Here is a 70,202-nt window from a genome sequence, read left to right on the forward strand (position 1 = left end):
GTGAATCTGTCCAAGGGTATCATTAAATCCAGGTTCCAGTGTAGCTGTCAGCATACCCACTCATGTTCCAGGGCCAAGTCGGTGTGAGACAGACCTCAGACCTCATGGCTGCAGGCTTCAGCAACCCAACTACTGGGGAAAGACATACATTTTGGTTCAATTACTTCCTTCATCTAATGAGTTTTGAAGCAGCCTGCCGTATTCAGTTAGACATGCGGTCCTTGCTCTTCTGGAATTTGAAAACTATTTTGGTCTAATGAAGACGCCTTCCTCATGAGTTGGCTAACAGTCCCAGTGTCTTAGGCAAACTAAAGAGTGAACATATATCAAACTCTGTAGTTTCATGACATGTTTACATTGCCAAAACCACAGCTGGGCGCTTTGTGCTATATGACACTCTTCTCTTGCTTTGGATGGTTTCTGATTCTTTGGGCTATGTGTTGTGATGTCAGAATATAATAAACACATATTTTAGTCTCTGCGATCAGTTCCTAAGCACCTGAAACACTGAACAATTCCTAAAGGCTAAGAGTTTAAGTGTCTTTTATCCATAATATGCTCACTTATGAGTTTATGTTAATGAGGAGAGTTTTGGAAAGTCCCCAAGGGTGGATGTGTGGTTGCCAGGGGAATCAAGAATGTAGTTGGAAGCTTGGGACTTCTAGGATGAGGCAGGAGAGTGAGCTAATCACCAGCAAGGTGATGATTGAATCACACAGACCTACATCAGGAGGCCTCCACAGACACTGAATGAGACCGGAGTGCAGAGCTTCTGCATCCCAACACAGGCTGTATTTACTGAGTGGTGTTCCCAGAGAGCTCAGACACCTCTGCCACTCTCCATGGCTTACCATATATGTCTGGTCATCTGGCCATTCAACTGTATCCTCTAATACAGCTTGAGGTAATCCAGTATCTAGTGAGTCAACTTGGCTTCTCTGAGCTTCTCCCATAAGGATTCAACCCAAGAAGTGGGTAAAAAGACCTCTGTCTGTTGTCAAGAGAAACAGAAGCTGGGTAACTCGGGGACCTTGCTCTGTGCGTGGCACTGGAAGTGGAAGGAGGACTTGAAGGATGGCAGCCTTATCTGAAGGGCATGTACCAGCTCTGACTGGTGACAGAATGGCAGTGATAGGTTAGCCTGTGAATAGTCACAGAGAACCAGAGAATCTCTGTACACACACATGCACGCGCACACACATGCACAGGCACACACACTCACACACACATGCGTACACACATATGTACACATACACACATACATACACATACATATGTACACATGCATAATATGCACATATACACACATATAGACAAAATACACAAATATACCCACATCTATACACATATATACATACACACATACAGATAATATACAAATATATGTGCATACACATTTATACACATAATATAGACATATACATGCATGCACACATGTATACACACATATACACATGTACACATGCACACATACACATACATATATACACACATACATACACACACACACATATACAAAAATAAGCATCCATGTACACACACACATACACACACTTATTCGTTCTGATGACCAGGAATAAAGCATTTGGTGTGATGAGTCAGAACACAACGGGTAATAGTTTGTTTTCCAGATCAGATAACAAGTAGAAACAAGTCCTCAGAGGCAGCTCTGGCTCTTTCTCCAGGCCTAAGTGACAACACATAATTAAGAATGATGGCCTTTGCAACGTGCTCCACACAGACCCATGTACCTCCTGTGACATGTTGCTTCATTTAATTTCACAACCTTCATGAGCAGGCAGCACAAGATTAACAGAACAGAGAAGTGTCTCTGTGGGGACAGGACACCCTCCCCATATCGCAGTGCTAGGGAGACGTAGATCAGATTCTCTCCATTGGCCTGGAATTTTAATTTTTAAAATTAAAAAATTAAAGCTGCACCCAAACAATTTAAGATATTAAATGGTAATCATCCTTAGGTTCACCTAGCCTGAAGGATCTGCCACCCCTCCTGTGACATCGGAATGCGTAATCCCCTCCTTTTTTTTAAGGCCCTGAAAAGCCTAACAGAAAGCTTTAGCTTGTGGAACATAACTTGTTAATACTAACAGAAGGTTGCAATTCTCATCTTCATCGCTGCCCCTCCCACCCAGCCCTATTGAAGCCATTTCACAAACCTCCAGGATGGAATTGAGGGTGCCGTACTCTTTGTTTGGCCATGGCAGGCCCTTGAACAAACCCAGTCTCTCTCCTACTGACTCATCATAGGTGGATGGCTTTTGAGTGGTTAGCAGACAACCTTGTGGCTAGGAGAGCCAACTCACGCTTAAAGGATGCACCAGGACCTTGGGAGTCTACCACCCTGCTGAAGGTTATCCTATCACTGTACTTTTATAAAAGGAAATTCTATAGAAATTCTTTGTCATCATGGTAGAAGAAAAGGCAAGTAACTATGTTCTTGCTCAGTTATCAGTACAGAAGAGGTATTAATTGAGTTATATATGCCTACGCTTGACAGACACAGAAAAAGTACATATATGTACAACTACTAGTGTAGGGCAGTCGCTGCCTTCCTGATTACGTCTCCACCCAAATTCCTTGATTCCCACAAAGGGCCTCCTATCTGATTTGTCGGAGACTAGTGGTTTGATGAAGGATTATTCTGATTCATTGATTTAATCATACAAACCTTTGCAAACAGAAGGAAGTAAAATTTAGATTTCCTAAGAACAGCATCTTGACTCAAGAGAATTAATCTCACCTGGCTTACTCCTTGCTTAACCTGGTCCAGACACATCCTGCAAACCGGTTAGGAATACATATGTGGACGACTTGGTATTTACATCCACATGACCTCCTGAAAAACAAAAGCCCTTTCCTAGACCAAAGAAAGAGACTGGAGTGATGGGCTGAGCCACGGTGTGGATAAAGTTCTAGATGATGGCCCCATTTTCAGAAATGTTCATTTCACAACTTCTCTCTCCTCAAAACTCCAATACTTCTTTGTTCCTCCCTTAACATCTTACCTTTGTCACTATTTCACTGAGAAAATAGAAGCAGCAGGAGGAGACCTTCCACAAATGACCACATCTCCCACAGGAATGGGCTCCGGCCCCTCCTTCCATCCTCCCCCTCCTCCCCCTTCTTCCCCCTCTGCTCAGGATGGATGTCTCTGCTTCTCCGTGAAGCCAAGCCCCTGTTTTATGACCGTGTGTCTTCCATCAGCCCGTGTTCTCTCCTGCTCCCATTTCAATATATGCTTTTTTGTCTTTTCTACTTGACCAATTTTACCTGCTTAGAAATGTGCTTTGGTTTCACTTATCTACAAAACAAACTTTCTCAACCCTGCATTTTCTTCTGGATTCAGTCATATTTTTTTATATGGAAAATATCTTGAGCCAGATATTATGGCTCCTATCTATAATCCTAGTATTGAAAAGGCTGAGGCAACAGGATCGTCAAGAGTTCAAGGCCACATTTGCAGAATGAGATAGTGTCTCAAAAAGAAGAAGAAGAAGAAGAAGAAGAAGAAGAAGAAGAAGAAGAAGAGGAGGAGGAGGAGGAGGAAGAGGAGGAAGAGGTGAAGGGGAGGAGGGGGAGGGGAGGAGGGGGAGGGGGAGGAGGGAGGAGACGGAGGATGGGGGAAAGAGAGGAAGGACCTCGAGAGAATTTCATTTATTTACTGTTTTTATTGTTTCCTGATCTCTTTCTCTGGGTCCCCCATTACACTCAAACCTTCACTTCTCTTTTAACAAAATGGACTTTTTCAAGGCAGCCAGTAGGCTTTCCGATCACTCTTACTTAATCCATCTATAGCATCTCGTGCCTGCACAGATTTCCTTCTTCAAGCCCTTTCTCAGCTTGACCGCTCAGATGCCAAGCCCTGTAGCATCCCTGTGCCCTCTCGGAGCATTTGTCCTTTCTATTCAAATATTGCAAGGTTGGTTTTGATTGCTTTCTCTTTTGTAGCCATACTCCCTTAAAGATCTTGTCCGATTTCGTGGTGTTTGGTCCCACCCTGATACTGTAAAATGGCTGAGCACACATCTCCATCTCAGGACATGCTCGCTCCTCACTGCAGGCTTCTAGCACCACGTGCAGCCAGCTTGATGTCTCCGGGAAGCCGTTTCAACCACCTCAACCATAACATCAACCTTAATGTACCACTCCAAACCTCCTCTTCAACGTCTCCTCTCTCTGAGTAAATGTCAGCTCCACCTTCCTCACCTTTCAGAGCCAACACGCCAGAGGAGCAAATTGAGGACAAAAATAGAATCTATCTCACGAGGCCATTGCCAAGACAAGATGATCAGAGATTGCCATGAACTTGGAACAGTGCCCAGCGTAGAATTACTACACTCGCTCTTGCTAAATGATTAAAGTAATCATCTTTGGCTCTTCCAAGTCTCATGTCTCTCCCTTCTCTGTGTCTAACCATCGGCAGTCCTGCTGGCACTCTCTTAGAAACACATGCAGAGCATGGCGCCCTCTCATCTCTATCTGTTACACCTTGAGTCAAGCCACCATCACCTCTTGCCTGGATTGCGGCAGAGTGTCTTAGCTGGACTCCTTCCCTCAGCCTCTGCCCTACTACAGTCAATACCGGTTTGGCATCTGGAGTGGTCCCTTCTAAACAGAAGTCAGATCATGTCATGTGCCACTCAGAACTCTTTAACAGCTCCCATTTCCCTCTTGGTGTCACGTTCTCCTCCCTGTGCCCCTCTGCCTGGTCCTGGACATCATGAACCACCTACACCCTCTGCCATAGCCATACTCTACCTTCCTCTGTCTTGCCAAAAAGTACTAAGTGTGCTCCTGCCTCCAGTCTCCTGTGTTTTCTGTTCTTTCTGGCTCATTTCCTTCAGACGCACTCTAATTTCGTCTTGTTAGAGAAGTCATGACTGCTGGCCTCCCATTCCATACTCTCCTTTCTTGCTTTTCAGGGAATCCCAAAATCCATGTGGATGAAATATCAGCGCTTCCTTGTCTATGAACTATTTCTCCCCGGCTGTGAAGTAGAGGGCTTGTTGTGTGTGTCACGGTACCTGCAAAGCCTTGACCAGTCTTGGCACACAGAGAAGATGCTGGATAAAATACTGATTGACGAATTCATGAGTATAACCTCGTTACTTGTGCAGGCCCCATTTCCTCCCCAATAAGGTTGGCACTTAAGTGTACACCCATGGAACTCCTATTTAAGAAAAGTTCTGAGTCACAAGGTCCTTTATAGTTAACCTTTGAAGAAGAGGGCAGAGAAGAAGACAGATTCTCTAAGTGTAAGTAAAAACTGTCCTTGTCCAACAAAAGCCCCCTCAGCTTCTCAAGCCCTAGCTTCCAAAGGCCTGTTAGTTAGATGTGTCTGCTCTTCCAACTACCCTTGAAGTCATTCTGAACAGCAACCAAGCCACACATGCCAAAAACCCTACCTCTAACTGGAGGGTTGAGCATGAGCAAAGGCCGCTTTAGGGAAAGTGGAAACTAAAGTGATTTAGTCACGGTGCCACACAAGTCAGGCGCCAGGCTGTAGGTTGTACCATGGAAGGGATATTATTCTTCTTTGTTTTTAAATCAATGGAGTAATTCATTCACATTAGATTGAGCAAACCTAATGAGCAGCCATCTGAAGAACATAACACACCGCTTTCATCGCTTTCACCCCCAGCACTGTTCTGATAAGGCTTTGGCCTCTTAGCCACTCTTCCTTTTTATGAAGGCCACACCAAGGTGAGTCCTATATCTACCAGATCAATAGCAGTACACTAAATCATTGTTGAAAACTTAGAGACATGTGTGATCAGCACAAATTGACAGAAAGTTCTTTTCTATTCACCTGGGGAAAAAATTGTTGTCTGTGCAGATGACTGTAGTTCGTGTGTAGATGGATACAGGTGCATAAATACAGGAAGTGTCAGCCAGAGGCCAACTCCAGGTCCCACCTTTCATACCTCAATCCTAACTCTAGCCCTCGTGTGTTTGTTTTTGTTGCTGTCTCATTTTTTAAAAACACAAGGTCTCACTATGTAGCCCTGGATAGCTTGGAACTCACAATGTAGACCAGGCTGGTCTCAAATTCATGGAGATCCACCTGCCTCTGCCTCTCCAGTCCTAGGACTCAAGACATGTATCACCACCACTGTGAGTCACCATCCTCTGCACCTGTGCTGTTATGCCCGCTCCCCCGTTGCTATGCATTTCCCCAAGAAGACTGCTCAAGGAGAAATCGAAGTTTGGGTGGTAGGCTGCCGAGTGTGTCTCCTTGTTCCTGTTTTTATTCCTGACCCTGTTTTGTTCCTGTTTTGTGGGGAGTATAAAAGGGAGCTATGCAGTTGAAAATATAGCATTTGGTTTTTACCAGATGACTCCTTGTTTTCTTTCTCTCGCCCCCAGCCCTCCACCGATCCAAGGAACTGAGTCAGCTATGCTGGCGTAGCTGACAAGTGGAGGTTCCACCGAGATTTGAACTTGGATGGCTGGATTCAGAGTCCAGAGTGCTAACCATTACACCCTACACCAGCATAGCTGACTCACCACTAACCACATTGTTTTTTATTTGTTTGCTTTTCATTAATTAATTAATTAATTAATTTTACATCAGCTTCCCTTCCCTTCTCCTCCTTGTCCCACCCACTCACCGTCCCTCCATCTCCCACTCCCTTTCTCTTCAGAGAAGGGGAGCTTCCTATGGACATCAACCAGTCATAACATATCAAGTTATGGTAGGATTAAGTGCATCTTTTCCTATTGAGACTAGACAAGTCTAGCCCAGTTAGAACAAAGGGATTCAAAGGCAGGCAGCAGAGTCAGAGACAGCCTTGTTCCTGCTGTTAGGGGTCCCACATGAAGACCAAGCTGCACCGCTGTTTTATAGGTCCAGATGGATTTAGCACAGAACTGTAACAGACTTTCAAAGAAGAACAAATACAATACTCCTCAAACTATTCCACAAAACAGAAACAGAAGGAACACTGCCAACCTTATTCTGTGAGGCCACCATCACTCTGGATACCTAAACCATACAAAGACTCAACAAGGAAAGAAAATCTCAGACCAATTTCCCTTGTGAACACTGAAGCAAGAATATTCAATAAAATACTTGAAAACTGAATCAAAGAACACATCAACAATATCATCTACCATGATCAAGTAGGCTTCATCCCAAGGATGCAGGAATGGTTCAATATATGAAAATCCATCAACGTAAGCCACCCTATCAACAAACTGAAAGAAAAAAAATCACATGATCATCTCACTAGATGTTGAAAAAGCCTTTAACAAAATCCAACACCCCTTCATGTTAAAAGAGATTAGGGATACAAGGCACATACCTAAACACAATAAAGGTAATACACAGCAAACGAATAGCCAACATCAAATTACATGGAGAGAAACTTGAAGCCATTCCAGTAAAATTAGGGACAAGACAAGGCTGTCCACTCTCTTCATATCTATTCAGTATAGACTTGAAGTTTTAGCCAGAACATTTAGACAACTAAAGGAGATCAAGTCGATACAAATTGGGAAAAAAGTCAAATTATCTTTATTTACAGATGATATAGTATACATAAGTGACCCCAAAATTTCTACTAGATAATTCCTACAACTGATAAAAACTTGCAGCAAAGAAGAAGCTGGATACAAAATTAACTGAAAAAAATGTCAGTAGCCCTCCTTGATATAATTAATACACAGGTTGAGAAAGAATTTAGAGTGACAACACCCTTCACAATAGTCAAAAATAATATATCTTGCTGTAACTCTAACCAAGCAAATGAGAGGCCTGTATGACAAGAACTTCAAGTCTTTGAAGAAAGAAACTGAAGAAGATATCAGGAGATGGACATATGTTCTACGCTCATGGATAGGCAGGCGTACGAAACAGTAAAAGTGGCCAAGTCAAAAGCGGTCTATAGTCTCCACGCAATTCCTATCAAAATTCAAACACAACTCTTTACAGTCCTTGAAAGAACCACATTGTTTCTGAGGCAAAAGTCTCTCACTAGGACCTGGAGCTTGCTAATATAGCAGGCAGAACCATTTCTCCAGCTCCTGTGAACAGTTTAAAATCAGGAATGGATCTTAGATTTTGCCAAGGACTTTTCCTTTATCTACTGAGGTGATCTTATTTGCCCCCATATGGTTATTATATTTTCAGTTTCACATCCTTCAGCTACCTTTATATTCTGGGATATATCGTGATTCGTCTTAGTGTACACTTCATCTTACATACTGCTAACTTTAGTTGGCCAGTGCCGTGGTAATGATTCCTGGGCCTGTGTTCATGATGGTTGTTAATCTGTCACTTCCTCTTCTGATGATGTTTTTATGCAGCTTTAATATCAGGATAACGTTGACTTCAGAACTCCTCCTCGAGTTGCTTTTAGCCATGGTGTTTATCACAACCACAGAAAGCTAACTAAGATAATCAATATGGCTTACAAGTTAATTAATTTCCTTGGTCACTAAAAATGGCTTTTTTTTTTAATAATTTCTTTATATTGAAGGTAATCTCACTGATTTAAAGCTTTCTTCTTTTTTGGAGTAGGCACTTAAAACGGTGAATCTGCAGGCTGGAGTACAGCTACTGCTCAGAGTGCTGGCTTCCAAAGTGTAAGAGCCTGCATGTGCTCCCTAGGACTGGAAAACCACACCCGGAAGAAAAGATACTAGTTTTTCTGTAAATCAGGATTCAAGGTTTCCTGTAATTGCTTCAGCCATCATGGATTGTTATGCTATATTCCAGTTTCCTTTTGTTAATAACATTTTCTGGTTTTCTTTGTGAGTTGTTTAGAGTATTTTTTATTTTTATTATTTATTTATTTATTTTTGGTTTGGGTTTTCTAGACAGGGTTTCTCTGTGTAGCCCTGGCTGTCCTGGAGCTCACTCTGTAGACCAGTCTGGCCTCGAACTCTCGAACTTAGAAATCCGCCTGCCTCTGCCTCCCAAGTGCTGGGATTAAAGGCATGCGCCACCACCGCCCGGCGAGTATTTTTAACTTCACACTATTTGGGAATGTCTCTGACTTCTGTTTCTGGGTCTTATCTGACATTATTAGAGGGAGTCCTTAATCGTGATCTTAATCTTCTAAGCTTACTGAGACTTATTAAGGGTCCTACTTACCATGGTCATCCTTGTGTGCCTGAAAAAAAAGTATATTCTGCGGTAGTTGGGGGACCTCCTTCACACCAAGAGCAGTGAGTGAGGCAGCCTTAGGAGCTCTCAGATCTCCCTGTTCTTCATACTTTAGACCACGGTTCTGCTTATCGCTGAGGACGGTTCTGAAATCTATGACCGTAATTCTTCGGTTGCAAATTTCCCTTCCCGTTCTGACCTGTTTCACTAACTTTCAGGCTCCTGTTATTAGGAATTCTTAGGTTGATTATAACTTCCTGATGTTAACTTCCCATGACAAGGAAGGATCATAATTTTCTGGTTTTAAGGTCATCTTTTGTTACTTTCCAAGCCGATTTTTCCCCCTCAAATTCCTCATAATTCAAATAAAGTTACTGATATCGATGGGGCTCAGGACACGTCACGCCAAAATATGAACATAGGAGATCTTAGCCGGGCAGTGGTGGCACACGCCTTTAGTCCCAGCACTTGGGAGGCAGAAGCAGGCAAATTTCTGAGTCTGAGGCCAGCCTGGACTACAAAGTGAGTTCTAGGACAGCCAGGGCTATACAGAGAAACCCTGTCTCGAAAAACAAAACAGAGAGAGAGAGAGAGAGAGAGAGAGAGAGAGAGAGAGAGAGAGAGATATGAATATGCCACTGCAAATATACTTCGGTGTAAAATCTTCCTCCTGCTCCCTTCTTACAGAATATTTAAGAATTCTAAGCTGTCTTTGGGATCTCCTTTAGACTTACTTATTCCTCTGGGTCTCTTCGGAGCTGACACAAAACACACATGGTCGTCAGCTTCTTTCTGTGTTTCTCTTGTTGATCTATCTTCTGCTATGGAGCGACATAGTTAAGAAATATTCAGAGTGAGAGGAAAATGTTAGTTGATTGTAATGATTAATAAGTAAAATGGAAAAATCTTCTATGCAGCACCAAGCCTTAGAAGGGCAGTGTAAGCCTTTCCCTGCTCTTTGGCTCTTCCAGGTGTGAGCACACAGTTGGCTTTGAAAGTAGTTCTAAAGGGAGAAATTTCTTGCATTACTTTTGTTTTTGTAAATATCATTACACTCCATAGGTGGCATAAAGGACTTGAGGCAGGTAGGAAGCCGGGGGCAAGCCTCAGTTCTCCAACTCTGTAACCCACAGGGGAGCAAGCAGCCAACACTTCATTAGTCCCCACCTCCCGTCTTTCTGGACAAATAAGAACTCAATCCTCCAAACTTGCTTGGGTGACCATAAGCTCCCTTGTCTGGACAGAACCATTTTTCTCTTGTGACTGAATTAGAATCAAAGCAAGGAAATATTTGCCATGTAAGTTAAGAGAATTAAAAATTAAATAGCAATTACCCCTAATATGCCAATAAGTGTTTCTGATGGAGAGAAAAAGAAAAGGGTTGTTGGGGGCAGGGCAGCAAAGGCTTCTGGATGTTAGCAACTGGATTAAACTCTGGGTTTTCAATCTGGGCATTCTTTCATCAATTAGACATTCATACTCTATAGATGGTCTTCTATGGGTTTTATGCTCCAGGAAATAACAGTCAATTAAATACTGAAAGGGCAGGGTTAGAGAGATGGCCCAGCAGTTAAGAGAACTGACTGCTCTTGTGGAGGACCCAGGTTCGATTCCTGACATCTACATAGCAGTTCACAACCATCCGTGACTCTAGTTCCAGGGGATTTGACATCCACTTCTGGCCTCCATGTGTACCAGGCCATTGCACAGTCCACAAACAAGAATTCAGGCAAAACACTCAAAAATAATAACAAATAATAAAATACTGAAAGGGTGATTTTTTTATGGGCGCAAGAAGTTGAAACAGTTCTCTCCCATATGCTAAGCATGGGCTCAAGACTGAACTGGTCCCCCCTCCCCTCACCCAGCTGGGCCCCCCTCCCCTCACCCCAGCTGCAGTTTCTAACCAAGGTCCACATTTTACAGTGACATCTGCACTCTATAGCCCATGCCACAAGGAAGAGTCATATTCACTCATTCACAGGGTCTCTCATACAAAATCACCAGTCACGGAGTGTTTGTCACCAGCTCTGAAGATAAGGACACCAGCCTGGGGACAGTTAATCATTCAACTTAGTCATTCACGGGAACTCTCAGGGAATCGGTATGGAGAAGTCAGGGTGAACATTCAGGGTGTTTCTATTGTGAAGCTGGTCCTGACTCAGTAGACTGTCTGTGGTTAGAACACATTTGAATTTTCCAACTTCTTACAACAGCCTTTGGTTTGTTTTTGTGAACAAGCAGGTAAAAATAAGTGTTCGGACGTTGCCTGTAAACGTACTTTTATTTGGCTGATGTAACTGTCCTCTCAAAGGCTTACTGACTCTGTCTGCTCACCTAGGCCTGGTCTTGGAAGCTTCAAGCGTCTGTACAATCTTATTTAGGTCTAGAATGTTTTCAGCCTCTGAGACTTACTGATGAATAAGCTCACCCCTTTTAGCTCCTTCTAATCTCTGACTGGCTGGTTAACTCAGCTGTTCTGGCTCAAAGTCTTCTCCAAGCTGACCGATTCTATCTGGCTTCTCTTCAGCCTCTGAATACTCTGCTTGGCCTCGAACTAACTTTGGCAATCTATTCCAATTTTCTGGCTCCTTCTCATTCCTTGGTTGGTTCTATCTTCATCTGTGTCTAGCTTGTTCTCTCTCCAACACGTCTCTCTGTAATTGTCCTGGTAAAACTACCCCCTGGCCCTCTCTCTGCACTGCTCTCTCAAGTCGCCTATCCTTTCTGTCTCTTCTTGTGAGACTTGGTCATATCCTATCTCTAACTCATTCTGTCAAATCTTTCTCTGATTCATCACTTTTTCTGCCCCTCAATTAGAAGTTACTTTCAAACATAGCTGCTTCTTTCTATCAACTAACTTTACTTTCATTGTCTGGGATTAAAGGTGTGTACTAAGGGTGTGTCTATATTACTAGCTAGACTGGTCATGTTGCTGGGTTAAAATTCCTCTATAATTTCTTTCCTCTAAGATTTTTTTTTCTCTTAAAGGGAAGCAGAACACCACACAACGAAACTGTTTTGAAGTATTTCATGGTCGATACCCCAGAGCACTCAGTTGCTTTTGAGTCCTTTCAGAGTGAGTCTTCTAGGGTGTCATTAGTCTCCCAGAACAGAGAGAGAGAGAGAGAGAGAGAGAGAGAGAGAGAGAGAGAGAGAAAGAGAGAGACTGTGATTAGAATGGGGGTCCTGTCTAGCCCTCTGAGAAAGAAATGTACTTTTAACAAACATGAATAACTGTGCTAGTGGTGATTCTAGGGTTTTGCTTCTTCAAGCCAAGCTGTGTCATTTCTTCCCAGATGTGCGTGTGTGTGTTCGTGTGTATGTGTGTGACACATGCCATTTTTTCCCTATCATGACCCATGACACGATGTCTTAAAGGCTGACTTTGAAAGGTCAATGTCAAGTGTGACTCGTGTACAGTGCTGTTCCATTTTAAACATTAATTTTATTAAAGGGATTCAAAGAAATACTCGCATGATTTCCAACCCAGCCCTCCCTTTCATACTTCTGAGAAAGTATCCATCCCTCTAAATGTCAATGCTGGAGCAGTCGTCATCGATAGAAAATGTTCCCAGAAGGCTCAGGGATTGAAGGCCTGGCCCCTATGAAATGCTCGGAGGTAGACTTGGGGGAAGTGATTGGATCATGGATGTTCTGACAAAGTCAGAGGAATAACCGGACATGGAGTCATGACTTTGGTGGCCTTATTGGGAAATAGAAGCTAGGAGGCTGGGCCTGGAGGAGGAAATGTGGTACCAGTGCATGCCTAGAGTATCTTGTGCCTGGCCCTGCCTCTCACCTCTCTGCCTCTCAGCCGCCATGAGCTGAGCAGCCCCACCTTACTGCATATTCCTTGCATGATGTTTTACCTCACCACCGTCTAAAAGCGACTAAGAGAGAGGCTAGGGAAAGCACTCAGTCATGAAGAACACAGGCTGCCCTCCAGAGGACCCGGTGTGATTCCGCACGCCCACAAGATGGCTCACAACTTCCTGTAAGTTCAGTTCCAGAGGCTCCAGAGCCCTCTTACCACCTCCGTGAGCCGCACAGGTAGGAGGTACACAGACATACCTACAGGCAAAGCACCCATATACACAAAATAATCAAGTTTTATAGAAAAAAAAAAACAAAAAGATAGCAATAGGCAGAAACCTCTGAAACCATGAACTAAAATAAAGCTTTTCTCCATCAAGTTGCTTATAACATGTAATTTTTCTTTTAAATCGCAACACTACAAAGCTAACACAATCAATTATGAAAACATATTTTCCCAACCTGTACTAGTTATTTTTCTGGTTGCTGTGACAAAACACTCAACAAAAGCGACTTAAGGTCAGAAGGGTTAATTTTGGATTGTGACTTAAGGGTTTATCGGGGTAGGAAGGAGTAGTGGTCCCAGCAGGAGGCGCTAATCACGCTGGACCGCAGTCACAAAGGGAAGTGGACACTGAGTCTTGTCTCACATTCTTGCTCGTGTCTCCACCTTGTTCGGTCTAGCATGCTCCCGTCTCAGGCTGGCTCTTCCCTTCTCAGTTAAACCTGTCCCCACATAACTTTACAGACGCGCACGGAGGTGTGTCTCCTAGGTGATTCTAAGATCCAGCCAACTTGACAAAGAAGAACCATCTTATAACCCAAAGAAAGAATGTCTTGTGTGTGTGTGTGTGTGTGTGTGTGTGTGTAAGAACCCATGTGTGTGCTAGTGTGTAAGTACACGTGTGTATCACATGTATTACGGAGAGGAAACAAGCTCTGTGGCCATCCACAGCTTTCAGACACATGAGCGGTGCCCAAACCACTGACCAAGGTGCACAGTGTCTCCGTGAGGCCATTAGCACTGCCTTTCCACCCCTGTCTGTGGCGCCTGCCCCTGCGACACAACACTCTGGTTCAGGAACCTCATCACCTTCCTCCTCTATTACCTCACTTCCGGTGCATTTCCGGTCACTTCTAGCTAGAGGGCTGTGGTTACAATCATTGGCCAGCTCTTGCAAGAGACCCGCCCCCTGCCGGTTTTCGCTCGGCTCTTACCTCTTCCCTAAGAAACTCTTCTTTGGCCCTAGCCTTGCAGCGAGCAGGACTGATGTGAGACTGTGGGCTAGCTAACAGCTCTCCTCTGCCCCCTCCTTCCTTCCACCCACCTCAGTCTCACCGGCCTAGCACAGCGAGGGTACATCTTTTTTATCAGCTCTTCCCACAACATATACTTGGAATGGGAAATGCATGAATAATTGAACATTCCAGGCGCTACTGCTGATGTGTAATAGAAGAGTTTGGGGGCAGTGTGACTAAGCAGGCTATTGCAGCGATACGGCACTCACTCCTACAGAGATGCTCTGTGAGGGACTACTTCAGTGAGTCATTCTGGGTAAAGGGTGAGGCCAGGCCAGAGACACAGTCCTGGGGACAGCTTCCCTAGCTCCGTTTTTCCTGCCTCAGAAGCAGAGAGCTGAAATAGAAACCTTTAGCTAGGCAGGAAAGGAGGCAGGGAACAGCAGGAGCCGGGGTCCCATCTCGGCCTCAGTGTGAATTACTTCCATTATTGCTCGATTTGAGTTAGGGTAAAAGCAGTTAGATTGTCTTCCTTAGTGCTTTTTCTTGCTCGCCTTTCAATAGATATCTGAAGTCTAGAAATTGATATAATTTAAGTTACTGAAAGGAAATCTCAACAGCTGCATTGAATTTCACACCATTCTCTCCCTCTCCCTGGGTCCAGCCTCGCCCAGCCCCTGAGGCCTCCTGTCCTGTTGCCAAAAGCCCAGTGTGGAGTGGTGGAGAGACTGGGTCACAGTCAGCTTCACAGCTGAGCCCACATGAGTCACTTGCTAAGATAAGCTGGAGCCAAGCATTTTTTTCAAATTTATTTTTAAGTTGAACAGGTGAAGAATGTTCTTAGCTGTTCTGAAGGGACAGTCAGCGATGGCCGATGACAGCCAACAGCAGCCAATGACAGCTAATGATGACCAATGACAGCAAAAATGGACGACTGTGGTCAATGACAATTAATGGTGGTACTTATTTCTCTTCTGTCTCCTGACTCCAAAGTCTGGTGTTCTGGCTTTAAATGGCTTGTTTGGCTCCTCCCTGGAAATCGTGGGGAGGGATAAGATCTAATTTCTTTGGAAAGAGTGTATACAATGAGCACAGCCCACCATCCTCCAGTCAATGTGCATGTTGGCTGTGCCACCCCAGTGTTTGTAACAGAGAGAAAATAAAAATCAGAACCAGAAGATGGAAACTGCAGCATAAACCTCGGGACTTCTAGTTCAGTTTCTTTTCCTCCCTGGCATTAGATGGCTCTCGGAATGTATCCATGTCAGTCCAGTTGACTGTCACTGGAAATTTTGTCTAGGTCCCTGTGGTCGTTTGAGTAGGAATGGCCCCTGTAGACTGAAGACTGGCACCATAGGAGGCGTGGCCTTGTTAGAATAGGCGTGGCCTTGTTGGAATAGGTGTGGCCTTGTTGGAATAGGCGTGGCCATACTGGAGGAAGTGTGTCACTAGGAGGTGGGCTTTGGGGAAGCTCAATCATTTGTCTCTTCCTGCTGCCTGTGGATCAAGATGTGAAACACCCAGCTCCTTCTCCAGCACCCTCTCTGCCTGCATGCCGCTGTGCTTCCCTGCATGATAATGGACTGAGCCTCTGAAACTGGAAGCCAGCCCCAATTAAATGTTGTCTTTTATAAGAGTTGTCGTGGTTATGGTGACAATAGAAACCCTAAGTAAGGCAGTCTTTCTTCTAGCTTTAATTGTCTTAGACTCCAAGTGATACCTCCTGAGTGATCAACACAAGGCAGAAGGATGGCTGCAGAAGACATATTTTCCGTTTTCCCACTTAACCTCTGTACACAGCCGAGAAAGGCTGGCTTGGGAACCCCAGAGGTCCTTGGAAGTCCGCATGCATTGTCCCCTAGAGGACATTTAATTTTGACAACCAGACCACCAGAGGCATGGTGAGGCACCTCGGCAGGAGGATCTAATGCCTACTGGCAGCATGACTAAAAGCTATTCAAAAATGTAGTTCCTTGGGCACTACCTCCCCTGCTTCATGAGACAGGGTCTGAGCCTTATTGATTAGACCAGACTGGCCAGCAAGTGAGCTGAAGGATCTGCCTGTCTAAGTCTCCCCAGCACTGGGGTTATAAGCACACACAACCATGCCTGGTTGTTTTGTTTAAGCCATGGATTCCAGGGTATCAAACTCAGCTGCTCCTGCTTACAAGGCAAGTGCTTTAATTACGGAGTCATCTCTCCATCCCCCGAGATTGTTCCCTATAGCAAATGCAAACACGTCTGAGTTGTGTGCATTGGATACAGTAGAGGAAAAAGGACTGTGGTGCTACAACAACTCAGAACTGCCTCATCTCTCTCGATCCTCACCATTCATCACAACGGGATCCTCTCTTCTTGCATCTCTGGACCAAATCCTCAGATTCAAATATCGGGTGGGAAGCAAAACTAGTAAAGGAGTCATGATAATAAATGTAGTTTGCACTCTTAGGATGTTCCAGATGCTCTCCCCTGCGGGTGACAGATGATAGCCCATGTAAGACCCTCTCCCCCAGGCACTCACAAAGTGCTTATACTCTTGTCGCAACCCCCTCCTTGGATGAGTGAGAAGATTCAGGTAGGGTAGTTGAGGACTTTGTCCAAACTGCAAACAGCTAGGGAATGGCAGCAAAGCCTAGACAAGGGTCTCAGCGAATGGACTGAGGGAGACTCTGTGTTCAGCCACAGAACCACAGTGAGGCAGAGGAGAAGCTTGCTGGGGGCGGGGTCACGTGGTGGTGGAGTCACATGTTAGTGGTGGAGCCAATGCAGTGTGTCAACACCACGGGGAGCACATTCCAGAAGAAGAAAATGCTGCCTCTGCGATATCCCCAGTGATGCTTAGCTTCGCTAGTAGTTGCTGCAGAATCTCACCACCCTTCTCAACTTCCCCTCTAAAGCACTGGGTCTGGGACAAGATGGGAAACTTCTACTCAACTTTCTTTTATTTAAAAAGAAAAAGAAAACAAACGAGGAGAAATGTCCGTGGATTAATGACTAGAATCTGTGTAGAAGAACCACAGAGTCCTTAGAAGGCACATGGCTGAGCCCCTGTCCTGAAAACACAGACCGGGAATTCTGAGCTTACTGAGATTGACTGTGCCTAATTTCAGCTCCCAGACAAACAGGAAGACACTTTAAATTCCCAAGGTAAAGTAAAAACAAAGGAAAGGAAAAACATGCCAGTTTTTAGCATAAGTCTACACTGGGTAATCAGGGTGAAGTTGGAACTGAATGTCCCTGGGCAGACACTCTCCAGTCTCTCCTGCTTGATCTTATGTAAAATGAACCTGTCGGGTTAAGAAGCTTCTTGCTTTACAGCCTTGATAGCAGATTGAGAAGTATCTTTCTCCCCTTAAGAAAAATGGTGCAGGAATTTGCTAAAGAAATTATAATAATATTTCCTTTTGGTTTTGTATTGTTTTTTTTTCTCAACTCAAGCAGGTATTTAAGACAACCTTTGACTATTAGTAACAAGACCGCAACTTAAAAAGAAAACACTTGGGAGAAAAAATTTCTCTTTTGCTTTATGTCAAGGTTCTAGCTATACCCCTCATATATGAATGGGGGTGTGAAAAAAGAAAAATGTTGTCTCTAAAAGATATGTATTAAAATCCATTCATTTCATTAGACCCCACCAGAAGCCCCTCTTACAAAGCAATCTGTGACCCCTTCAGGAAATCCTGAGGAGTACCCCGTGGAAGTATCCTACTCATCTGAAGGGTATCCACAGGCTCCTCTTGTCAGGCTTGACTGCCAGCTGATGGACTTGGGGATGTGATTAGGTGCTAGGCTTTCTGACCTAATCTATGAATTGATGCCTTTCCCCGTTCACAGTGTGATGTATTATTACTGTTGTAAGAGACTGGGAAGCAGGAGGCATGGCCTCCGTGATCGGTGTGTTCTTAGGGATCAGATCCTGTCCTGGCCTTTCCCACACCCCATTTCCTTGCTTCCTGTCCATCATGCAGTTCCTGCCACACAGTCCTGTAACCGTGACACTGTGTCTCAGACCGGGTCCAGAACTGATAAAGAGTCGGCTGTGGCATCTACCCTCTTTGAAATCAGGAATTAAAACAAACCTTCCTTCTTTGAAGATGGTGATGAGAAGCATGGAGGTGTACTCCAACAGAAATAGGGGCGCTGGGGGAGGAGGGGAGGCTGACAGACCTTTACTCAATCGGAAACTGCTGCTGTGTTCTGTGAGAAACAAGCATAAAATGGCTTGTGTGCGGGTGTCTAAGGGTTTTCATGCTCTGGACCCTCCTCTATAGTTTGGTTTTGAAAGAAAAACGGAGGCAGCAAGCTCTCTTGGGGTGGGAGGGGCAGAGGTTTGGAGTGGTGATGGTGTGGCTATGCCCTTTGACCTTATGCTGTCCGCTCATGGTCAAGTCAGATCCATGAGACTCCTCTGGAAGGCCAGGGCTTCTTCCCTCCGAGGCTACACAGTGATGTGTTCATGTCTATTTTTAATTTACAAGCGTGCTGTGAATCTACAGTGGATCTGTTTTAACTCTGTGGAGTCTACAGGATGTAAATGCACAAGCCTCTACCTTTAGAGTCTGACAGACAGGACTGGCATAGTCTGTCTCGTACTCCAAACTATAGTGCCTCGGGGCAGGCAAAGTGGCCTTAAGCAATGCTTTGGAAAGGGTCTCTTGTACCCCAGGGCTGAGACTGACTGTCTAGATGCCCAGGAATTCTGGTTTGCCCAAAGAGGTCCTCAATAGTCACACAGATCCCATAGTAGGGCTTTCACAAAGAGCTGTCCCACTATGGGATCTGAGTTACTACTGCTGTGCAAGGCCCAGGGACAGAAACAACAATGAGTAAGAAGAGGCTGACTGTGTGTTAGTTACTTTCCTGTTGCTGTGACATAACAGACAAGTGTGACTAGAGACTGGAGAATGTACTTTGACTCATGCTTTAGGTAGGGAGAGAGTCATCAGGGAAGGGAAGGGAAGGTAGCCAGAACATCAGGCAGCCGGTCACACTAACTCAGGAGTCAGGACTCAAGAATGGGCAGGAAACAGGGCATGGTTATGAACCCTTACGCACGCCACCCCTCGCCCCCATGACCTACTTCATTCAGAGAGGCTGTACCTCCTAAGATTCCACAACCTTCCAAAACAGCATTGTCAACTGGGACCAAGTGTTTAAACACCTGAGCCCGTGGGCAACATTTCACATCCAAACCATAAGACTCCCAGCTGGGTTTGGAGAATAAGGCTCATATAAATCCATGCAAATTCTTCACAGACCTACCAGGGCCTCCAGCGGTGGCAGGGCCATCCATCCTTCCCAGCAGTTATCTCTTCACTCCCTGAAAGGCTTTCGGAGTGCTAATCTAACGGCCTCTGTGCATCTGGCATGGCATTGCTCCCCAAGGGACCAAGCCTCGGGCCTTCCAGATGCCAGGGCTCGGAAGCTCTGCTTCACTTTCTTCACTGATTAGAAAGCACATTCGCCACAGAAGGAGCACAAGACAATCATCAGAATCCCATGCCGTGTTTGCAGGAAGCAGAGAGGAGAGCTGCAACTTGGTTATCAACTTCAGACGACAGAAACCAGCTGTGCTTATGGTGGCTGAGTGCTATGCCAGAGAACCTTCGGGAGCTAAAGGGCTTCTCTGACTTCCCGCTGTGTTTGTGATTTTAACATGTAGATGGTTACCACAGATCTCTTCACCTCCGCCATCATTAGTGTATTGGCTAGGGAATGCTAAGGAAACAGAACTAAGAACACACACACAAACACACACATCGTGTACAGTGGCTTCCATAACACAGTCCAGCTAATCCAACAATGGCTGTCTCTCACTGGAGATGTTAAGAGTCCTGTAGTTTCTTGGGCCATGAAGCTGGACACCTCAGAAGTCCCAGAATGGTGCTGAAGTCCTAGAGGATTCCTAGAGAGACCCTGGTCTTCAGTCTGTATTGGAACCCTTAAGAATTTGGCTCTAGGTTCCAAGGAGAGATGGCTCAGTGGTTAAGAACGTTGGCTGTTCTTCCAGAGGACCAGAGTTCAATTCCTAGCACCCATATGGCAACTCACAACTGTCTGTAACTCTAGTTCCAAAGCATCCTGTGCCCTTACACAAGCATAAATGTAAGCCAAACACCAATGTGTGTGAAATAGAAATAAATAAGTTTTTAAAATGCCACTGTAACTTTAAAAAAAAGAAAAATAATAATAATTTTGTTTTAATTCTGGTGAAGGAATGCCTCAGCAACCAGATAGATGAACTTGCCAGCAAGGATAAGAGTCAGCAGGCAAAAAGCAGTTTCCTTTGTCCTTGTCCCTTTATCTGGACTACCAGAGGAAGTCAACACCACACTTAGGGTGAGTCTTACCACCTCAGATAATCTGATCAAGAAAACCTCTCACAGGAGTGCCCAGTGGCTTGTGTTTTAGTTGATTCCAGATCAAGTTGACAGCTGGTGACACAATCACCATCAGCAGCAGCAGCATCTCCATCACCAGCTTCATCACCATCATCAACATCCTTCACACGGTGCTGGCTGTGGGCACTGTTCTAAGTCATCTTTATCACCCTTCGGGTGAGGCTCAAAGAGGAGGTACAAAGAAATTAGTTGGTTTCCCCTAGCTCACGCAGGAATTCAGACACAGGCAGTTTGATTCCAGAATTACCACAGAAAAACTGTCAGGGATGGCCTCTTAAGTTCGTATACAGAGAAGGGAGCCTCCCAATGCCATCTGCACCTTTCCCAAGACTACATGCTTTTGCATATTATTGTTTTATTATTATTATTATTATTTTATTATTTGGTTTTTCCAGACAGGGTTTCTCTATGTAGCCCTGGCTGTCCTGGAACTCACTCTGTAGACGAGGCTAGCCTCGAACTCAGAAATCCACCTGCGTCTGCCTCCCAAGTGCTGGGATTAAAAGCGTGTGCCACCACTGTCCAGCTTGCATATTATTTTTATGTGTCAAAATATGCAGGCTATATGGGTGGTGGTGGCACACTCCTTTAATTCCAGTACTCGGGAGGCAGAGGTAGGTGGATCTCTGAGTTTGAGGCCAGCCTGGTCTACAGAGTGAGTTCCTGGACAGCCAGGGCTGCACAGAGAAACTCTGTCTTGAGAAAAAAGTACACGTACATATGTATGTATATATATGTGTGTGTGTATGTATATATGTATATGTATGTATGTATGTATATGTATGTATATATGTTTGTGTGTATATATGTATGTACATATGTATATATGTATGTATATAACATACATATGTATATAATTGCAGACCATTATTAGGTGACTTATTACTTTAAAGTTATATTGTTCCATTGAAGTGATACTTGGTATTTTGATTTTAGTCTTTCACTGAAGTCCCTTAAATCCACAATTTTTGATCTTATCTTCACTATTCCCTAAGTCAAAGTGCTTTTGAGATAATAGGAGACTGTGGGACCAAAAAAAAAAGAAAAATAGGGACAGTGTCTGGGAAGATGGTTCAGTGGTTACAAGCACTGGCTGCTGCTCAGAGGACTGGGTTCATTTCTCAGCACCCCCATGGCAGCTCACAACCTTCTGTAATTTGTTAAAGGTCATGTGATGTCCTATTCTGCCCTGCTGACACACTGCCTTTACATAGTGCACAGGCCCACAGTCAAGGGAAACACCCACACATATGCAATAGGAAACAAATATGAAAGAGGGACAGTGGAGACATCTGATGAAGTCTCTGTTGGCAGTGTGGACATCTGATGTCTCTGTTGGCTTGCTACTTCCCTTGATTTTCAGCAGTTGACATTTCACAGCGCCTAGGTGCTGTGGGGATGAAGCAGCTGCAGAAAGAGCTGGATGCCGTGTGAGTGGCGTTCAGAGGATGGTGTCTATCCTCCAGACATAAACACTCCCAAGTCCCTGTGACGATTTCTTCCATGTTACACCCATTCAGTCCGGAGCTTCCCACTCACGTCTACTGACCCCGTTCATGGCCAGACATCAGGGAACGAGGAGCAGATCTCTAAGACACCTCCCCAAGCTGTGTGCAGCTCTGCTTGTACCTACCAGCCTATCCACATCTGGGAATGCAAAGTCATATTCAAATAAAACCAAAACAACCTAACTACCTCCTGTTAAGTGAACTTCAACTTGTCATCGGGAAAGAAGGCATCAAAGTCAGCAGATTTCCTCGTATTTGAAACGCACGGGGTAGGCGTTTCAAATTAGATGCTCTAAGATTTTGCCTTGTAAGATATGAGGGTTGTTCCTGTAAGAAGCTTCAGCCCAACAGTTGTTGAATGGGGCTTCAACAATCCTTGAGAAAAATCTTTCTTTTATCATCCAGATAGAAAGATTCTTTTAGCTCTCTATTTTTTTTAAAAAAGTATTTTTATCTAGGAGTGTGTCTGTCTGCGCCAGTATATGCATTTGGATGCCCGTAGAGGCCAGAAGAGAGCACCGGATCCCCAGAGGCTACCAGATAGGAATGCTGGGAACCCAAGTCTGGACCTCTGAGAAAGCAGATGGCACCCTTGACTCTGAACCATCTCTCCAGATTCTGAGGTCTCTGTTTTGAAGCTCAGTAAATAAACATGTCAAGTCGAAGCACATTTGTTCCCCAAACTCAGCCCACTCCAGCGACCCCGAAAGCCTTGCCTAGGGTCCCGTGTCGTTAACAGAGGAAAGAGGCACACGGCTGCCTGAACCCGGCACACAGCTAGCTGGTCCCACAAGAGAAAGAAATAATGGAAGCCCGTGGCACCCTTGGAAGACTGCTGGTCTGTGGGAGAAGAAAGAGTGACAGCCTAGTCTCCCCTCCCCTCACGAGCCTCTCTTCCTGGGGCTGCTGAGGCGGCTGAACCCGATGGAAATGTCACCTGCGAGTGTTTGATTCATGCAGGTCACACCCCGCCTGTACTGTGAAAGCTCCTTGGTAACCACACACAAAGGTCCCTTTAATTTTTAATTGAATCCTAAGAGGTCTTTTTTTTTCTTCTGGAGGTGCCAGCTTACAGTAATTACTAGAATCCCCAGCAGGGCCAATCAGAGATTCATAGAAAATAAAGATGGGCGAAGAGACCTTACCCAATCGGCTGCTGTCACTTCGCTCTTAAGGCTCGGAAGATCCAGGGCAGAGGTCACAGTTCTTGCCATCCTGAGCTATTAATAGGAGTCTTGAAATCAACCCCTGCCTGGCGAGATAAGAGAACCTGATTATACCGCCTGGGTATCTCTTCTCCGAGGGCCAAGACACCTCCCGTTTCATCAGCTGTTTATCAAAATCAGATTATAAAGGAATAATCAGATCAGAATTGTTTATGCCCGCCTCGGTCTTGAGTTACAAACGGCCTTCCTGTGCGGCCTGAACGGAGCGAACCACCGTGACCTATGGGTGAACTTGCCTTTGTATTCCCTGCGCCTTGTACTGAACCCTGTAATTCCCCAAAGACCACAAGCATTAAGCCTGGCTGTTGATTGCAGTGAGGCAGGTGAGGCTGGTTCCAAGGGCTGAGGAGATGCGGGCAAAAGATTCTATCTTGGTGATAAGTCATAAGTCAGTAATAGGTTGTTCTGAGTCTCCCAAGTGGGAGACAATGGGGCATTTAGTCGGTTCTGGAGTTACGTAAGATGGCGCTTTCCAAACAAAGAGGAGGCAGGACACCCAGCCAAAAGGACTGAGAGCACAGGAGGCGGTGTGGTCTGGTGGTTCTAGGGAGAGATGTGGGGGCCAGGGCTTCCTGGGTTCAGCTACCAGCCGAGACTCTGACTCAGGGAGAAGCAGGGCCAAGTCTCTTGGCTTGAGGCAGAGGCCGTAAAGCTGGGGGGAGACAAAAACCACAGGTCTGTGCTCATGGGCTGGGGAGAACACATTTTGGGAATTAAAAAAAAAATCACTCTGTTAAGTTACAATTTGGGAGTTTTTCCTGCTTATTGGCTGGCCTCCTCCTCTGGGCTGGTGTGGAGCCAGGCCAGCGTCTGAGAGTGTTCTGTGTGAGGTGAAGAGAAGCCCCGGGGTCTGAGAAAAGTTAGTCAACCTTGGTGTGCTTTCAGCAATGCTCTTGGAACCAGACCAGGGGCCAGGAGCTACTGCATGAATTCACCCCTTCCGTACACCACCCCCTCCTTCCCAGTAAAAGCCCTCCGTACGGGTATGAGGAACAACCCTGTCTCTTCATTTTCTGGTAGTCTCCTTTCAATGGGTCACTCTTATAATCAGCAGCCAGTTTAGCTGCGGGCTAACAGCACAGCCATAGCTGATGGGAAATAGTCTCCACGTCCCACCAACTCTGGAGCTCTGTCAAAATCCTGGCCAGACAGAGTAGGTGGCTACCTCCATGGTTGGGTTTAAAGCAGCTGTCCAGGTCTCCACTTTCTGGCATCCACGATTCATTTCTCTAGATCTGAAAACTTTGTTGTTCTTTAGGGGAAAAAAAAAAACCCTCATAACTATTAATGTGTAGCTTGTATTCAGGGGACGCTTTATATTAGCCACTAATATTTCAATTCACAATACCTTATCAGCGAAAGGAGAGGCAGGTTTGCACTGTGTGTGTGTGTGTGTGTGTGTGTGTGTGTTATACACAAAATCTCTAGAAGACTGCAGAAAGCCCCACAGAGAAAAGAGAGTCAATCCTCAGAAATAATCACCTTGGTTCATTTTCCCCAGAGTTATGTGGAGCAGGTTTTGACACTCCATAGTGGGTGGAGGGTTTGTTCCAGGGACTCTGGTTTTGCTCTAATCCAAGCCAGGCCAGACAGAATGCAGATTTCTCTGTGGTTCCCTCATCCAGCCCCCAAATATACCCAAGATACCATGCCCCTATACTTTTTTTTTCTTGTCAAGCTCAGTGTTTGAAATCCAAGCTCCCCTGTATTTAAATGAAGAAAGCCCTTTCTCCCTGGAGAATTATTTACCATCTTTTTGTCCTTTTGCTGCAATCTAAACATTCCCTAAAGATGAAAGGCACAGGAAGAGGCTGCCTGAGGAGACACAGCCCCTTTTGTAAGAGTATATGGATTCTACCCTGACTGGAAGAACTTAAAATAACTTCAGTCACACGCTTTCCCGTCTTGCTTTTCTGAGCCTGACAGTTCACCTGCCTGCTTTACCGACTTTGGGTCCTCTCTGGACACCAGTGACCTGAGAGACTCACTTCTAGGAAGGTGGGGGAGACAGTTGGTGGATTCACAAGAAAACCGTCATCTCTGGTCCCAGCGTTCAGTCCTTGAGTCAGCCTTTTGTCAAGAGCCACGCCTGACCAGGCAGAGACAACACTGTGACTATTTCTGGGGAGAAAGGTCTGGAAGGAAGTTACCACAGAACCGCTTGCCTCTCATTCTTCAGTCTCCTATTTCAGTATTAAGGACCAGCCTGCATCACACAGATGAGATTCTAGGCCTGCTAACCCATCTGCAGCCACAAGGATGGATGGTCCCACCAAAGCCTGGGGTCCCTGGAATCTTGAAGTGATGACATAGCCTCTACTTTCCCCAACAGTCATGTGATTGTATGTCACAATCCCTTGGATTAAGAATTCTTCTGATGAACTTCCCGAACAAAAACAGCAGCTTTTAAGTTCCCAGACTTTTTTTTAAGTGATCACAGCACACGTGTATAATAAATTCTGCTGGAAAGACGTGAATGAGTTGTTGTACCAGAACTGCCCTCTCCAGATGACAGGTCAAGTTCTGCTTACACTTTGAATTCTTAAAACTACATGGTACCACATGTCCTATACTTCACAATGACCAGCTTATACTGAAGTTAGCCCTGTAGCTAGATGTGGGGAACTGGAACCATGCCATTGAAGAGCTTCATAGGCTGTATCATTACAGAAAGAAGAAAGCATGTACTAAAGTTTCTTAGATAAGAAACTAAATACTAGCTATGCAGAAACTAAAAACAAAATGGCTGTCCAATGCCACAGCAATAAATGGTGGCCAGACCTCTAACCCTGGGGCTTTAACACCAGGAATGAAATCCAGCTTGGCAAGCACAGCCTTATCTCTTGTTCTCTGTATCTCAGACGCTTTCCTAACTAACCAGTAAGATTTGCACTCATAGTATAACAGAGTCTTACAAGGGTTCTGAGTTGGTAAGAGGAGGCCCTTGCATCCAGATCTAAGGAGAAGACCTCCATATGTGCACACATATATAAATGTGGAATATTTATGAATGTGTATCCCGTTCTCAGGGTCAGTCAGCTTTATTTGACATTGATTGATAGAAATTGGGAATCAGCATCCCAGGTGTCCCTCAAAGATTCCCTCCAGCTCACGTTCTACCTGGAGACCAATTACAACCTTGACCTCTACCCTAATGTAAAGTGTGACATATAGACTGCCTGGACTAAATCAGTATTACTGTGTGCTGCTTCTTGTCTATTCCCAAGCCAGGTTTTGTTTTATTTTTTTTCAATCTTTAAATTTTTTCTAAATCACATTTTTTAAAGTTAGCATAAAATGTGTTTCATTATGATCATTAAAACATACATATTTTGTTCTAATTCATACTGATCCCATCTCTGCCTTTCCCTTGTCCCCTACTTGCCTTCTCCTGGTCCTCTTGCCTCTCTTCTCTTTCCAGTCACCACGTTCATTCCCCCCTTCCCCTCACCCTCCTCATTATAGTCCTTATAGTCCTCTTTGAAGTTTAATCACACACACACACACACACACACACACAAAGTTCTAGTCTCCACATACATGAGAAAACATGCAATATTAGTTTCGCTGAAGCTGGCTCATTTCACTTAACGTAACGAGGTTTCTAAGCCATGTGTATTTCTGAAGCAAACTCAAACCGGAGAGAGTTTTACATAAACAAGTTCACAAGCACCACCTGGTCAATCTAAAACAAACTCAACACCGTGTCTTTGTGGATTAAAAAGTTTATTAATAAAGGAAGCACACACCCTTTGAAAATAACCACCTCAAATGTATAGAGACACTCCATCTTCTACTCGTGATCTGATCAAGGCCAGGAAAGGAAACTGCAGCACCATACGCAGACCCATAGTTCTGAAAGGGGCAGTGCTCTTTTGAGACAAGAAAATTAGAAAATTCATTTCAGTGGCTTAAACACTAAGCAGTTGGCCATCAGATAGGCTGAACTCACACTGTACTGCTAAAGCACATTCTGGATTAACGAGAGTAAAATCCAGTGGCACATTTATATAACGGCTTCCACGCAGTGATAGTTCAGAGATTGTCACCAGGAAATATCAAGACACGGCTCACGTTTGCAAATGATACACAGCTTTCAAGTTCATTTCTGGTGGTCTTTCAGTAGCCCCTCCATAGTTGCCCTTCCTAATAACCCTCGATCACTTTCATCAAGACTCTATTGCAAGTTCATAAATATGCCCCGGATATAATGCACACAGAAGTGAGTGAAGGAGTATCAGGAAATCCTCGTGTCTTGGACATCGATGAAAAACATATAGAGCAGAATTTCGCTGTGGGAACACACCGGAAGGTGCTCAGAAGAGACTATCTGAGTTCTCAATCCGAAGAGGGGGACCAGAGACCTGCTACTTAACTACAGTTTCTGGGCTTTGGAGTAGCTATGCTCTAGGCATGGCTCCAAGGTGCTGCCTACACCAATCTGGATGGAGCTCGGAGCCACAGATGATAGTCACGTAAAGGCACAGACCCGTTGAGCAGGCTCGGTTACAGTCTGTACACCCAGGCGGCAGTATTCCCATTCCAAGTACTGCCAAGCCCTGGCCGTTTCTCCTCTTTTTGAAAAGTCTTGATACATTTAATTCTCCTGCAGGAGGCACGGGAAGGGGGCTGTGCAAACCTCACTGTTCTACGGTTTGGAAGGCACAGTCACCGTCTTGGCTCTGCGACAGATTTGAAGTGTAACATTTTGCTAAGTGAGAAGCCGCGCGCCTGCTCCTTCTCTGTTTCCCTTACTGAAGCTTCAATATTTGCAAAACACAACGTCAAAATACTTCAAATCCAGCCCAGAGCCATTTGTTATTCATGCGACACAATCCTTACACATACCAGCACAGAGTGAGCTTCTAGCAAAGGGTCCCGTCATCTAGCTGTGCTCCTTCTGTGCACTTTCAGTGTCTCTCCCTCTTTGGAGAGTTAAGAATAATCTGATCTTAAGAATAAAATCCCCATTCTACAAAGACATAATACTATAAGCTGAAACCATCGCAACTCTTGGTTGCGTTAGAAAGTAAGAAACCCGCAGGCTAAAATTACTCTACCCTTTAGCGCAACTTAACTGCATGGGGAGTCTTAATTTTTCTCATTTAAAAAAACAAAAACCTGGTGAATTTGTTGGATAAAGATATCCTGTGCGTGCTTCCAGCAGGGCTGGGTGAACAGGGACAGATGTGAAAACAGCCTCACTTTGAAAGGACAGCTTGTGACATCCTGGATTCTCTACGATGTTCCTGTTTCTACAGAAAACTATCACAAGTCAATGTGAAATTGGTTAATCTCAATTATGCGTGCACATATGTGTGAAGGCCAGAGGTCAGCTATCCACTCTGGGTTATTTTTAGTGTTTTTTTTTTTTTCCTTGAGACAAACTCTCTCATCATGGACTGGAGTTAACCGGTACATTAAAGATGGCTGGTGACGAAGCCCCAGGAATCTACCAGTCTCTGCCTCTGCACTGCCAGGAATACATGTCACCATGCCTGGCCCTTTTACATGGGAGCAAGTTCTTACTGGGATGGCAAGGACTTTGCTAACTGGGCTATCTCCACGGCCCAGAGCTGGTTATTCTTAACAAACACTAAAGGTTTCCCAGGTTAGTACCAGGAAACTTAATGTTGTGTTTATGCAATTTTATCTGAAATCGGTCCTTTTTTCTTGTTTTTGTTTGGTTTTGGTTTTTCCAAGACAGGGTTTCTCTGTCTGCTCTGTCTGTCCTAGAACTTTCTTTGTCGATCAGGCTGGCCTTGAACTCACAGAAATACACCTGCCTCTGCCTCCCAAGTGCTGAGATTAAAAGTGTGTACTACCACCACCCCATTCCTCTGGTGGAATTTTACCCAATTACGTTGCAAAGCCTGGCTTAACCAAGTACAGTGTCTTAAGTCTAAACTGAAACTAAATACCCTAACTGTGCACACATCACTCATACAAGGACTTTGAGACATTCTGTCCCTAGGTCAACTGTAAAAGCCACCATTACTAGGATTTCACAGGACGTCCATGTATATGACAGGACTCACCTGTAGTACCCAATTCCCATCAAAGGTACTTGGTGGTCAAGGGAGATAGTTTCAACATATCACGAAATGTGCTATTAATATAAGCATTTCCTATGACAAATGCTCTTGTTTCCCCCCCCCCCCCGAGAGTGTTTTAAACCTGAGTGTTAATGTTTTACAAGATTTTTTTTTCAGTGGTTGGTTTCCAGGAAAGTGGATCTTCAGACTTCTTCCCTTGTGGCTGTAATTGTTCCTAACACCAACAGTGCTGCCTAAGAACAGCCAGAGCTCATTAAACAGAACCCTGAGCATAATTATAATGAAGAATTAGCTGGAAATTAGTCTTAATGATTTGTTTTAGATGACAGACTAGAGGCATAATATAATTATTTTTAAACTTTCTACATCGTTAAGAATGCAACAGCACCACCTTTCAATTACGGTGAATCAGACCGCACGGAGGCTGCAGCCCACTCGTGGATCCGAGCTAAGGCAACCGGAAGGCTGAACCCCAGTCCAGGTGTTCAGAATCACTCAGCCTTCCTGTTCTACTAGGTTTTTGTTTTGTTTTGTTTTGTTTTAAAGCCATTTCATACCTTGAAGACATCTCCACTGTGAAAAATAAAAGCACTCAACTGAGATCCGGCTTTCCTTAGACCTTTTTAAAGACACGACGTGGATAATGGCAGGTGGTAGAGAGAGCTAGAAAAATCTAGAGTCTAGGGAGTGGCCTGCGATGCCACTTCACACATCACGCTGGACTAACCGGAAGTCAGAGGAGGTCGAGGATGTCAGAGCGGTAGGGATAAGCACCAGAGCGTAGCACCGGCTCTAGGTCATCCGTTCCTAGTCTGTTTTTCTTTTCCTTTCGGTGTTCACCAAGTCAATTTGAATCTTGTTTCTCATTAGAACTTTAAAAATAAGTTGGTTTTTCTTAGTTACGCGTGTGCACTTGTATGCGTGCGTGTGTTTAGCACCCAATGTCCCTTGACCTGGAGATACAGGGAATTGTGAGCCATCCAACATGGGCTCGGAACCGAATTTGAACTTGAGTTCTCTGCAAGCGCACTTGTGAGCAGTCTCTCCACTCCTGTCCTCAAAAGAAGTTTTTTAAAGAGTACAATAGAGATCCAAAAAAAGTTGTTTTGTTTTCTGAAGAAAAAAATCTAAAAATACACATTTAGAGAATGAAAAAGTATTTGTTGTCAAAAGTTTGCCTTTAAAAAATTGTGGTTTTCATCTTGGCTTGTCGGTGGGTGTGCTGTTTCTGAGCTTGTCTCCCTCTGAGCTAACCTGTTAGGCCTTTTGTTGCTGGCCATCAGAAGCCATCAGAGAGCGCAGCCCAACACCTACATAAAAGACCTGGTACCTGTGTTTCCACATCACAAAGCAAGCCAGCAAGCACACGAGGCCACAGACCAGGTTTAGAACCATCTGGATGATTAAGAACAATTTGAAAGTGCCGGTGACACTGGTACAGTCAGTCACATCTCTGTAAACAAAGGCCCTGCTGAGCGGTTCCGAGGAAGGCAGCTTGCACTGGCAAGAATCAAGGGAGGTCTCACAGGTAAACTGGGCAATCAGGGAATAGTGGTGGCTGGCAAACGCCACAGCCAGCATGCAGACCATCAGGCCCAGGGCGCTTAGCAGGAAGTAGAACATCTGCAAGAGAGAAGAAACGCTTCCTGTTACTAGAGGACTGGCCAACTGCAAAGCAAACTAGTGAACACTGTTTGACTGAGTTCTCCCACTCAAAGGCCGTTCTCTCCTCAAAACATAACACCCGAGGCATGGATATTCACACTGATTAGTTAAATCACTGACTTTTGCAACAGGGTCTCATGTACCCCAGGCTGACCCCAAACTATATAACTGAGGATGGGTTGGAATTCCCAATCCTCCTGCCTCCAGTGCTCAAGTGCCGGGATCATAGGTGTGTGCTGACATGACAGCTTGAGTTATTTATTGGGAAACAGTCCTTAACCATTTTGTCATGCAGACCTGGCCTTCCCTATGGATTGCAATGACCTGTCAGCTTGTCTGTGGGCTATTTATGTCTAGATTTAGCAAGTAGCATAAACAAATTCTAAACAAGCCCTCTCTCCCAGGGGGCACCCCACACTTATCTTTAAAATTGAGAAATGCCAGTCACGGGATGAAAATGAGATATGAAAGCAAAAACCAGGATTTTATAATGAAAATACCATGTTGGTCAAAATTATTACAAATCGATCAACTAACAATAAGGGTTAATAAAAAAACAGAACGTGCTTGATTTGGCAGCTACGGCACTACAACCATGACAGTCAAGACCACGGAGCAAGAGGCCTCTGGGAGGAAAACAAAATATGGCTGAAAAGGTAGACAATTCGGCCTGCATGTTAGCTCTGGGACTGGTCATGCCTGGTTAAAGTCCTAACTGCTGGCAAGGGATTGCAGACTCGACATAAACGTATCTGTTTTAGTTTACTTATGTCTGAAACACTGTGAGCAAAAAAAAAAAAGTTGTAGGTTCTCACTGACACAGCCACAATAAGATCCACTGTATAGCGCGAGAGCCGCTCTTGTGACTGGGCTCACAGACCTCTTACTGGTCCACCTGCATGAGGTCCAGGTAAAGGCCAGTTCTACAGGCTTTGGAACTATTGTCTACAGTCTGTAGGGCAAGATTTATGCTGCCACTAAGACAAAAGCTACCCCTTACCAGCAGTAGTTCTACCATGTGGCCGAGGCCAGTCTTGAACTCATGATCCTCCTGCCTTCTCCCCTCAAGTTCTGGGATTTCAGGCAGGTACTGCCATTCCTAGCTGAAACGTCTTGTGTCTTAGCAACGTAACAGGAATAATTTGTATTTGACATGTTTAGTGTTCCTTGGAGGGAAAGGATCAAACAAATGCAAAATGGCAGCATTATTAAGACAGGATTTATGTAATTTGTGATATTATAAAGGACTGCTCTGCTCCTGTCCCCTGAGCATTTAGTGACAATATTTTTATGTAGAGGTGAGGTGTTTAGACTTTAAAATATGGACATATTGTGTAAGGCAAATGGCTAGAATATTGAGAGTATTATGGACTATTCTGAAATCATTTGAGATTGGTGATTAAATTTAAATTCCTGGTATGAAAAGCCGGTTTGTGCTGGCCACAGACAACTACTAGCAGGAGAGACCCAGTTAAAGTGGCCGTTACCCTCTGGGTAGTTATCCTCTTAGTAGAAGAGCCCCCACGTTGAACTTCTGCCACACCATTTTTAGCTTTGGGTTTTGGCGAGCAGCAGATAGACCATGTGACTGTTCTCCTATCTACTGATACCCTGCCTAGTGCACATAAGCACAGTCACGCCCAGATGCACACGCGTGTCCTTAAACTGTAGCTATTCATAATACTTACCACTGGGAACGTCCATTTACTGACAATAAGAAGTTTGTCTATTTTAAAGAAAATAGTGTTGGCAAGATGTCTCAGTGGGTAAAGGCTCCTGCCACCAAGTCTAATGACCCAGGACCCACATGGAGGAAGGAAAGAACCAACTCTCTGCAGGATGACCCCTGACCTCTACACACACATAGCACACAGACACACACAAAAAAATGGATAACAAATTATAATTTTAAAAAAATTAAATGACACATTTTGACTCAAATATTTATTTCCCAAAGACCATTTAACATGTACACGACCATGAGAACACGAGCCAGCAAACCAGGCCACCTAAATTAAGGCTTGACTCCCTAGTGCTCCCTGTGGGGAGGGGGAGCACATCCATTGTACATACTAAGCAGTATTTCTTTACTTGTAAATTTGGGATGATACCCGTAACTCTGACTTTACATTGTCATTACAGGGACTGAGTCTTGCCACCGCCGAAGGGCGCAGGAGCCCTACTGGCTATTTGTGAATTAAACCATCAAGGGAGGAACACTGCCACTTCCAGGAATCTTCCAGCAGGGATCTGCTGCCTGTTTGTTCTGTCATGTGGGAGGAACAACACAGACTTGGTTTGCAGAAGGATGTAAACATGAACACAGATACAGAGGTTGCTTAATTGTGATCTAGCTCCTTAACTATACAGAACCTAGCAGCTCAAGGACAAAAGAAAAGAACCCTCATCCCTTAGCAAAGTGACATCTCACACTTACTGACTCTCAGTCAGGCAAGCTGCCTGTCTCTCAGGTCACAATCAGACCTGCTGGTGGCACCTGGTGGCACCTTCCTCTCTGGATCTTGAGTCTGACAGCAACAGGCTCCTGCAGTAAAAACCCATACTTTAAAACCAAGCGCCTTGTTTTGCCCACATGACAAGAATAAACAATCAATGAAGGCAGGTGTGTGGGGTCACCTTGGGACCTTGACAGCAGCCTGTGTGGGTGTCCCTGCAGAACATCCCTGGAGGCCAGCTCTGAGTTTATGTAACCCCCAGGCTTGCTCCTGCCCTGCTGTAATTGGAACCTGCGGTGGCTTTCCCAGTTGGTGGCTCTGGGAGGAGGGGGTTTCTGTTTGGATTTAATGATCTCCCCCTTGGCCAGAATGGTAAGGCCTGGCTACTGCTTGGGAAGTGGCTGTCTCAGAGCAGCCCAAGGAAATGCCAGTAAGGCGTATGCAGCAGGCACATGACCTTCAAGGGCTCAATAAATGCATAAGAGCCCACAGTAAAGGGGGACACCCAGAAGGGCAGGTAGGAGGGTCCACACCCAGTGACCTGTCAGGCCCAGAGGCAGAGTCTAGGGAGAAAGCAGGAAATTGCTGGTGGTCTCTGGAGTCTAAGAGCAATGTGTGTGTGTGTGTGTGTGTGTGAGAGAGAGAGAGAGAGAGAGAGGGGGGGGGGTGGAGAGGGGAGAGAGAGGGGGTGAGAAAGAGAGAGAGAGAGAGAACACAGAAGAGTCCATCACCATAGCGCACTGGCTTGCCCTGTCTATCTAGGTACCCAATAAATTCTCATAAAGAGCTTAGGCCAGGGTGCCCAGGGGTAGGGGGCTAGAATACAGCCATGCAGTAATGAGTCCCGCCTAAAGGTCCCCTTCATTCCCCCTAAAACGCAGTGGGAAGCTCAGGGGACATCCACATCCGATATGCCCTGTTGGAGCCCAGATGAAGCTCCTTTTGGACTGAAGATGTCATGGAGAATGTCTGGGATTGCTAGCAGCAGCCTGGCTGAAGGTCACCTTCAGGAGCAGATAAAGAGTTTCCTATCTGTCAGTGTCTGTCATGGGTGAAGAAAGGATGGAGCTAATGAGGTCTTCCCAGTGGGGATCTGCAGCCTGGCTGGCACTGACGGCTGCTTCACGTCTTTCTTTTCTTCCCCATCTCCTTTTTATATATTTTTTTATTTTTTTTATTGAAGGTACAGTTGTTGAGAGGCCTGCTGGGGCTCTCACTGAATGTGAGGCAAAGGAGGAGGACTAGGTGTTTTCCATGACTGGAGAAAAATCCAGGTTAGGGTGGTTTTACTTTCTGGGTCAATCTCCTAAGACTTGGCACGTTATTTCTTGTGAGGTTTTTGGCTTTCTTTTTCTTTTTTTCTTTCTCTTTCTCATCACCGTGCCTGGTTATCTGGTCAACCTCACCGAAAAGGAGTCTGAACTAGTGCCTTCTCACTTCTTGCTTCTAAAAAAAAAAAAAAAAAAAAAAAAAAAAAATAAAAAAAAAAAAAAAACCCAAAGACCTCCTATCAAAAAGGTGAATTTCAGGGCTGGAGAGGTGGTTCCGGGGTCAAGAGCACTTGCTGTTCTTTCAGAAGACCCAGGTTCAGTTCCCAGCATCTGCATGGTGGCTCACAATTACCCGTTAAAAAATGTGAGCACGTTGCTTTTTATACCATTATCTGTGAGTATACAACCTTAACCTTCTCCTTCTCCTCCTCCTCTTCCTCCTCTTCCTCCTCCTCCTCCCCTCTCCTCCTCCTCCTCCTTCTCCAGACAAGATCCCATGATGTAATTTTGCTGGCCTCCAACTCAGTATGCAGCTGAGTCTGGTCTTGAAGTTTTGAATTCCTGATCTCCCTGCTTTCTACTCCCTGAGTGGTGAGATTACAGTCATGTGCTACCATGCCCTGTTTATTTGGTGCTGGGGTCAAATCTAGGGTTTTATCCATGCTAGGCAATCACTCAACCAAGTGAGCTACATCTCCATACTCTAAGCACATCCTATTTTTTAATCTGTGTGATTTTCAAATGACACTATCGACTTATTCTTGGGCTTTATATCTCCTGGTTTTAGAAGGCAAAGATATGCTAAGAAGAAAGTCAACTACAGATGGACAAGAGAAACATACAGAACATTCTCATTCTGGTGAGAAGTTCATTATGGTGCCAAGTGAACCCATCAGCCAGGACTGCTCAGTTGATCTTATGCTTCCCAGCTCTGAGGAGTATCTAAGTCTCTCCCTACCCTTGAATGGCTGTATAAGTGTCTCCCTACCTCTGAGGGAGTGGTTAAATCTCTCTCCATCTCTGATGGGGTGGCTAAGCCTCTCCCCACCTCTGAGGGAGACACTCCAAGCCTCTCCTTGGAGATGATATTTTGTACAGTGTGATGCTGTGCTCCTGAAAGGATTACAAACAAATGCACTGCCCCTGACAGACGAAGTTCATAGCAATGGATGGCATACAACAGGCACGCCATGCACAGCCTGGCCATTCCCCATTGACTATAAGCAGGGCCTGCGGGACACACCCAGTGAACCTTTTGTGTCTCAGCTCTCCCACCTACAAGGAGACATACAGGAGACTGTTTCATTGTTGTGATATTCCAAATACCCCAAGATATGGAAATGGGCACCCAGAGAGACACCGTTCCCTGGCCAAGTGTTTTGTTGGACTGCTCAATATATGTTTGAAGGGCCGTTAAAGGTCCCACTTCATGTGTTGTAGGCCAACCCAACTCATGGAGATTAATTAAAAGGCCTAGCGTTACCTCTATGTCTGGACCTACACCCTCCTAGAACATGCTCTGTCCAACTGAAAATGGAGTTTGTGGTGTCACCAGATATGTAGCACCTTAAGCACTCTCTTGCTTGCAGTCACATTCCTCTCTTCGCAGTGATTCTGAAAACAGGAAAAACAACTTACCTTCATAGAAAACTGGACACACGTCCTCTCGTCAACTTGGTATGAGACGCAAAGCATGAACAGTCCAAGGTAGGCCACCATGCAGACCTGCAGCAGGGAACACAGGACACAAACATGACTGGGCACCAGGAGGCCAGCAATACGCAGCTCAGTGTCCCTCACAGTTGCGGGCTCTGCTGACAAGCCCTTCATCTTCTTCGTGATTTGTGTTTCTCTCAACTGGTGAGACACAACTCTAAAGATGCGTTCTTACTATTTTTAATTGAGGATGTGTTTGTGTGCCCATGTGTGGGTATGTGTCCATGAATGTAGTGTCCTCAGAGGCCTGGAAATGGTGTCAGATCCCCCAGAACTGGAATTGTAGGCAGTTGTAAACCGTCCAACATGGGCTGGATGCTGGGGATTGCACTCAGGTAGGTCCTGTGCGTGAGCAGGAGGCACTTGAACCATGGAGCTGTCTCTCTAGCACAATGGGACATGGCTTTAAAATAGTAAAGCCATTGCTTTTGCCAGTATTTATTAAGTTCCTCTGTACTCCAGGGAGTATAAAAGATAGTTCAGAGCATATACAATGATACATAAAATTTAATCTATTTGATTAGTGTATGTCCAATAGAGGCCAGAATAAATTCACACACTACTCTAAGGCAGGGCATTATTGGCTACTTGCCATTCAGAGAATTCTAAAAGAAATTAAGTCTGATAGGAAAATATAGAGGGTTTGCTTTAAAAAGAAGGCTTGAAACAGCCTGCTAACAACAAGAGGCACCAGCAGCAGCCGGAGCTCCTCCGAGGGCTGTGTCTTTCTTCATGCTGTTGTCACAGAGCCCTATAAGGTAGGTGTTTTATGATCTCATATTATTAGAGATGGAAGGGAAGCCAGGGAACCATACTGTAGGCCCAGGGCACACTGCAGGTAGCCTGCTGAAGGCAGATGCAGCAGCCATGGCCCAGCGATGAAGCAGTGCAGAGCAGGCTAGTGGAACAGATAGACCCACAGTAGAACTGTAACCAGGCATTGAGCAGAAAAGGCAGGGTGGAGATACAGCACAGAGCTGTGACAAAGAGGTGGCTTGGCTCTCCAGCAGGGAGTGAGATAGCCTCAGACACAGGGTCTCCAACAGAGAGTGGGATGGCCTCAGATACATTTCAGGAAAGTAATCAGAGATGTCTGGTGACGTCATAGGGATACTGAGATACTATTTCACCAATCTGGACAAGATTAATATATTAGGAGGCTGGGTGTGCTGGTCCGTGCCTGTAATTTTAGCACTCTGGAGGCTGAGGCAGGAGGATCATTGTAAGTTCCAGATGACATTTTATTTGTTTGTTTGAGATAGAGTTTCTCTGTGTAGCCCTGGCTGTCCTAGAGCTAGCTCTGTAGACCAGGCTGGCCTCGAACTCACAGAGATCTGCCTGCCTTTTCCTCTCAGGTGCTAGGATTAAAGGCATGGGCCACCACACACAGCTCAGATGAAATCTCTAAAGAGACACATCACTGGGATCATGAACACACTGGTCTGAAGAGATGTGAATGGGAAATGTAGCAGGGCTGAGGCAGGTAATGCTGTACCACAGAACACAAGTCCTGGTGTCCAGTACCCACCACCTGGTGATTGTGGATGAGAAGGACACTGTGCATCTCATGTTTCTAAGTCAGGGAGCAGGATCTTTCTGAAAGAGCTTTCTAAATTATTACTTTATCAGTATGTAATACTAACATTCCACAGCAGGTATCATCGTGACGTTTTTACACACATACATGGTACTTCTTAATCACCCTCTACTCCCACTGCCCCTCCCACTCCAGTGATACCCCCTTTCTCTTCCCAACCAACCCTGTTTCCATTTTCAAGTCTTTGAATGCATTTTTAAACAAGCCAGCGGAGCACCTGTTTGACAAGGCTTCAGGACTTCACTCCGTATCCCCACTCAGAGGGCCTGTGGAATCGAAGCAAAGGAACAAAGACCTTGTTTTGTTCAGCAGCAGCAAGCCAGACAGAATGTTCTAAACTTACTTCTGTCATATCCTGAAGCACGTGCCTGGGCTCTCTCCTCAGCTCCTGTCAGCAGGATCAGGAGTTGCCCCCACATGGTTGTCTTTGTCCCTAAGCTGGGCTGAGATCTCAATTGCCAAGAATTCTCTCCTTGTTATGAGACATGAACATTCAAAAGTTCGAGACTGACTGACCAGCGTCTTAAAAATAATCACAGTTCCTTCACCCCAGCAGGAAGCCCCTTTTCATTAGCTGCTACTCTGTGTCCACTTCACTAGGCCTGACCTCCAGCGAGACACAGTGTAGCATAGCAATGCCCCGCCCACATTCAACAGCTCTGCCTCGCTGCTTGTCCATCCACTGAACTTACACAGGCTGTGCTGTACTGTTCTGTGTCTCTGGGAACTGAGAGATGAAAACCACAGACTGACCTGAAAACCACTCCAAGACTGACCCAGCCTTCCAGAGAGAGGCTGCAGTACAGCCGAGGTGTCATCAGCGTGTCCGCTATGGGGTGCACAGCTGGTGGAACTGACCTGACAGGCTGAGAGAAGCCCCCACAGAGGAAGATGGTTGAGGATAAGTTTGTCATGCACCTATATGAAGCAGTTAAGATTGTAGGAAATACTGGCCTGACTACAGAACCTTGTGAAAATAGAAAAAAAAGCCCAAGTTACCCAATTTGGACAAAAAGTATCTGGTACATCATGTCACATCATTACAAGGCTTGAGCTAGCTCAGCACACGTTAATAAGTTAGCCTGAGTAGGCTGAGGGTTCTTACCCACAGCCTTCCATAACTAACAGTTTTTTTCTCTTTATCGGTAGTGTGTACAAGGATGTTCTAGAACAATCATATTTATTGAATTCCTCAAGCTGAAAGCTTTACGGCCATCGGGAAAGAAAAAAGAGTTCCCGTGCCAGACTGAAGGAAGGGCCTGCTTCCTGAGCTGACAGGATGTGGGCATGCCCAGAAGACAGGGTGATCTGGCTTCCAGGCAAGGAAGAGAAGGGCATGCTGATGCACGAATCTCCTGGAATAGGGCCAGATCTCACATCACATCTGTGAAAGGAAGCCCACAGAACATGGTGGACATTAGTAGGAGGTGTTTAAGAAGTTACCTGATGGACCAGTCAAAGGTCCAGGTGGGCCTGGTGGTATCACACTGCACAAAGCCCACAAAGACACAGGGCCTGAACATCAGTGCCAAGAAGCAACAGGGCCTATGTCACTGAATGCTTGGGAAAGATCAGATCACAAACTGTATTGATAAGAAAATCTTGAAGTGTTCTTTTGAATGGAAAGGAACAAGGGGAATCATTTAACCTATTTTTAGACATATGCATCTATAGACAGACTGTTTTGTCTGTGCAGGGTTGGGTCTGCGCTGCCTCTTGTGAGCTGTAGAGCTGAGTAGGGTTGGAACGGTCTCGGAATGAATGTCAAGTCTGTTTCCAGAAGGAGGGGTCCTGGGTCTTGCTACACAGTGGCTTTGCTTATTTGACCTGATGGACTTCAGAGGTGCCTGGTAAGGAATTCTGAGCAGGAGGGAGGACCAACTCCGTGAGATGTTTATATAAATTTTTTTTTCATTTTTCCACGATAAGGAGGTGCTACCCAAAACAGTCTGCAAAAATGGGAATTATTATCATTTCTTTCTCTCGATGTGTATTTATAGTCTGGTTTTGTGACATTCTCACTACCTCCACTCATTTGTTTCTTTCTTCCCGCTGTTGACAGAGTTGCTACACAGGGTTATTGGGGGATACAATCTACTCCTGCCAAATGCTGGTCATTATTCCTCTTCCCTCCTCAGCCCCATTGATTACTTGTAAACTGGAAACGTGACTCTATTTCTGTAAGTATTGGATGCAAAGTGCTTTCATCTGATCAATATTGTAACAAGAGAAAATTAACCTCTGTCTACGGTCATGAAGTCAATGGACCACCCACAAAAGCAGAGGCACCGCTATTCGCTGCATTTTCTTGATGAAAATCTCTACAGACGGTCGCCCGCATCCGATGATTTAAGGTAAACCATTCGGAGTCACTTTCGACAACTGATAAATGCACTGTAGTCCATCAGTGTGATGTGGTCTTACTCGAGAGAGCTGTTAGCACATACTGTGCCAGAAGAATAAATAATAAGAAACAGCCAAAGAGCTATTAACATTGCTTACTGGATCAAGGTTTCAGGATCACAGGGGACATGTCAACATGGCTGAGGGGTCTTTTCTACTCCATTCTCCTTGCCCCTTCCTCATGAGACAAGACTGAGAACGTTCAGAATCACCTTACAGGTTGGTCCCATCTTCACAATTTAAGATTTGATAGGTCCAGGGTTGAGACCCAGAATCTTTATCCCTAACAAATCCCAAGGCTGCTGCTGTTAGTCCTGGGCCCACATCCTGAGAAGTACAAGTCTAAGCATAAACACAGTCCCCTGAGTGTCTCTGTGGAATCTATCAGGATGGTGGGACATGGTATAGAGCCATTTCTTATGAGGAGTGAAAACAGATGTGTTATCAATGGCCACTTACAGTGTGTTCAGGTCTGCGTGAAAATCTTTACATATATTTCTTCCTCTTGTCCCCAGAGACTTCGGAATGCAAAAGGTTAGGCGTACATTTATTGCAGGATGAATTTTTAATATTCCTAATGTATACATAATAAAAGTGTTGGCGCCACGAGACAAGTTAGTGCTTCATACCATAAGAATCCTTAAAAATTGGAGGCAAAGCCCCTCTATCTTCATCACTACTTAAGCACAACCTCAGGCCAGAGCTTTCGGCCTCCACATTCTGGAAGGCTCTGGGAGTATCTCTGAATTATTAGCGTGTGTGCTATGTCATCCTGATACATGAGACGGTTATCACCCACACAGGCAAAGCCAAAAATTCCTTTCCAAAACTGGACCATGTCTCCAGGGGTTATGGCAGCAAAGTCCATCAATGGCTCAGGGCTGTTAGCCACATTCAGTCATTCCCAGGCAGTAAATTCCACCATGGCAGATTCCCGAGTACTGAACTGAGGCTGCTGAGCGAGAGGTGCACGCCCGCCCGCGGCCTTCGTGAGACAGCCAGATTTAGCTCCCGTACTCACTCCCACCACATCTTCTGCCTCTCCTTTGATGGGAGCATCTGTTCACCCAGTGAGCTTGGCTTATTACTACATTTGGCAAATTAAGCTCTATTAGCTGCTTAGAATCTCTGCAATCAGCACAGAGACTCAGTACAGATGAACACAGGAGAGAGACAAAGAGAAATACCACTATACCCTCTGCTCTACCTTTGTCTACGAGAGACATAAGGATGCTCAACACCAGACAGTATCTGTCTGTCTGTCTGTCTGTCTGTCTGTCTGTCTATCTATCTATCATCTAGCTAGCTACTTATCTACCATCCATCTACAAATATATATATATATATGCATATATATATATGTGTGTGTGTGTGTGTGTGTATCATCTATTTATCTATCCATCTATCTACCTATCTATCTCTATTTATCTGTCTATCTACCTATGCATGGAAGTTACACACACACACACATACACACATATATACATATACATCAAAGCATGTCATCATATTAATCACACAATACAACACTTGTAGCAATATAGTATAATAAAGTTATCAGGGTCAATACTCCAGTATGTCGTTAGTAAATAAAATAGAATTATCTGAATATAAGCGCCATACCATAATGGCAGTTGATGTGGTAGCCTATACGTCTGCTAAGTGGATAATCGGTGGGTAGTGTATACACTGTGGAAACACCGAACAGCGGGATAACTCACATCCCTCTTGTGGAGTAAGCAGCCAATACCGTGCTCCCTTCTGATTAGCATCAAGAGCCTTTGTCCATTTCACAATGTTATAGTCACTGAAACAGCGACATCTTTTTAAGTATGTATATTTGTTAAGGATAGAGCTGTTGGGGTTAACTGAATAGAATGTAAGCACAATGGAACTGTGCTGGACAGCTTCTGCATATGTTATCATAGCCGCACTTTCCTTTCTTTTTTTTTAATAATTTATTTATTTTTTCTCAAATCGTAATTCATTCACACAGGGGTTATAAACACAGAAAGGCAGGATGTGGGGAAGGGGATGACACTGGAGTGTGGGTGTTCAGGGGGAATACAGATATCTTTCAGAACCGGGTATCGGCTGGGTGAAGGTTCAGGGGATAGGTCGCTATGACTCTGCCTATGATTCACGTGTCCTTATCTAAGTTGGTATTGTCTGCCAAGGCTGCCTAGTTACAAGGTCTATGACTACTCATGCTGGTAAATTTCCACAAAAGCTGCCTGTTTACAATAGCTTATAGCCATCTGTTTCAATGTTTTTCCACTGAGACCCAAGACTTGGTGTTAGTATACATGTATGACAGGTCTATTGCTGACTTTAGGCCTTCAGTGTATAAGCAGGGATGCCCCTGACATCTCCTCCCTTCTCTAAGTATAGAAGGGCTGTGGCAATTCTAATCTTACGAAGGCGGGGATAGAAGCCTGACCTCCAGTACTTGAAGGGGACCTTGTAATATAGCCTCATTTTTCATTACAGATTTAGGCAGATGCGAAATAACAAGTCACAGAAATACGTCCTTCATATTTCTTAATGAGTACACACACAAAAAAGGAAAAATAACATCCAAAACCACGAAACCCTGAGCCAGGGTTCCTTCAACAAGTGAGAACAGACTGCTTGGTTCAGTTGAAAATCGAGTATGAAACTGCACACATGGCTACAGCGCTGCGTGGTGGGAAAAGAGTTTGAATTTTGACTCCATCTCTTTGCTCATGAAGTACAATCCCCACCTCCACCTGAGACAGAATCTCATGAAACCCAGGCTGGCTTGGACGTCACTATGTAGCTAGGACTGGCTTTGAACTCTGGCCTTCCTGTCTTTACCTCCTGAGTACCAGGGCTGCAAGCATGTACCACCATGCCTGGCTTTAACTGATTCTCAGTGTTCTCAGTTCCTCTGTCTGCAAAAGGAAGTGACAATGCATTGTTGTGGTGGCGAATCTGATGACTGCACCTGTGGTAATCCTTCTATATAGCCCAAGGCCATTATTGATCGTTGATGTATCATTAGCTGGCAATTACTAATGCCATCATTACTATGGCTGTCAGAGATCAAGTTTAAAGTCCATTAAAAGGTCCCAAATGTGCTGCCAGGATAGCCAGGCTCAAAGTCGACACTGTTTGTTACAAGTACTGTGTCTTTTAATTAGTATCCGTGTAAGTGGTCACTGGGCATGCTCTTAATATTTATGTAGGAGAAGCCCATGCCTGGATGATTTTACAATGGACCTAGAACCAACAATTTTCAATGCTAGGTACCTCAGTAAGCAAACTGTGTGAATTATTTTGTTTTGTCTTATTGTTGCTTTCCAGAGAGTTTCACATACTCCAGGCTTGCCTCTAAACTTACTCTGCAACTGAACATGACCTTGAACCCCCGACCCTCCCCCCTCTGCCTCCTAAGCAGTGGATTCTCAAGTGTGCATCACAACTGGCTTCTATTTCACATTCACAAGCATCCTGGGAGGTCACTGTTAGTAGTTCTGCTTTATAGACATGGAACAGAAAACTCAACAAGAAGCCTGAAGATCAGCGTCACCAATCTACTGTCAGAGCACACCACTGTCCCTGCCACCGTAGGGGCCATAGGATCTCCCTGGAGGAATCTTGGCAGCCAGTGGCACAGAGATCTGTGGAGCCTGCCAGCTCCTGCTCCTCCCTTGGGTGGGTGAGGCACATGTGATGCACTGGGGGATCAGAGTCAGCCAGGGAGACCCGCGCATCTAGAACTCAGTGGAGAAAGTAACACTTGCTAAGAAAGTAACACTTGCTAAGAAAGTAACACTTGCTAACGTATATGAACTGTTTCAAAGACTGTTAAGTGATGCCCTAGAACGGCAGGTGCTCGTTTGTTTCCCATCTCACCTGACCTCTGTCTCTCCCAGTAACATACCCTGAAATCTGAGCTGAAAAAGAAAAATATATGCAAATAAGCAAAAGCACCCTGCCACATCCTAGACACAGCCTCAGTGTTTAACGAGTGTTCTCTGAGATGCCACCCACCGTGTACCATGGGCGCTCGGAGGCTTGTAACTCCACAGTGAGGAGTCAAGACCCGAACCTCTACCTCAATGGACCTGAAGTGTCCTTAAGTGAATAAAGGGGCCACCAGCCCATGATGTAGCAGTGACCGAGAGCTACAGACAACAAAGACCTCAGCATTCTCCTCATCAAAAGAAGGAAGTCACATAAAAAAGGTAATAAGTATCTAAATGTTACTTTTGCCTGGAAAACAAAAGAACTGGTAACTCTCCACAAGCCCAATGTTAGAGATTGCACAAGCACCCGTGCACATATACCAATGGACTTGCTTCTTATGCGGGTCGTGCTAACTCCCCTTCTTCAACAGCACAGGTCCACTGCATGTTACCCAAGACCTCACAGCTTCATATGTGATGTGCATGGATCAAGGGCACAGGATGGAACGTAACCGCTCATGGTTCCATGGTGAGATGGGCCACCCAGCTAAAGATGAAGACTTAGCACTGGATCTGGCAGTTCTATCATGTCTAGGACATCAGTGAGCCCTGCTTCCAATGCTGCTGAAGGGGTAGCATACGGAAAGAGCTTAGGGGAACACCCAGTGTACACAAGGCAACTGATAAATACAAGCAAGAGAAAGGCTGAAAACCGGCCTGAGGGATCAAGGTTGAACCACACAGGAAGAGATGGGAAGCACCAGGCACAGCCATTTAACTCAGGGCTTTAACTATAATCCTGAAAAAAAAGGGGGGGAGGTGTCTCAGTTTCATAAACCAGGCTCAGAATTGTGACTTCTTTTCTATTACACACAAAGCTATATAGTGAAAGAATCGTCCAGCCAGGAACAGTTGCTAAGATGTGTCTCATTTACATGGGACAGGACAGGAGGGCGGGCCATGCCCTGTCATCCACCTCCAGAACCTGCAGTTCTAGACCGACACTCATCTTATTCCTTATCTTTCCTAATTTTTTTTTTAAAAAAATTTTCCTTGGAGCAGATGCTGTCCATGGAAAGGCCTAGCAGAGAAATCTCCCACTGCTCATGAAAGTCTGAGTTTTGGCCTTTAGCTTTGTATTTCCACATCTTCCGGGGGAGGGAATGCTTTAATGTTTAGTTTGTAAAATTGACAGGGTTTCATGAAGCTCGGGTTGTCAAGGAGCTCCCTCTGTAGTGGAGGGTAGCCTTGAACTCTTGACCCTCCTACCTGTCCCTCCCAAGTGCTGGGAACAAGTGTACACCACCACACCAGATATTTTATTACATTTAAAAGAAGCAAGTATTAGAGATAGGTCAATATGTCTCTGTTTGAAGGTCAGTCCAAATGATAAATAATCCTACTGCTTAAGTGTGCCCTCTCAGGGTCTAGAGAGAAAAGACTTCTGGAAGGACAGCCAGGACAGCTTGAGTGGCATCCATTTGACCCTCTCTTTCCCATTTTGCCCTTGGTTCTTGTCCTTTCACTTTAAGAGAATCTATGTGATGGGCACTTTGCTAAATTCCGATAACTGTACATACTTTTCCCAAGTCAGTGTCCAAAGACATCGACGTTAAATCAAGATTAATAATATGGCAATTTCGTTAAAGGACAAAAGCCAGCCTGGCCCCACCCACAGATTTGTCAGATATATATCTCTTTACAAAATAAATAAATAAATAAAATAAATTTTTGAGTCTTTTTTTTAAACTGAGTGATTCTTAAGGCAGTATTGCTCACAGCAGTGACAGCGAAAAGGAGTCACCTACTCTGTTGCTATCAAAGCTCTGATTGGCTGGGAATGAGTCTGGAGCCTCAAAAGAACCTTTAAAACAGGGCTGTCCCTGCCACTTCCAGCCGTGGACCCTCTGTCCTACTCAGAGGGCTGGGCTTCGTCGTGACTTGACACTTTTAATAAGCACAACTGTTTTTTCTTTAGTATTTTCCACCAATGAGGAGGCTCTGGAATGTGCGCCGGTGTGCTCAGCCAGATCTATTACACAAGCTTTTGAGTGGGAAGGAAGACGTGCTCCCATACTGCCCTGTTCCCAGCACACCGCTGTTCCGGTGATGGATGACTTGTCTTTTGTACATAGTATACAGTGATTCCTACAGAGCTGAGGCAGATGAGATGAAATGTGCAAACTGACTGGATCAGGGAGTGGGAGTTCCCTAAACCCTATGGAAACTCTGAGTTTTGCTGGATGCTTCTGCCAAAGCAAGATTTCTGCTAAAAAACTGGGAAGATGCTAGAGGATCGAGCCAGGACTCAGTAGCCCCGACACGGACGTTTCAAAGCCTTGTCTGAAAGCCATTTTAGGTGAGTCATCACTCTAAGCCAATGGGCTCTCTGACTGGGTGTTCCGTGGGAAACCCACATCTATCCCAGGGTCTGTCTGAGTTACGGCTGAAGCCTCCAAGCACTTATGTGCTTTTTACATTCTCTTAAAAACTAAATCCAAAACCACAAGAATCCCTACCAATAAGGCCGGAGTGATAGATCGGTCAGCAAAGTGTTTGACCTGTAAGCATGAACACCTGACTGAGTTCACTTCCCTCCAAACCTACAAGGAAAGAGCCAGATGCGGTGGTACTCACTTACAATCTTGGGACAGAGGTGTGGTGTCGGGAAGATCCCTAGGGCTTGATGATTGGCCCTAGAATTTGGTGAGGTCCAGACCAATGAGACCCTATCTTAAAGAAGAAGAGGGGAAGGACGAAGGAAGAGGAGGAAGGGTTATGGAAGGGGGGGGGTGAAAGAAATAAACAGCTGCACGGAAAGTCTGACATTCCTGGGCTCAGACATGAGAACTGCGCAGTTGACAGAAAATCGATCAACAGTACAACACGCGGCATGTAGAGTCAATCAATACAAATCACCTTGTTTGATCTTTAAAACATTATCAAGGAGCTTTCTCTAACTGACAACACTTTAAAAACATGAGCCAGCTCTAAGTGAACACTAGACAGTAGTAATGTTAGCATAACCTCGAGTCTGAGACTCTTTCAGTGTGAGGTTAATGTCCCCTGCAGCTGGCAGTCTGTCTTGCGTGCCTCTCTCCACAACGTGGCTAGCCAGACACAGGGCTTTTTATGAGGTACATGTAAAGCAGAAAGAAGGGGAGCAGGGCTTCGGGGAGGTCTCGGCATGGAAAAATCTGTGACGCACTGGATGTGATGAGTGAATGGGAATTATTTATTAAGGGTTCTAGGACACAATCACTTTGGTTACCCAAAAGCGTGTTCATTTTTAAAATTATAGTTGGTCTCTCGGAACCATGAACAAAGACCAAAAGCCTTCCATAAACATCCAATAAACTAGCTTTTCAGGAGTGTTTAGACCCTCTATTTCAGAATTAGGCTAGAGGACAGACAGACAGCATGAGAACCTGGCTTTCCTGAGACGGGGGCTCCCAACACTAGCTCTCCTGAGACAGGGGCTCCGAGAACAATGTCAGAACTCAGCCTTCCATACAGTTCTCTCTAATTGTTTACCATGACACCTTCCCCTGCCCTTCTCACAGCCTTGAGTGTCCCTCCCAAGGTAACATCACTCTGCCTTCCTCCCCAGCAATTCTCCTCACAGGGCCTCCGCTTTCACAGCACAGCTGAGCAGGAGATAAACCAGCTCAGCAGCCTGGGCCTAAAGGTCCAGTCAGAGTCCGTGTCCTGACACTGAAGAAGGGCCAGGGGCTGACATTCTCCCTAGTTATCGGAGTGGCTAACACAACTGCAATTCCCCTCTTTCTCTTGTCCCCTGTTATCATCTTCCACTCAAGAGAGGGCCTTGATAACAGCTTATCATAAAGGGGTCTGTAATGGCAACCTGACAGTGACCGTTGAATCAAACACCTTCAGAACATCGTTGGAGTGAGATGTCACTGAGAGGGCTTCATCCAGGGCACTCACAGTCGCTCTCAGAATGAGGGCAGCCCAGCCAGGAGACAGCTGCTTATTTCTGCACTGAAAGACACCAGAGTTCTTCACAGTACTCCAGCAACCTTTTTTTTTTTTTTTTTTTTTTTTTTTTTTGCTGATAACCAGTTACCTAGAGGCTTTTTTGCCACCTCAGGGAAAGGCAGCTCGGGAGCACTCCTGTCCGTGGTTGAGAGAAGGGGCTGCAATTTTGAAGATGTTACATGGGTGAACATCAACATTAGGTTAAAAACCAAAGAAGAGAACTGCAGAGGTGGCTCAGTGAGTAAGCCACTTGCATGTAAGTGTGAGAACAACACACAACATACACCACAAAGCCCAGCAAAACCATTTGTCCCTAAGGCCACGTGTCCCTAATCCCAGAACTGGTAAATTAAGGTAAACTGGTCACTGGGGCTTACTGGCCAGTCTAGCCTATTTGGTGAGCTTCACGTTCAGTGAGAGACCCTGTCTCACAAAGAGAAGGATTGCATAAGACACTCAGTGTCAACTTCTGGCTGTGCACGCGCGCACACACACACACACACACACACACACACACACACACACACACCCTAGAGGAGACACAGGAAGGCTCCTGAACCTCAGCAGTGGTTGTGCCCCCTGTTAGCGACTGACTTGGGAACAGAGTCGGGCTGATGGCCCTGACCGACCGGCTTTGTGTTGAGATGGTTCAGGCTTGTAACAGCACTAAAAAAGGAAAAGCAAAGCCTGGTTGGGGATGTTTATGAAGGACAAACAGAATCCCACAAGATGTTCTTGGACTTACATCTGAGTGGGGCACCACCCAGAAGCACACCTGGACCGGAGGCTGTAATACATTGAAGTCCAGCATGGGCTGGAGATTTGCAACACATCCTATAAATCAAAATATCGATGGGACTTTCAGTATTGACGTCAAAAACTGCTAGCAATAGCTGCCAACTATAAGGACGAGCAAGCGAGGGATGGATCCCCTGAGTTCTAGAACACTGAGGATAATCTTAGTTTATTTTCCTTGGCTGTCATAAAATGCCCCAAGCAAGAGAACTTAAGAGAAAGGGTTTATTTTGGCTGATGGTTTCAGGTTGCAGTTCATTATGTCAGGGAAGTCATAGCAACAGGAGATTGAAGGGACTGGTCACATGGACTGGTCATGTGGGCTGGTCACATGACATCCTTAGCCAAGAAGCAGAGAGAGAGAGACAACTGCGGGTACTTGGCTAGCTTTCTCCATATCACACAGCTCAGGATCAAAGTCCAGGGAATAGGGCCAACCACGGTGGGCCTGTCTTCGAATCTCAATTAAGGTAATCAAGATAACCCCCCACCCAGGCACACACAGAGGCCCATCTCCCAGGTGACTCCAGATCCTGCCGAGCTGCAGCCCCTCCCCCACCCTCACCCCCACGTGCTCACTCTCTCGTAAGAGCTATGCAGCCAGTGAGACTGTTTGGTTACTCTCACGACCATGTTCATGAGCTGGATCAGTTTGATATTTAACTTAACAGAAACTTGACAAAGACATGATCGGTAACTACACTGAGAGCAACTGCTCCCCAAAACCAACTGCTCCCCAAACCTACCACCACCGTGTCACCAAAGCAACATAAACCCCATCTTCATCCTAACTACTTAGAGCTATAACCATCGTAAGTGTAGCTCCCGTCCCCTCTCCGAGGAAGCTTCTTGAAACACACAGAGACCACTGCAGAAAACCACAACTAGTCAAGACGCAGAGAACAGCTAATCCTGGGGTGCTCAGACACACTGGGTGCATCAATGACAATTCCTACAGCCAAGTGTCCGGGAACACCTTGAAAGAACTGCAAAGGCCAGAGGCCCAAGAAATCTGCTGTGACCTATGTGTCTCCTAGAAATGACTGGGTAGCATCACCCATGATACCTCAACAATATGGCTTCCTAAACAAGACCCGAACATGGACAATACCAACAGAGGTGTTGTATTTATATATGTATGCACATATACACAAAGTATATACCTATATGTAACAATAAGAGGAAAAGAGGCCAGGAATTTGAGGCGGCTCGTGGGAAGAATTAGAGGAAGGAAGGTAATGGAATAAATGATGTGATCATAGGAAAAAAATCAAACTCCTCCAAATGTTCCCCTAAGGCATGAGCAAACATATGGACACACAGGCACACGTACACGCACATGTACACGCACATGAACATGCTGATAAGTCACAGAACAAAAGTATAGCTCTCCTTAGGTGTAGTGAAACAGGCTTATGATTCCAGAATTGGGGAAGTAGACGCAGGAGAATCAGAAGTTCAAGGCTAACCTGGGATATATGAGACCCCTTCTCAAAAACAAAAAAGATGGCCAGCAAGATGGTTCAAAGGTAAAGGTACTTGCCACCAACCCTGAGTTTTATCTCTAGGATCCACACAGAGGAAAGAACTAACTACAAGTTGCCCTTTGACCTCCACACGCTTGCCATGGCGTGCATGCACATGCACACACGCACACACACTAGCATGCACACTTGTGCACATGAACATCCCCCAAGAAAAGCAGGGCAGGGGGAGAATAAAATAACCATGATATTCTGAGACCCCATCCAGCACCATATTCTGACTGGCTTTTGTGATTAGCACTTCAATTTGGCATGATCTAGGACTCCCAAAATAATCTACACTTTTCAATGAAATGGTACTGAGTTCAAGTCCAGTGACTGGTTTTCGCCCTTTTTCTGAAGTTACACTGAAACTTGCAGGCTGGCTTTGGCGTGGCCTGCATGGCTTTGGCGTGGTCTGCATGGCTTTGGCGTGGCCTGCATGGCTTTGGCGTGGCCTGCATGCATCGTTCTGTTTATGTGCTGTCTCAGGACACAGCACTGGCAAGCGGAGCTGATTAGTCAGCAATCTTAACAAAAATGGCAAGGATAGCTCTGTGGGGGTGGTGATGGTGGTAAGGGAACACAGACATTTCCTCGGAGCAAGGCATAAGCGGACAGCCAGAGTACTGGAAATCTGCAAATGCCTACACCAGAATAAGAATGACTCTATTTCTCCCCCACCCCCACAGGGAGCTTAACACAAGTCAGTTCTCTACCCAGTCATTTAGTCTAGTGAGAGGATGCAAATACGGTAGGTGGATTCCTCTATTTTTATAGTTGCTATTGCTACTTAGTATTTTTGTTGTTGTTGTTGTTGTTGTTGTTGTTTTTTGGTTTTTCGAGACAGGGTTTCTCTGTGTTGCCCTGGCTGTCCTAGAACTCACTCTGTAGACCAGGCTGGCCTTGAACTCAGAAATCCACCTGCCTCTGCCTCCCAAGTGCTGGGATTAAAGGTGTGCAACTCTACTGCCTGGCCAAGTATTTTTTTTTTTAAGATTTATTTTATTGCGCGTGAGTATGTGTATGTGTGTATGTGTGCCTGTGTGTATGTGTGTGTGCATGTGTGTATGTGTTCATGTGTGTATGTGTGTGTGGGCGTGTGTGTATGTGTGTGTGTGTGCACATGTGTTTGTGTATATGCATGTGTGTGTGCACGTGTGTGTGTGTGTGTGTGTGTGTACAACTGTATGTACAGGTCCCTAGGAGGCCAGAAGAAGGCATCAGATCCCCTGGATCTGGAGTTACAGGCAGTTATGGACTCCCAGACCTGAGTGCTGGAACCCAACTCTGCTCGTCTGAGAGAGCGGCAAGCCAAATCATCTCTCCAGCCTCGAGTCACGATAAAACAACTTGATAATGATGAGGTAGTGTTCTGAAGATTTCTGGAGCCCTGAGCCACAGTGCAGTAATAGCAAATAAAATTCCTCTGCACTCCAGTATCCAGCTCTGTTCCTCTAAAATGGCCACAGTCAAGTGCATATGGGAGCTTTGGAGATAACAAGCTTGAGAGAGAAACAGACTTCGTTGTCATATATTATGTGTTGGGAACATGCAGCAGCTCAGTGGGTAAATAATATGTTACTTCCCTTATTCTGATTACCTCAGAAGTCTATGCACTAGAATTACTCTTACAAAGACATCAGAACTGAGATGATTCAGATGATTCCAGAGACTACCCTTCTGGGTGGACATTCTGATTGGCACATATCCACACATAAAGGGGTTAAAAACCATATAGGATGCACTGTCTCCTCACTATTGAAAGAAGCACCTTTAGTGCTTTCTCTCTCCTCCTCTCCTCCCCCCCACACCGCCGTGGCAGAACTCTGAACTGAACTCTGTAAAGCTGGATGCAGAGGCAAAACTTTCCCTCATTCTGAACATCTTACGATTCCGCTCAGTCCTAACCTTACTCTTCCACTGCTGGAATTCTCAAACATCCCATGCTACTTTCATTAAAATTAATTTTTATATTTGATGTGAGAACCTCACACGGCTATCAAGTTATTTTCTTACTAGTTATCTATCGTATGTGCTCCATGGGGATTGAATCAGCCCTGTAATTATTATTCCTTAGTTCCAACAATCCTGTGACAGTTATGTAATAAAAAATATTTCCCAGTGGTTCTTGAGGTGCTGTGTTGAGTTTGGGAACACATATTAAAGTCCCAATATAAAAAACAATGAATTACTGTGTGGTGTGTTCCTAAAAATATTATTCCGGATTTAATTTTTCAAAATGTCAAAACTCTTATGTGGAAATCGACAGTACCTTTAACTTTCCGACTTGATGAAAACTTCAGCCTTCTGTTCGTCCAGCTTCCTTTAGTTGTAAATCATAACTGATAACTATACCTTCAGCCCTACTTGCTATGTGTTCTAGATCTACTTGTAAATTTCACAGTAAATTCTTGCAAGGCTCCTGGTGCATAAAATTCTCTCTTGAGATAGACAATCAACCCGTCTACACCATTGTGTCCCTCTCCAACCAGATCTGAAGCTTTTCTGTACGCACCTCTATTTCTAATCCCTCAGAGAAATTTGAAATTGAAATGTTGAAATTTAAAAGACATATTGAAATTCTTGCCAGGCGGTGATGGCGCACGCCTTTAATCCCAGCACTTGGGAGGCAGAGGCAGGCAGATTTCTGAGTTCGAGGCCAGCCTGGTCTATAGAGTGAGTTCCAGGACAGCTAGGGCTATACAGAGAAACCTTGTCTCGAAAAGAAAAGAAAAAAAAAGTGCATTTCCCAATAAATACATTACTAAAAAAACAAAGAAGAAGAAATTCTTTGTGTACATGTTTTGAGACAGGGTGTCATCCTGTTGTCTAAACTGGCCTGAAACTTGCAATCCTCCTGCATCAACCTCCTGACTGCTGTAATTACTGGCATGTACCACCACGTCTAGCACTGTTCTTGGAGTGCCTGATGGGACTTTAATCATCACAGATTCGTACTGTGAGTTTCACGACTGATGCTGAATACAGGAAATATGGCTCCCTTTCTTTTAAGCTTCTGCTTTAAACTCTCTGACATGGTCGCCATGACACAAATCTAGGAGTTTGGGTTCCAGTGAGCTGGACATGGGGACAATGGACGGAGAGATGAGGTAGGAAGCTAAAGAACACAGCGGAAGGCAGAGTGTGGCTACACCCACCTGTAATCCCAGCCCTCAGGAGGCAGAGGCAGGAAGATCTTTGTCAGTTCTCCCCACCCACGTATACCAAGTGGATACAAACAGGGCAATTCGGCCCTGGATACAGGAGCATCACAGAATCCTCAGGGAGCTGAGAAGGGAGAGCAAGCTCTGAAACTGACTTCAGGACAGAGATGCCAAAGGAATTAAATCATTGCTGGGCTCTCTGAGAGGTGAATGGGGCTCTGAAAACACCAGGGTTACTTTTCTAATGGGTGGTGTTCATTACTGTCAGATGTGATAAGGCCCCAGTCAGTCACAGCTGGAGATCTCCCCGAGCTGTGGAAATGACATTTTAGACTCATGCGGACACCTCTAACAAGTGTTACTGAACAGAGAAAAATAAGCCCAAGGCATCTAATTTAGAACTACCACAGTCTTGGATTCCTTCGCTGCATAAGAACTGAAACAGCTCTGGCATGTGACCATGAAGGAAGGAGGATTGGGAGTTCAAGGCCAGCCTTGGCTACATAAAGTTCATACATGAGACTCTGCTTCAAAATCCAAACATAAAATTAAAATCTAGAATGATGAGCTGGTTCAGACACTAAACAGGTAAAGAAAGGCCAGGAAGGAGCGCCTCTTTCCTAGGAGTTCCCCGCAGTCCTTTTCTCCTCAGAGAGATCGAGGAGAAATGTTCTTATTAACATTGATGATTTACAACCTCTGTCATCTACTGAGGACTCTGAGCCAATGCCATGGTCTCCACTGAAGCTCCAACCAACTTTTCCCTTTCTTATACAGAAATCCTTGGTAACTGAAGTAAAAAGGTTCCGGCCGTCTGCCCAATTCGGGATGAGTAGCGTCATGTTTATGGACAGTCACAGGAGAGGACAGGAGGTAACCCAGTTGTTTTCCCACAATTCCACTGGACTGAAATCTCTGAGCATAAATCACCCAGGGCCTCTTTTGTCTCTAAGCACAGGGTCACGGAGCAAGTTACACAGGCTCCGGCCAAAGAGAAGCCCATCTGTGTGGATCTGCCCAGATATCCAAATTGTGTTAGAGAAATATCACTATCCACACCTGAAGTTAGTAAGAGAAGAGAGTCTGAGAACTGGAACGGATCCTCAAGAGATGAGACACCCGGGAGTCACTGCGCGAATTCGGGGGAAGTGGGCGTGGCTCCGTTCAGCGGTGGGTTTTGTAGTGTGCCTTCCGAACAGGGCAACTTTTCAGGGTCCCCTAGTATATACCAGACTAGAATCACTCCTCCAAGACGGAAAATGACGCCTGGGAGATTCTCCACATTCATTATCATCAGTCTCCAGAGAGATTCAGAACGTACTAGGCTAACGTCACGCGGTGCTGAGTTTGCTAAATGCTGCCTTGGCTGGAAACAGAGAAAGGTGAGATGGCCAAGCCGATACCTCCTTTGGGACTCAAAGAGATCTGTAAAACACAGGGATTTAAAAGGGACTGTTCTGCCACCCTGGAGATGAACCAGAGTTGCTCCAATCTTGAGGAAGACCGCCACCAGCGACTGTTCGCCTAACAGCTAAAGCAAGGAGGTTGATCATCACCTGCTAACTATGGGCTGGCACTGTGCCAAGGGCTTTACACATAGTAACTTGTTGGTTCCTCACGATGAACCTGAGGGCTGGAATTTAATCAATAAAGGGATAGAAAGCAGAGCCAGGGAGATGGCTCAGGTAAAGCACCTGGTGCACAGATGATGTGGACTCAAACTCTGATCCCCAGCAGCCAGCCAAAAAGATCTGCCTGACCGCAAATGTCTGTGGCCTCACCTGTTCCATAAGCAGGGACATCTTGGGAACTCCAAGGCCAGCTGATCTAGCCCATTTGGTATTTGGTGAGTCTAACCCATTTGAGTTCAATGAGAGACTGTCTCACAAAAAAAACAAACCAAAACAAAATGGAGAAGTGATTAATAAAGACGTCACAATGTTGCCCTCTGACCTCCCAGGTATAAGTGCAATGCCTTCCTCCTCAACATATGTATGCACTCATGAACACACACACACACACTCACACACACAAAGCCAGCCCCACCCCCAAATTGAAACCTAGAGACATTAAATAACTTGCCCACAGTTATTCAGTAAATAACATCTAAGCCAGGACCCAGCACCAGGTGAGGTGTTTACACACCTGCCTTCACCATCTGTTTCTCTCTTCCTGACAGCCTGGAAGAGTGTCTGGAGACCAACCACATTGTGGTCAGACAAGCACAGGAACCCTGTGTCTGAGAGACAGTAACACTGCCACAGCCCTCATTCTGCTGAGATGAGACATGGCCCCACAAGGCTTCTCGGAGCCTCCCTGGGTGGGTTGGGGCAGTCTCTGCTAGATCTCTATCCTACCCAGATTCTCTATTGAAAGGAAAGCCAAGCAGGGCCACATGCTATGGGTGAACTTCAAATTAATCCTAGTAATAAAGAAGAAGCAAAAAACCAGAGAGCTCTTCACTGTGTCCGCTCTTCTTCATGCCACACCCAGAAAGCCACCAGGAATCTCGCAGGAGCTTTTGAGTCCTGAAGCTTCAGGATTTGTGTGTCATGCCTTAAACATTAAAACATGGCTTTGTCCCCCTATCGAATTCATTTCTTTGGAACTGGTCTTCTTGAAGTTAAAATAAAAGCTGGTATTCAAAACACCGGCTCCATTCCTTGCTCTTTCCTTTTCCCTGGCCTTCAAGGACAGATATTTTTCCCGGAAAATGTTGACAGCCATCGAGGAGACTAAAATATCCAGTATGTCTAAGTGGGAGGTTATTTTTAAAAATCATTTGGCTTAGAAAACTCCAATCACGATAACTTCAAGGGAATTCTCGGTACACAAATTAAACATTTTAAATTACTCTGCAAAGATTTGTGAGTTTGAATAATCTTAATTTAAAAATATCTGCGCCTATGCATATGCATCAGGTGTCTTCAAGTTCTGTCCCATACAAAATTATGTTGTGTGTGTGTGTGTGTGGTCAGCAACAGTAATGATTGAGGTGAGATGGAAAGCCAAGGGCCCATGCTCATTCTTCTGACTCTGCCACGTTTACCCTCTGAGCTTGAGGATGACATAGTTTACCTTATCTTAGCAACCCCACCATTGCATGGGTCGAATGAGATGGCCTGAGAGTTTAGCATTGGCCTTAGATAATAAAGTATTAGAATAGCCAGAATGCGACTGCGGAGAGGCCAGCTCGGCCCTTGATTGCTTTCCCAGCTTCTGACCTTGGGCGGGGCCAGCCTGGTTTCTCCAACTTGAGGACTGTCCCATAAGGTGTGGCAGTACAAACACGGGGAAGATCTCTGGCAGGACGGGCATACAGTAGGTATTCCGTACTATTTTACTGTCAAGAATTCACGCACAAACTCAGAACACTGTACGTCCGACATTAGTACAACCCCAAATGCACTCCAGTAGCCAGAAAAGCTTCAGCCTGCCTTACTCTGTGTGATTAGACTGTGCTTGCTGTATTTTCCGGCCCTGCCTTAGAAAGCGACTTCACGAAGCCTACGAGGAAATGTAGTTTAACAAAACCAGTGTGTCGACTCCACCTTAAGGATTTCCTACCCTGCTTTTCCCAAGATGAATTTCACTCTGTGCTACTTGTGCAGACAGGCGTGGGGCCTGGGGAATGGGACAAGGACCAAACCGCACAGGGTGGGCCTGCAGTTGTCTTTGAGGCTGTGCAAGATGTCCACAGAGCATCCCCTGTAGATTGAGGCAGGGCCCTGGGAGGAGTGAGAAGCCTCAGGCAGGAGAAGGCCAGAATCCTGTGCCCAATCCAGCTTGGGGGAGCTTAAGTGTGCCCACAGTCAGTCTCCAAGCAGTTAGGGGTGCAGCCGGGGTGAGGGGCGCATGCATCTGGGTTAGTCTCCACTCCACCATGCGGCTGGCATGCCCGCTGGTGCTTAGGCCCAACAGACTTGATGCTTACAATGATCCCAGCCCAGAACGGAGTGTCTCTGACTAGCAGGGAGGGGCTGATGCTCGCCATGAGGAAGCCCAGCACGGTCACCGCGATGCCCAGCGCCAGCTGCAGCAGTGCCAGCAGCAGCGGGAAGCGGCAGCCACAGCAGGTCCGTGCCTCCTCCTCCACCAGCTCCTGAGTCCCGGGACTCGGCTTGCGCCCCATGTTCCCGCGGTGGTGCCTGCGCCTGGGCCGCGGAGCTGGGCCTGCCTGGTCTGCTGAGACTGGGCTGAGCAAAAGTGGAAAACATTGGCAAGTCAGGAGCCGCCGAGGGGGGCCCGAGGGGGGTCGCCAACTGCCAACGCACAGGGACCTGGCGCCCAGGGCCTGTGTGATGGGAATGCCAGCCTGCTTTGCTTTTTGGTTTCCAGGAAGTGTAAGACAAGATGATGAATGTTGAAACCGCTTGTGTTTAATTAATAGATCACTGAATCCAAAATGGGCTCGGCTACACTAAAAGCTGTGGAGTCATTGACAAAAGTTAAATTGAGCTTAAAAAAAAAAATCTGTAATCCAACTGGCAAAGAAGGAAGGAAGGAAGGAAGGAAGGAAGGAAGGAAGGAAGGAAGGAAGGAAGGAAGGAAGGAAGGGGAAGGAGGAAGGGAGGAAGAGAGGGAGCATGGGAGAAAGAGAGGGTGAGAGAAAGGAAGAAAGAAGGGAGGAGGGAGCAGGGAGAGAGGGATAAAGAAGGAAGTTGGGAGGGAAGGAGGAAGGAAAGGAGGAAGAAAGGAAGGAAGGAAGGAAGGAAGGAAGGAAAGAAAGAAAAGAAAAGAAAAGCAGCAGGAAAAAATTAAAGAAAACAGAAAAGAGAAATAAAAAGCTTTTTTTTCTTATTGAGATACTTGCTTTCAAAATAATTGTTCCTGGGCAGTGAGGTGACTGGAGCAGATAAAACCTGCTGACCCCAGTTTGAGCCTCAGGGTCCACAGAGATTTGACTCCTCAGAGTTGACTCCCTGACCTCTACACGTGTGACTCTCATATCATACACTGGGCTGCACACAATAAGAATTAATTAAAACTTAACAATGGAATAACTGTTCGTAGAGAGGTTGGGCTAGTGATGACACCTCGCACGTGTGTTTGTTTTAAAAAGCTCTTTGTCCTCATTTGTATTTTGAGACAGTCCTATGCAGCCCAGGCTGGGTTCAAACTTGCTGTATATCCATAGAAGACCTTGAATTCTTAATCCTCCTGTCTCCAACTCCCAAGTGCTGGGATCACAGGCAGGCACCACCCTGTGTTTAAAAGCTATTATAATAGTGTCTTTGAGGCTACCAGTGAATCTTCACACTTTGGCTAAATGTCTAGGGGGTGTTTGACACACTGGATAGAGATGGCCAGTTGCACCCAGGCAACCTATAAGGGCTACTTTTAGCATCTGCAATGTGCTAGGGCAGATAGCTAGAGATCTGGTCCCCTCCAGAAGGCTCAGAAGAGATGGGTAAACCTGGTTATTGACATTTTTGCATACTTTCATGCAGCACCATTTAGGACAAAATACAGTGTGCAACTACTAAGAAATACACCCAATTCCATGGGGAGTTTAGACTTCCTTTTCTATGGCTATTTTAACATTTGGAAACTTTATTCAAAAGGAAATTATGTAGCCGAGATGTTCAGGGAGATAATAAAGGATGCCCGTTCTTAGGTAGGGATGTCCGAGTCTAACTTCCTGCTGTTCCCTCAGAATCCAGGCTAATGATTGTCTGCTGTGTGCCTGCAAAGGCACTGACTCAATGAGACTCAACATTTGCCTTACACTTTTTCTGTACACCAGTGAGAAAAATGCAGTGCACAGATTAAAGTCAGTAAGTCAGAGGCAGAACTCAAAGCACTTCAGTCTCCACTCAGGATGGTCTGAACAGTGCTGCACTCACCCGGGGCTCAGTACAGCCCAGGAAGGCCACCATCGGGGTTGCAGTCACAGGGCTATGAGAAATTCCAGAAGAAACAGACAAAAGCTGGTATTAAAACAGAACATGATTCCCACTGACATGGACAGCCCAGCAGACATGAATCTAACAGGAATCACAGTGAGCCAGCAGATTACCTGTAATTAGTTCTTGATCCATATTAACAGCACAGCTCCTGGTTGGGCCTAGTGGGACTAGTTGAGCCTGGCTACTTGAGGGACTGCAGCAGGTGGGCTTTAAGTTCAAGGCTCAGATTTAAGGGAGTACGGGGGAATTCTGCAGAGAAAAATCAAATACTTGTTTGTTGAACACACTGTCAGCGTGGCTGTCTTAGGGCTTCTACAGCTTGGTAAGACACCATGACCGAAAGCAGCTGGAGGAGGAAAGGGGTTATTTCATCTTGCAACTCTCAGGCCACAATGTATCAGTGGGGAAGCCCTGGCAAGAGCTGAAACACAAGCCATGGATGCTGCTTACTGGCTTGCTCCTCATGAGTTGCTCAGCTTGCTTTCTGCTTGTTTGTTTAATTAGAACTCAGGACCACCAGCCCAGGGAAGGTGCCACATCCCAGTAAGCTGCCACATCCACAACAATCATTTACTCAAGAAACTGCCCCTCAGGCTTATCCGCAGACCAGGCTATGGAGGCATTTTCTCAATTGAGGGTTCCTCTTCCCAGATGAGCTTAGCCTATGTCAAGTTGACAAAAAAACTAACAAATACATCCCTAGGACCATGAAGATGGCTCTTGCAGAGAGCCTGGGTTTAATTCCCAGAACCCATATTGGGCATCTCATACCTATGTTTAACTCCAGCTTGTGAGAAGGCATCCGTGGACACTTCACACACATGGTGCACATTCATACATGTAGGCCAAACACTTGTGCACAAGAAATAAAAGTAAATAGATTTGTGGAACCACCTCCATCTGAAGAAACGGGGCAAAAAGGAAAATAGCTAATGGCTAATGGAACCACACAGAAGTATAAAGCTTCTCTTGTTATGGCGTGAATCTTAAATGTCCCTTAAAAGTCCATGTGTCAAAAGACATTGTCTCTTACCTTTGACACTACTGGGAGATGGTGGAGCCTGTAGGAAGTGAGGCATAGTGGGAGGAAGCTGTGTCCCTGGGGTGTGCCCTTGGCATAGATCCTGGGAACCTGCCCTTCCTCACTTTTTATTGTGTGGGAAACTGCATCTGCCTACCTCAAGTTCTTGTCATGGTAGACTTTGCCATGACAGACCCAAAGCGACAGGGCCCAGTGACCATGGTGACGCCTCTGACACTGTGAGCAAACAAAACAAAACAAAACAAAACCTTTGTTCCTTTTAAGTTGGTGTTGTTCCCCCAACCCATCAGGGAGATATTTCAGTAAGTTTGTGTGCTAAGGAGGAGGCTGATGAAGGTGTTGGGGTGGGGAGGCAGTGTACCTTCCATGGTAATTATCAGGTAATTGCCTGAGGTAGGAGAATCTCTACAGGGGAGACAGAAGGAAGATGGGGTGCAGCTAAAGCCGCAGGGGTGGAAGGAAGGCTTCAGAGAAAGCTCTTCCTTTGGGGGTCTTCTAGAATATGTATGCAATGAATGCAACATCAATATTCTTCTTAAATAACACAGGCTTTAGTTTCAGAACCACGTCCAGCCCACAACACATTTTATCACTTATCTCGTAATCATGAAAGTTCTAATATATTATAAAACATCATTTTCTCAAAATTTTCTCTGGAACTAAAACTCCAGTAATAGTTACAATACCAATAATACATGAGAGGTGTGCGTATGTGTGTGTGTATATATATGTATGTATGTATGTGTACCTGTGTGTGTGTGTATATGTAATATATATGTAATATATATTACATATATATACATGTATATATATATATGTGTGTGTAATATATCTATTACACACAGATACACACACACATACATACATATATATATATGGTATCTGAAACCAGATCTAATCTTTTTCTTAACACTGTAGCTAAAACCTGCATCTTTTAATCTAATCTCTCTTTTTTTTCTTTCCACTTATATTTGGGCTGAAAGACTTGGGTTTTGGTTGCATAGACTTAATTTATATGTACACAAGCAGTTGTGCATGCTAAGCGAACACAGTGCTCTGTGCACAGATTTCCCCACCACTGTACCAGGGTGGTGAAATAAACTGAGACATAGAGTGTCGTCGGCCACGAGCCCCATGAGAAGATGCTATACACTCTTAGTAATATCTTGCTCCATATTGCCCACCTCAGTGAGGGAAAGTGTATGTCTTTTGAAATTTGTTTGTGTGTGTACATGTTCATCTGTGTGTACAGGTGTGTGTGGAAGTGAAACTTTGGTATTGATGCACGTGCGTGTGGAAGGCAGACTCCAATCGCTCTCCACCTGGCTTTTTGAGACTCTTGCTGAACCTGGAGCTCACAGGCTCAGCCAGGGCCACTGTGAGATCCTCTGGCCTCTGCTTCCCACACTGAGATGTGAGACCTGACAATACGTACCTCAGAAGGTTGGCAAAGTGCTGGTGACAGTGCAGGAGGCACATTGTCTCATTGGCTGCTCTTGAAGGTTCTGGGATACCTCATTTGCATGGAGAGCCATTCCAGGAAGTTGAGCCTCTGATTTCAGTCAAGGATTGCCTGACTTTCCTAAGATAGAGAGAGTATGGGGGTCGGGCTCCCCAGATAAGGTAGAGAAGAGGAAGCCCTGCTAGGAAACAGAGTCCTCCATTTTCACTGAGCTCAGGGGAGCTATCTGGACTTTGATGGTTTCGTTACTTTGGCTGTCACCGATTCTCTTCCTGGGATGAACAAATATTTCTTCACATCTCCATAGAAATGGTGTCAAACAACAGAAGGAAAGAAGGAAGGAAGGCAGGGATAGAGAGAAGGGGGAAGGCAGGGAGGGAGGGAGGAAAGCAGTCAAGCCATGCAGCTAAGGAATACCTCTGAAATGGGTGTTCTCTCATCTCTGTCCATGCGCTAAGTTTCATGTTTATCTGGTAAGACTGCAGTTATTAAAAAGTACTCAGAATTTCTCTTCAGGAACTTTAAGCAGTGATCATTTAAGAGCCACTCAAGATAATTACTGTTATTACCTAATTCTATCGTATGCCTAGAATATGACCTTCATAGTTTTAAATAGTAATCACTAGCCTAGAACAGAGATTGGGAGAGAGATGCTGACTTCACCCCAGCACCTACATGCACTCACCCCAAGTCCTCTGGAAGCCTTCACACTGTGGCTGACCAAATGACTGGCTGCTGGAATGAATGCATGAATGCATGAATGAATGAATGGATGAATGAATGAATGAATGAATGATCCAATGCTTCAGATAATCAACTTGCCCATGACCTCACTACTGGCAAATGTCAGTGCTGGCTACAAATCAGACTAGCCTGTCCCTGTACTCAAGACCTCTCCTGGTTGCTGCCAAACACTTGTCCATCCCTCATATTAAGTCTATCCTTCGCAAATACTAAAAATTGTCAGCTACACCAGCATAGCTGACTCAGTTCTTTGGATCAGCGGAGGGCTGAGGGCGAGAGAAAGAAAGACAAGGAGTCATCTGGTAAAGACCAAATGCTATATTTTCAACTGTGTAGCTCCCTTTTATACTCCCCACAAAACAGGAACACAAACAGGAGCAAGGAGACACACTCGGCAGCCTACCACCCAAGCTTTGATTTTCCTTGAGCAGTCTTCTCGGGGAAATGCACAGGGGAGTGGGCATAACAGCACAGGTGCAGAGGACGGTGACTCACAAAAAATAATGGGGCTCAGTGGTCAACAGCACTGACTCCTCGGGCAGACGACCAGCATTGAGTTCCTCTGTTAGCTTTAGTTCCAAGGGATCTGACATTGTCTTCTGGCCTCTGCAGGCACTCAGGCATGAACAGAGGAGACAGAGACACACACAGACGAACACTCATCTACGTTAAATTTTTTTAATAATGGGGTGGTTAGCATTTAAAGACAATTCTTGAGAAGTAATTTCAAAACTTCTTTGAGCAGCTTCCACGCTGTGCAGGGGGATGCCTTCCAAAACGGTTGCTTTGAAGGAGACAGAAGGCTTTGTATTTGCATGTCTGCACTCTGTTTCCTAGGACTTGGTCTCTGTGCCTCTGTTTCCAATCACCCTGTGTCACCTTCTCATAACTATCTCCCCCCCGCCCCCACTCTGCCAACCCCCCACCTGCTACTCCCCGTGGCAGACACTGATGCCCTGGATTTACTCTACAGGTTACCCTGCAGGACTCGTTGGGCTCAACTGCCCTATGAAGCACAAAAGCGGCTAAACTTTGGTCTCTGATTAGTGTCTCCACTTTCATAATCAAATACTTTTAGATAACACTGCCCGTCAGACCGCCATGTATAAACTGACTGGCAGTTCCAAAAGAAACCATGGTTTTCTAATGTGTTCTCATAGCATCCCCTTTTTGAGCCACCAGTGAGAAAACATAACTATAGTATTACCCAGTCTTAAAAACAAGACATTAAAAATGTAGGAGGAGCTAAGGTGGGAGGAGCAAGGGAGGAAGAGGAGGGGCAAGGGGAGGAAGAGGCGTGGCAAGGGGAGGAAGAGGAGGAGCTAGGAGGGCAGAGAGGTAGGAAGATGAAGAGCCACGCAGTTATGGAGAGCAGTCCTGGGTAACAACTTATATCTAGGTTAGTTAATTGGGAAACACCTCTAATTGTGTGAGCATCTTATTAATTGAGCATTATCAAACATATAAAGCCTTTGATTAATCTTTAAGCTTTAGAGTCTCATTTCCTCCTGGGCCTGCATTGATGACGGGATGGTCTAGGCACAACCCAGGCTTGTAGAGACAGCGTGGAAGATTGGCAGGCATCTCGTGAGTGGTAGGGCTGGTGTTTCTGGCTGGCCGTTTCTAGCTGTGGTGTGCATGTGGCCTCCAGCTCAGAACATGGCATCTAAGCTAGGCAGAGCTGCCACCGCTTAGATAGTTGGCTTGACCAGCAGCTATTTTAAATAATTACTTCAACACAAAAATAAATAAATAAAAATTTAAAAAAATTAAAAAATAGAAAAACAAAACAAACAAAAAAGCCAAGACGTCATAAAGGGCCACGACCGTCACCCAATCCCCTTCCAGCAATGAGAAAGTTCTCAACTCTGGCCTATCCGTAATGAACTTGCATGGTGTTGGTTGTTATCTCCAAATACGAGAGCCAGAGCGGATCAGAGGAAAGGTTCCTTGAGTGGTGGCTCAGCTGCTACTCAGCACAGCACCATAGACAAAGACAAGAGCAGAGACAAGTAGACTTTATAGGGAGAGGACTTTCCAGACCATAATAGCTTCGTCATAGGACACAATGAGAATGAACATCAAGCTTTGAAGACACAGAGCAAGTGTGAGCCGCATCACAGATTCTCTGCCATGTCTGATTCATTAGTTTTCCCCCAATACTGGCTGTGGAGTGTTCTCGAGGGTCCAGCTGACCATAGTGCTGGGAAAAAAAGGGCAAACAAGTGAAGCAGGAGTGGGGGGGTGCTTTTTTGTCTTTGAGACAGGACTCACTATCTAGACCAAACTGTCTCTACTCATGATATCCCTGCCTCTACCTCCAGGATGCTTGGATTACAGGTGTTTGCCACTATACCCACTCCATGTTATTGGCTATATTTTTTGAGGCATGTTCCCACCATATAGCCCAGGCTTGCTTAGAACTCACTATATGACCTAGGCTGGTGTGGATACCTGGCAATCCTCCTGCCTCAACCTGGAAGTGTGGGGATTTCAGAGGCATGTGTCACCACTCCTGGCTCTCTTGAAAATGTTACTGTTTCCTTTCCAGAAGAACAAACACGTAGATAGCTTCCAGTGATTTGTTTCCATTTGTCCTCAGTTACTGTGTTCATGCAAACACCTGCCGGACACCTGCACATAGAGTCCAGCTCTGGTTCTTCAGTGGCTGTTGAGCCCCTGGCTTTGTGGGAGATGATGCGGGAGTTTGGAGTTAAAATACAAATGTCTAGTCCCCTCCTCGTTCCTCAACAAAGGCCTCAAGCCCCTTTCAAATTTCTGTGCATCTTAAAATAACACTGCCTGTATCCTTAAAAAAAAAAAAATGTATCTTGACACTAATTACAAAAACTTAAATCTAAGTTGTCAATTGGAGAAAAAAAACCTGGTATGTGTCTACTTTCAACACGGAGAGGAGATGCCCCTCCTACTTGCTCTGCTGAGCTCATACCCTGAAGCATGGGCTCCTGTGTGTCATTCTGTAGGATGGAACTTTTGGAGGTTGTGTAGGAGGTGACGTGAAAGTCCCATTCCTGGTTGTCACTCATGATGAGGCTCTGTAAGCACCTAATGTCTAGAGGTGTCAGGACAGTCTGCTCCTTGTTTCCAGAAAAGAAACCTAGCTTGCTACAATGTGCGCAATTGTGTGACCTGATGCTCAGCACCTTCAGCCTGGATCCACAGTGAATGGTCTAGATTCTGAGTATCCCAGGACTCACCGTGCAGTCTCCTCCTTCACACTCCTTCACACTGCTTCACACTGCTTTCACACTGTGTCACACCGCTTCACACTGCTTCACACCACTTCACACTTCTTCACACTGCGTCACACTGCGTCACACTGCTTCACACCGCTTCACACCGCCTTTCTTTTTTTTTTTTTTAGCCGTTTCATGATTGGTTCACACCTCCAGAAGGAAACTGGAGAAGGAAAAGAAGTTCACCAACTTCTTCCACCTCCTTGTTTATCCTTCCTATTACCTTGTGCCAAGCAAGGCTGAGGTCTTGGGAGAAGACAAGAAAAGTACACAGCACATAGCCTCTGGTGAGGCCCACAGGGTCCTTCTCACTGAAAGACAACAGCAGACTTGGGGGTTTCACTAATGGTACACGTGCACACATGCTTGACTAAAACAATCACTGTTCCAAGGGTTTCAGCACCTATGCTGTGAGCATCATCACGTGTCTGTGTGAGCATCATGATGTGTCTGTGTGAGCATGGTAGGGCACGGCTGGGTGACTGAATTATCCCTGTTGCTTCCTTCACTAAGAATGACTTTTTAAAATCATTTTAAATGACTACTGACCACTGTACTAGCACAGTTTTACAAGGCCACTCTGGAGGCTTTCAAGCTCAAGGCTGCACAATGAGATGAGTGTTTCTGATCCTGGATCTGTAGCTATCGGCAGCATGCTGGCAGGACTTCTGTTGACCCATGCTTTAAGGAGTAAGGTCCCCTAAGCACATGTGTGACATAGCATCCCTTGGGGAAACAGACTCAGCTTGCTCTGGAATCCTCTTCTGCTAGATGGCCACTGTGCCCTGTGCTGTGGGTCCCTACTCCCTATTCAGGAAGAGCTGAATGGTCACTATGAAGGAGCTCCAATCATAGGAAGACACTGAGTCCCTTCCATTCCATCCCCACTGTCTGGTCACTGGTGGCATCTACGGTCCAGCTCTCTCCTGGAGCTCCTGTGATGACACGTTTATAGCTGTACCTCTCACTCAGCAGAGCTGTGTCCAGTGAGCCTTTGCCAGGTGGGTGCTGTAATCTGGCCCAGATAGCCTTGAAACTATCAGGTCTTTACAGGTCTGGTAATTTTAAGCTCCTTTAAGACATTCAGGTTCTTATCCCATACCAGACTCAAGGAGAACGCAGTAGCAGCCAGGTTTACTGGAGACCTGTATGGAAAAGGCCAGGCAGGTGGGTGGGTGCATCTCCAAGCTTCCTGGGTCTGTGCTGCAGAATCATAGGACACCCAAGCTGGACTCAGTCTGTTCCATCTTGCCATTTCCTGACGTAACCTGTCCTGTATCGCTGTTCTCATCATTTGGCAATTTCATATGTGTATGTAACTTGCTCATTTTCATCCCCCATTAACCTTTCTCAAACATACTCCCACTGGGGTTTTCTTCCCCCCACGCCCTTCAAAAGGACCCTCCTCTTTTTAGGGCTGCTGTTTGTGCTGCTGTGGTTTTTTTGTTACCCTGGGTTTGACGAGGTTTACTTGCACAGACCTGGGTGGGAGAGGGCTTAATGAAACACGGACCACTTAACGGTGGTTTCAGTACTGAAGACCATCCCCTCCCCAAAAAAAACTTTAACCACGGAATTAATAATGTGTCCTTAGTGTCTCTTTTCTAATTCTCCTTGTTCTTCATACCTCCCTACCATCCACGCTGGATGTCACCCGATACCGGCACCGTTATCACACAGACATTGATCCTTCCACAGTCTGTAACTTGCCTGCTCTGCGGCTGGGCTCTCTACCCTATGCCACCATCTACAAATCTTATCCAAGCACACAAGTGCCGTCTCTCTCACTCCTAGTGATGACATATCGCATACACACAAAACATGTGGTTTCTCACAGAGAGAAATGATGGACGGGTGCTCTGACGGTTCAGCTTCACCGTTAACTTGTCTGCATTTGGAATCACCTGGGAGACACGCCTCTGGATGTGTCCATGAGCGTGTTTCGGAGAGGATAAGCTGAAGAGGGAAGACAAGCAGGAATGCAGGTGCCATAACTACAGTCCAGCACTCTCCACTCTCCTAACCGACACATGGAGAGTCCAGGGCACGCGCAATGCCCACAGTCTGGGGAAACAGCTCCAGCAGCTACTCCTCCTGATTTCTTGACTCTCACTGAGTCTAAATCAAATGGGATCTCTGGGGACTTCCATCCGCTCTCCAATCCCTCCCCCAGGGTGACTTGACTGTGGCCATGAGGCAGGATGATTATTCAAGGCCGAACATCTTGGAGGGCTATAAGACAAAGTTCCCAGCGGCCCCACATACCTGAGTGTTTGGAACCATCCTTCAACCAATCACGCATCCAAGTCTCCATGCATCTCAGCAGGAATAATAAGCCACCGAGGGTGGATGTCTAGCATCCAGCAATCCTCAGCAATTCCTCAAAGACTAAGGGGAATCCCAACAGGAAGATGGAGACATGAAAACCATGTACCACCTTCTGATGTAATTTTCTTTACATCTTCTCTCTTCGACCTTAACGCAACTCAGCATTCTTCAGCCACCAGACGTAGCTTATTCAAACGTTTAATTACTTACATCTGTCATGTGTGACACTGCCATCCCATAAGGAAGATTGCATACAGATACACAATGTACTTTGGGCAACCCCCCCCCTTCCCTGCCACATCCTGAAACTTTTGCTCTACCAACCTCTCTTCTTGGTTTGGTACCGCCTCAAGGCAATGCTCAGCAAAGGGACCCGTGAAAGGTCACAGTAAGAAGCTTGGACTTCATTCTCAAGGTAATTAAAAACTATGCAAGTACTTGGGATGCAAGTGAGGTATCTGATTCCTATTATGAAAATGTCATGAGTTACAGCCATGGGCCGAGAGGGGAAGAAAGGAGGCAGGGACGCCACTTGGGAGACGACCATGATGACCCAGCAGGAACTGGTGAAGCAAACTGAGCAGGAGAATTAGGAACTCAGAAAGGGAAATCATTTTTACGTGTTTACCAGCTTAGAGGTGCTGTCTCCACCCCACAGGACAAGGTAGCTCTAGACCATGAAAACCAACTACTTATGGAAGAAAGACTACTGTTAATTGGGATAAGCAGTTACGACAACAATAGCAGAAAGTGAAGAATTTTGTTACTGTTTTTGCTTTGTATTTACATGTGGTATGCATGCTTGCATGTATGGGTGTTCACATGTATTGTTTCATGTGCGTGTGCATATGTATGTCCACTTGTGATACGTGGAAGCCAGCGTCTTCCTATATGTCTTCCTCACACTGAGGCAGGGTCTCTTGCCATGCTAGGGTTACTGACCAACCGTCAGCCCTCCCAGAATACACATGGGTGCTGAGGATCCGAACTCTGGTCCTCATATTTTCAGGCACTTCACCCACTGTACCAGCTCCCAAGCCCAGGGGAGAGAGTTTTAATATTGAACTTACTGGAAAGCTTTTTGCATCAGTGTGCTGAGAAAGGGCTATGATCAGGTCTCAATTCCAGTTAGCACAGACTGCCTGACCAGCCTTACTCCATCTGCCTTGCTATGACTGTGATGTCACTACAAGAATTTAGTCTTGTAAAACCTTTAAGACTGTCATCCAGCGTCTCTCCCTCATGCACTTGTGAGTCACAAAGTCAGATGTTTTAGGAGACGTTCTAGGAACCATCCAAGACTGTGGCTCTTCCATCATATGACAAGCCACAGACTTAGAGGCTAAGTAAGTTCTTACATAACAATAATCTAGACTGAGACATCTAAACAAAGCTGTGTGTATGGAGGCTTGTGGCTACAGTGGGACACCACAGAGCTAAACACACACAGAGGGGGTTTAAGTGAAGAGAAAGGAAGGAAGGGGGAATAGAACAGAGACAAAGAGACAGAGACAGAGAGAGACAGCATGACACAGAGAGAGACAGCATGACACAGAGAGA

The 70,202-nt window shown here is 45.4% G+C and overlaps 1 protein-coding gene across 1 annotated transcript; it reads right to left on the reverse strand.

The window, feature by feature from the left end:
• Positions 1 to 29,478: 29,478 nt before the first annotated feature.
• On the reverse strand, positions 29,479 to 58,032 carry Sspn (sarcospan). Its single transcript, XM_028757600.1, has 3 exons — positions 57,835 to 58,032; positions 36,407 to 36,493; positions 29,479 to 30,999 (listed from the first exon to the last, which is right to left on the reverse strand). The coding sequence occupies exons 1-3, from the start codon at positions 58,030 to 58,032 to the stop codon at positions 30,634 to 30,636; spliced, it is 651 nt and encodes a 216-aa protein (XP_028613433.1). The 3' UTR covers positions 29,479 to 30,633.
• Between the last annotated feature and the right edge of the window lie 12,170 nt (positions 58,033 to 70,202).

The sequence above is a fragment of the Grammomys surdaster genome, unplaced genomic scaffold (genome assembly GCF_004785775.1).
Source record: "Grammomys surdaster isolate TR1022 unplaced genomic scaffold, NIH_TR_1.0 126176, whole genome shotgun sequence".
Lineage (NCBI taxonomy): Eukaryota > Metazoa > Chordata > Mammalia > Rodentia > Muridae > Grammomys > Grammomys surdaster.

What these genes read in the sequence shown, in the direction of transcription:
- Sspn (XM_028757600.1), bottom strand. Translation starts at nt 58,032, where the DNA reads ATGGGGCGCAAGCCGAGTCCCGGGACTCAGGAGCTGGTGGAGGAGGAG. An exon ending in CGTTCTGGGCTGGGATCATT is followed by an intron (nt 36,494 to 57,834) that starts GTAAGCATCAAG and finishes TCCCTGCTGCAG; the next exon opens with GTCTGCATGGTGGCCTACCT. An exon ending in GTGTCCAGTTTTCTATGAAG is followed by an intron (nt 31,000 to 36,406) that starts GTAAGTTGTTTT and finishes TCTCTCTTGCAG; the next exon opens with ATGTTCTACTTCCTGCTAAG.